The 72,089-nt window shown below is 42.4% G+C and overlaps 3 protein-coding genes and 1 long non-coding RNA gene across 4 annotated transcripts; 2 read left to right on the top strand and 2 right to left on the bottom strand.

The window, feature by feature from the left end:
* Positions 1 to 25,099: 25,099 nt before the first annotated feature.
* LOC121990849 lies at positions 25,100 to 25,537 on the bottom strand. Its single transcript, XM_042544910.1, has one exon. It carries the CDS (start codon positions 25,535 to 25,537, stop codon positions 25,100 to 25,102), a length of 438 nt encoding a protein of 145 aa, XP_042400844.1.
* Positions 25,538 to 45,486: 19,949 nt separating this feature from the next.
* LOC121990012 lies at positions 45,487 to 48,923 on the bottom strand. The gene is made up of 4 exons (XR_006114403.1): positions 48,764 to 48,923; positions 48,591 to 48,638; positions 46,202 to 46,347; positions 45,487 to 46,122 (listed from the first exon to the last, which is right to left on the bottom strand). It is a non-coding gene; the product is annotated as an uncharacterized LOC121990012 (long non-coding RNA).
* An 894-nt stretch (positions 48,924 to 49,817) lies between these two features.
* LOC121990848 (dirigent protein 2-like) lies at positions 49,818 to 50,450 on the top strand. The gene has a single exon (XM_042544909.1). The coding sequence runs from the start codon at positions 49,818 to 49,820 to the stop codon at positions 50,448 to 50,450; it is 633 nt and encodes a 210-aa protein (XP_042400843.1).
* An 11,783-nt stretch (positions 50,451 to 62,233) lies between these two features.
* LOC121990847 (uncharacterized serine-rich protein C215.13-like) lies at positions 62,234 to 63,898 on the top strand. Its single transcript, XM_042544908.1, has 3 exons — positions 62,234 to 62,456; positions 62,561 to 63,312; positions 63,380 to 63,898. Exons 1-3 carry the CDS (start codon positions 62,234 to 62,236, stop codon positions 63,896 to 63,898), a joined length of 1,494 nt encoding a protein of 497 aa, XP_042400842.1.
* The last annotated feature ends 8,191 nt before the right edge of the window (positions 63,899 to 72,089 follow it).

Raw genomic sequence — 72,089 nt, 5'->3', positions numbered from 1 at the left:
CGGGGTTCTTAGCACACGTAGTCGGCACCCGGGACAAGGACCAGCGGCTAGAGGTCGAGTCGTATGTGACTACCTAGCAGTCTTCCAGGCCTAGCACCAGACGGGGAGATCGAATTTGAGATAGAGCTCATTCCGGTACAAATCCTATCTCAAAGCACCTTACAGAACCGAAGGAACTTCATGAGCAACTATGAGCTGCTTGACAAGGGCTTCATCCGTCTTAGTCACTCACCATGGGGAGCACTGTATTGTTCGTGAAGAAGAAAGACGGGAGCATGATTATAGAGCACTGAACCAAGTCACAATCAAGAATGTATCCTCTTCGAATAGATGACCTGTTTGATCACCTAAAGGGAGCGGTGTTCTCTAAAATAGACCTCGGATCGGGTTATCATCAAGGTTAAAGAAGAGGACATACCCAAGACAACATTCAGGACTAGATACGGACATTACGAGTTCGTAGTCATGCCCTTTAGCGTGACAAATGCTCCATCTACTTTCATGGACCTTATGAACAGGGTATTCGGAGAATATTTAGATAGGTTCATTATCGTGTTCATCGATGACATCCTTATCTATTCGAACTCGGGAAGAACACGTAGAGCACCTGAAAATAGTATTGCAGACACTTCAGTATGCCAAGTTCACCAAATGTGAATTTTGGCTAGATCAAGTGTCCTTCCGGGTCACATCATCTCAAAGGATGGTATCATGGTAGACCCGATAAGATAGAAGCTGAGCAATGGAAAGACCTAAGAACGCCGGTGAGATCGAAGCTTTCTGCGATTAGCGGTTACTACAGAAATTCGTGAGGACTTCTCGAATAGCCTCCCGAGAGCTCTTACGGAAAGACGAGAAAATTTCGGTGGACGGAGAGCAGTTTTAGCGAGCTAAAGGAGATTGACGGCACCTATTACGACTCTACCGAGAGCAGATAGCTTTGACATATATAGTGATGCCTAGAAGTTGGGACTAGGAGCAGTGTTGATACAAGATGGCAAGGTGATCGCCTATGCCTCCAGACAACTTAAGGATTATGAGAAGAACTATCCTACTCATGACCTTGAGCTTGCAGTAGTGGTGTTCGCTCTCAAGATTTGGAGACATTACTTGTATGGAGCTCAGTGCAGAGTGTATACATCATCAGTCAAGTACTTCTTCACTCGGAAGGATCTGAATATGTGAGATGGCTAGAACTGGTCAAAGACTACGACATTGATATCCTCTACCACCCAGGAAAAGCGAATAGGGTAGCAGACGCCCTCAGCAGGAAGTCCAACGCTACCCTATTATCTCTAGCAGCCATGTCACCGCCCCTACAGAAGGAGATCTCAGATTTCAGTCTCGAGCTCATAGTTGGACAGCTCTCTACTATGACATTAGAGTCTACCTTGCTCGGTGACATCCAGACAGCTCAGGAGCAGGATCCGAAAATTCAGAGAATCAAGCAAGGTTTAGTAGAATCAGAAGGTGGAGAGTTCAGAATATCAGATAGCGGGGTGAGGTATTTTGGTGACAGGCTATGTGTTCCGGATCAGGAGGAACTACATAGGAAAATCCTAGACGAGGCTCACAAGACTCCCTATGCGATGCATCCTGGCTCCACCAAAATGTACCAGGACATGAAGAAACGTTTTTGGTGGCCTGGGATGAAGAGAGACATCGCTCGATATGTTAGCACCTGCCTAACCTGTCAGAGGGTTAAGGCAGAACATCAGAGACCAGGGGGAGTTTTGCAACCCATACAGATATCAGAATGGAAGTGGGAAGATATTTCTATGGATTTTATAGTGGGATTACCCAGAACCACGAATGGTTTTGATACCATCTGGGTAATAGTCGACAGATTGACTAAATCGGCCCACTTCTTAGCTATCAGGATATCCTACTCCATGAAATAGCTAGCTCAGTTGTATCTCAAGGAGATCGTTAGATTACATGGAGTCCCACGAACCATTATTTCAGACAAGAGTTCACGTCACACGGGGTGTGTATGACTTTGGGCACGGTTAAAGTTTGCTTGACCTTCCATCCAGAGACGGATGGACGAGCGAGTAAATCAGTACTCGAGGATATGCTCGAGCATGTGCCCTAGATTTCAAGGAAGTTGGTGCAAATATATGAGTTTAGCATAATTAATAGCTATCGAGCCACTATCGGTATGGCACCTTATGAGGCTCTCTAGGCGGAGGTGTAGATCTCAATCTTTGGTATGAGTGGTGAGCAGAAGAGCTAGAACTTGAGCGGATCTAGTGGCGGATACCAGCCTATCAGATCCGGAGGATAGAGACAACAGAGCCTTGAGCTATCTTGATATCTGGCAGACCTTTGGAGTTTTCGGTTGGGGATTGGTGTTCCTTAGAGTAGCTCCCATAAAGGGAGTAATGCGTTTTGGGAAGAAGGCAAGCTAAGTCCCGATATGTGGGACCATACCTTATCAGAAGAGTGGGCAAGGTAGCATATGAGCTAGAGCTACGTCAGGAAATGTCACAATGTATTTCATGTCTCTATCTTTGAAGAAGCATATCGAGATGTCACCGGTGATTGAGCCCCGGTCAGTGCAGATCGAAGACCTCGGCTATGACAATCGGCCTATTCAAATAATAGACCGAGCGGTTAAGAAATTATGAACAAGGAAGTACCATTAGTCAAAGTCGTTTGGCATAGTCACACAGCAGAAGAGGCAACATGCGAGAACCAGATTATTCTAAGTTCGAGGACGAACTTTTATAAGGTATGGGATTGAAAATTCTCAAAACTATTTTAGAAATATTCTATGATTTTTGGAATTTTAGGATATTTTACAAATTTTTAGAAATGTGAGTAGCAAAACAAATAAGCAAACGGCCTAGCGGGAATTGAACGAGACCTACGGTTTCTGGATAATGTTAGTAACCATTGAAGGGCCGTGCTGAAAGGAAGGGAGGCAATTAAATTTATATTAGAGTTAGGCTGAAATTACCCACTTAATATAAATAGGGAATTTAATAGGTGAAGAGTTATTTTTTTTTTAACGTGACTTTTCCTTCTCCTCACCCTAGCCGCGCCGCCCCCTTCCCTCTCCTTCTCTCGGCGCCAACCATAAGAAGAAACCTAGGGTTCCTTTCCTAGGGCTTCAAGGACACCTTCCGGCGACATCTCCGACACGAGGACGTTCCCCTTCGCGAGAGGAACGCTTAGACGCGAGAAGATCTTCGAAAGGATCGTCTCCTCCGGAAAATCTCGCGATTAGAATCGTAAGAAATTACGAATAGGAGGTAAGAAACCCCTCACCTGTAGTATAAGTAGCTTCCGTTTGAATGCATGCTTTTAGATTAGTTATACTCGGATTTTTGTCGACATCTAGGGTGTATTTAACCCTCCTCGCAGCTTTAGGGATTAGTCGAGCACCTCTAGATGGGCCGGACGCGTTTGCCCTCTTCAGTTTGAGGTGTTAGACGTTGTCGGGTGCCTAGAGGTGGTCTCCCTACTAGAGAGGAGAGTTAGAGCACACCAAATGCTCGATAAAAAGATTAGGACAACTTTTGATTCAGTGGGCATTTATTCAGCTCAGGCAAATGCCGTATAGACGTATTGATCCAATTAATTAGCTTTATTACAGCTTTCATGGGACTAGATGTTCAATGGGTGGGCTCCCACAGTCGCCTCTAGGTTCAGACAACCTAGCTCTAGGTTCAGATAACCTAGAAACAGCTAAATAAAACAGTACAGCTATTCAATATTTTATTTTCAGCAGTGGCACTGTACAGGATCAGATATCCATTGGGTTGGACTCCCACAGTCGTCCCTAGATTCAGATAACCTAGTAAAACTTGCAATCCCGGGTCTAGCTAGGGGTGCGCGCACAGCACATACAGTTGCCAGGGCCCTCAGCAGCATGATTATTATTTTAATCTACTTATGTATACAGTTTTCAAAACTCTCAGTCACCTATGTGATCAGGATTTAATTCAGTATCAGCTTAGTTTAGTTCAGTTTCAGTTTAGTTCTTCCTGACTGATACCATGAGTTAGCTCCATGCTCAGATTTTGATATGCATGCTATGTTTCAGTATTTGTGCTTAGTAACTTTGCTATGTCATGCTTATCTATGTTCAGTACGTATTTCAAATAGAATGTTTTCAAAATATAAATTGCATCGTGTGCATGTTTTGTGAGGTAGCTGGTTTCTTACTAAGCTTTAAGCTTACAGATACTTTTTCCTTATACTGCAGATAAAGGTAAAGGGAAAATGGACTAGCGGAGGCTGGAGGACAATGCGATGAAGATGTGTGCGGAAGGAACTTGGAATAAAAGATCTTAGGGATCTAACAAGCTTTATTTATGCATTAGAACTTTCAGCAAAATTAGTTAACTGTTAGAACCTTATTATTCTACACATAGTACATTTGCATGCCATGAATTAGTGAACCATGCGTGATATCATGTTTAAAATGTTAGCTAATACATGTTAAAAATGTTTCTAGCTGTTATAGACTTGATGTGTAAGAGTTGGGCATGAAATAGTGCTGAAATCAGGGGTTCTGATTCGAAATCAGAAGCCCAGATCGATCTAAGAGTTGGGTTGTGCCACTGGATCGGTCAGGTGACCAATCCATCGCGAACAGAGAGTTAGCATCTGTTATTGATCGGTCAGCCGGGCGATCCAGATGCGAACAGAGAGTACCGACGCTTACCGATCGGTGGATCGGTCAAGCCGATCGGTGTAGACTGATCCAGCCGCGTCAGAAGAAATATAGCTTATGGATCGGTGGCCGGCCGATCGAGTTTTCTCGTGCGGTATCAATGGATCGATCCTTTGGATCGATCAAGCGATAATCGATTCATGGATCGATTGAAATGCTGATTACAGAGGACATCCGAGAGGCATAGATTATCTTCCCTAGCATGTGTACAACTCCTAGGTACACCTAGAATATTAAGTTCAGATTTTACAGTAATCAGTTTAGTAAAATTTTAATCAATCCAGATTTCCGCAATAGTAATTTAGCACAGCATAATGTAGCGATCGGCCTCACAGCCTAGTCAGTAGAAGGCGGGTCGTTATAGAAGTGATTTGATCCGAATGTTGGATTTTGCTAATTTATGAATTAAATAATTGATTAAATTGTATAAGCGAGAAACACTTACAAAGGTGTTAGGCCCTTCAGAAACGGATACGGATCTGTGGCTTCTCTCGGACTCAGCTTCCGATTCATCCTCGATTTCTAAATTGGACTTGAATTCAGACTCAGTTTTGACAATATTTGCTTGAATTGGTAGTGCGAGGAAGCTTGCTTATTCTTCTTCATCGAACTCGTCTGTGATTCGGACCATGTTGCTTTTAATACCTTCTTTCTTTGTTGCTTCTGGTTTGGACAATCTGGCTTGTAGTATCCCTTCTGATTGCAGCCGTAACATGTGACCCTAGTCTTGTCCTTCTTGGACTGGATCACTTTCTTGATGTCCTTTTTCTTTTTGCAGAGCTTTCTTACTAAGTTGATGAGTTTTACGGTGATCTCGTCGTCGGAATCCAGTTCTTCTTCTGGCTCTGGTTCGATTCTGCATCTTGGTTTTGATTCGCGTGCTCTGCTTGTACCTGCAATCATGTTATACCTTTCTCGGTCGATTGGGCGTTAACTTGTTCATGCAATTCAAATTCAGTGAAAAGTTGATCTAGCTTAATTAAGGAGAGATCCTTAGAAACCTTGTAAGCATCTACCATGGATGCCCACAAGGTATTCATCGGAAAGGCGTTTAAGGCATACCTTAGGATGTCGCGGCTTTCCACTCTTTGTCCGATCGCGTGAAGCCTGTTAAGGAGATCTTGAATACAGGTGTGCAACTGGCTCGCCGTTTCACCTTTCTGTAATTTTATATTATATAGTTTATTAAGAATTAAATCTCCCTTGCTTACCTTAGTGTCGAACGTTCCTTCATGAAGCTCGATCAGCTTCTCCCACAGTTCTTTGGCACTTGTGAACGGGTCGACGTGGTTCAGCTCCTCTTTCGTCAGTCCACATTGGAGGGTGCAGGTCACCTTGGCGTTTGCTTCTACCTTTTTTTATAAGAGTCGCATCCCAACTCTCATATGGTATTGGCTTGCCGGCGCAGTCAGTTGGTAGTTCAAGGCCGATTTTGACGATCACCTAGACTTCAAAGTGAGTCTGGAGATACGCCTCCTTCCGGCCCTTCTAGTAACCAAAGTCATCTCCAGTGAAGAGCGGTGAGCGAGCAGTGTTATACCCTTCTTGAAGAGCCATTGAAACATGCGATAAAACTTGCACACAAAGCAAACAAAAAACTTGTCCCAGGAATAGATCCTGGATTAGCAGTGCGGTTTAAAATAAGAATAAAAGACGATCTCGAGTGGTGTTGCACTGACTTCGAGACAAGAATCTGATTACGAAAAACTAGATCGGAAGATGGTAAGAATACCGATTCCGATCGACTCCGAAAAAACTAAAATTCACCACGAAAAATGTGCTTGACTGGTGGTTGCACCAAATTAAAGTGACCCTACTCTGATACCAATTGTTGGATCAAGAAGCGCTAGAGGGGGGGGGGGGTGAATAGCGCTCGTGGCTTTCATTTTCTCATATTCGAAAACGTATCGAGTTGAGCAGCGGAAATTAAAACAAAACACACACACGCAGAAGCACACCAATATTTACTTGGTTTGAAGCCTAGGGCGACTCCTACTCCAAGGCCCACGCTCATTGAGCGTTTATTTTGGGCAACAACTATAATAGCACAAAGGTACAAGTATGAAGTATAAGTACAGCAATAACTAAATTATACCGATAACAAGAATACTAGATTTGAAGCTCCTGGTCGTTGGGGTGTTGCTATAGCACTTCTGGATCGTTTCTTAAGCAACACACGGAAGAAGAATCTCTTAGTATTGAATTATCTGAGTTGCTGGTTGAAACCTTCATATAAAGGCTATTGGAGGCGCCTCAAAGTCCCTTGAGGGTGCCTCCATTCGCCGAGTCAGCCGCGCGTGGATAAGCTGAGAAGAAGTCTTCGCCTATCCTCTTGAAGGTGCCTCCATACACCTTGAAGGTGCCTCCAATGCTGTCTGAGGCGCCTCAAGCCTCCATGAGGGTGCCTCCACTGTGGCTTCCTACGTAGCTTCTGCCTTGCACTCGAGGCGCCTCCAAGCTCCATGGAGGGCGCTTCGGGTACTATTCATCCGAGGCATAATGTGCTCTTTTGTCCTTGCAAGATAGGTTAGTTCACAAAACAACAATATATCCTGCAAAATAAAGTTAGCACATAAATAACATGAACAAGAACATCTGACAATCACCGGACTATTTGGTTCTAACTTTGAATTTCCGACCAGAAATCTTAGGTTAAACCGATGCCTACTGTTCCCTCCGCGGGGAACGCGTCCCCACCTATTCCACTCAGGAGAGCATACCTGATGCCAGTTCGATCCTCCAGACCGACTGGACTTTTTGCCTAGGGTTACCACCCCCTAGGGTTTTTCGCCACCTAGGGTTACCTCCCCTTAGGACCTAAGGTTACCCCACCTTAGAATTATTCTCCACCTAGGGTTACCACCCCCTAGGACCTATGGTTGCCACCCCTTAGGGTTTTCCTCCACCTAGGGTTAACACCCCCTAGGACCTATGGTTACCGCCCCTTAGGATTTTCCACCACTTAGGGTTACCACCCCCTAGGACCTAGGTTTACCACCCCCTAGGGATTTTCACCTGCCTAACCGCAGCTAGGACTTTTGTCTAAGAACACTTAGGACTTTCCTGCAAAGCTCATTCAACCACATTAAATAACAAAGCAACTTAGCTTGAACCCTTTGACATAATCAAAACATAGGTTCAATCGTCGGATGTTTCATAACAAGAATATTTTTAGGGGTAATATCTTTTAGAAATGTAGTTGCTACAAAAATGACTTACCAAGTGGCAACTACATATTGTAGCACCTATATGGACAGTTAGTTGACTGTCGAAGTAACTGCTACAACTTGTAGCAACGAACTGTCCAAGTGGCTATAGTCATTTGTAGTAGCAATAACTGACTCATTGCTACACCGTGCACTAGCCATCTTGATAATAAATTTACATGTGATTTATAATAGATTAATCTATCTTTTATTTGTCCCTTATAGTAGCTTCTACCGATTAGCTACTACACGTTGTATCAGCTACTGTCGATTAGCTATTACAATGTGTAGCAGCTACTCGATATTAGCTGCTATACCATGTAGTATCTTGATAAGACATTTACAGCAGTATTACAAAACATTTACACTTCCTAGGCAAAATTTATGGGGAAACTTAAATTGCAATTAGTTTTACAATAATTTTACACAGCCACCTTATCAGTAATCCAGTGTTTGCTAGTAAAACTTTTATGACCAACATGAAGACTATATTCTCTCATTCCAGCTTATCCAAAATTTGTTGGTCTTTAGTACATTAAACTCTTGGCGTATCGCATAACAAAAAATGCGTAATCTAACCTGAAAAATAGAATTGATTTCACACTGTTAATTATCTAATTGCAACCAGGGATATGGAGATGTATAAAAAACATGGATAAACATATATTTACGATTTTACTTGTGTTGAACCCGAGATTATAGATATGTCAAAGTCTCTAAACATTAAGGAATGTAGCCCTAGATACCACATATCGTAGTAAGATGGGTCCATATTTTAAAAAAAAAATCCACCCGCATTAGGATGAAGATTGTAACCAAAACAAATCCTATGCATTCCAATACATAATGATTTCTTCAACATGGCAGGTACTTACAGAACTTTGAAACTTAGATGTGCCGAGTTTTAAGTCTCCTAGGGAGTTATAATGCATATAGTGAGCTTCTTCGAGGTCTATGATCAGAAGGTGCTAGTGATCGTCTTCATTATTTAATAGACAGAATATATATCTGATTAGCTTGTCATTATCAGTGCTTGCTGATAGATTAAATGTCTTATAAGACACCATTTCAAACAAATCCTATGTATGCACACAAACATTGTTAAAGGAATATATGGAGAATAAAAACTCAGTAGTAGGAGTTGGTGTTAAACTCATAACAAAACCAGCAGCACAAAATATAGATGACCAATATGGTATGTCAAAGGTTTTACCTTCCTCAGCAATGATTACAAAATATATATTTATGCAATCACCATTTGTGCCTATAGTCCAATCAAAAACACATAGGAAAGATGACAAATCCAATGAAATCATTCTGTTGGACCATATTGCCTTTATCGCAACCCTACATAAATAAAAAATTAAACATGTTTGATCCAGTCCGAGAGTCGAGGTGATGAACGCTGGGGATGTGGCGCTCCTATTGACCGTGCATGGACCTCCGATGCAACTAGCCTGTAAGCACAAAAAGTGTCAGTGCCAAGCCAGGGAGTGGTTCCTCGGTGATGGCCCTCCGATACTCAAGTCAGATCTCCGGCGAAAGCAGCATGTAAGATATGCAAATTTATTTTTAGGGTTACAGTGGAATAACCTTATGAAAATTTTAGGAAATTATAGAAATTTTTCTGGATTTTTACGGAGGTCGTATGACTAGTTTTGCGGGGATAGGAGTGGGGGTATGTTTAGAAATATGCGGGTGAGAGTTTAATTGAGGAGGTACTTAGGGTTTATTTCCCGTAACCCTAACCCTAAGTTACTTATTAATAGGTTTCATTCCTCACCCGAATCCTAAAACCCGACCCGACTCTCTCTTCCTCTTTCTCTCTCGCGCGATCGCCCCCCGACACCGACGCTTACCCGACGATCGGCGATTCTCTCCTTTATCCCTCGGTGGCGCCGGCGAGGAGGGATCTCGGAGCGTTGGGAGGGAGGGGATCCTAGTCTTTCCCCTAACCTTTCTTTCTTCTCTGGTCTCGGTGAACCGCGGCGACGGATCTTCGATTTGGGGGATTTCGCCTGCTGTCGAAAGAGAATCAAGGGCACCGGCATTGGATTTGGCCAACGTCGACCGATCGAGTGAGGTAAGAACCACTGCCTTCTTCTCGATCTCCTTCTCTGTTCGTCGGCAAGCACATATCGTGCCCTAGCTGTGATTCTTGGAAGTAAAGGTTTGGTTTTCCTATTTGATTGTGAATTCGAACCTCTAATCTGTCTTTCTGGAAATGATTCGGGTGATCTTTCTGGGAAGCAGGGGTTTGTGTTGTGGTCCCGACCACCACAACTTTGTTGGATCGATCTCTCCTTCGTATCAGTGATCATCTCCGGTGATTGAAGGGTGCAGAGGTAAGGAGAGAAACTTTTATTACTAGATTGTAGTGGTGAACAGATCTTTTAATCCTTACTATCTTGCTGTTCTAGATCCGACTCGTGAAGTTAAAGTGGGTAAGTTTCTGTTGGTAGAGATTAGATGTGATGTTTAATTCTTGTTCTTTTCTCATGATCGAACATTTGTTGCATTAAGTCCTGTGTAATGCTTGAAGCTGGATCAAAGGTAGAAGCAACAAGAATCGGTTGTTTGGGTGTTAGGAGTTTTGAGTGTTCTGTTGTTTACTGGAATCTCTGTGAACAATGTGGATCAAGATCAGTTAACAGTGAGATGGTATTTTGCTTAATCAGAGGTTTGCAAATGTGGATTAACCTAAATCTGAAATGAGATTTCCATGATGTTTAGGTTTACTTCTGGTTAGGTGATAATGGAGGATTGGAATTATTTAAGGATCTAATAGGAATTTAGTTTTTGGATGGGTTCAGCTAGGTTAAAAGTTTAATCTAGCTTTACTAATGGAAAAAGGGTAGTAATCACAGTAGCTATCACTTTTAAGTTGGCTATTTATTTATAGGTAATTCACCTATTTGTAGTGTACACATATTTAGTTATATAAATTTGTATATGTGATACAGGACCCTAATCTATACGAGCAGCGTGACGTGGGGTGGTTTTGGAGATACGGATATATCGAGGCGGGTATTTCTTCCTTATCTCCTATTTAGTTCTTTGAACTATAAAGCATGGTTCTTTTCATATGCTTAGGTTGCATTACCTTAAATCTGTATATTTGTTTTATTCCTGCATGTCTCTTTCTATTTGAGCTTTGATATGATCTTGTTTACCTCGATACAGTCTCACCCTTGATATCGGAACTCTGTGCATGTGCATATGTAGAGTTTGTGTCATAGAGTTATCTAGTTGGTACGATTAGCGTGTTTATCATGAATATTGATGTTGAGTTTACATGTGACGGGTATGTGGTATTGGGGTTCTATAGTTGGTTGACCATGTTGCGTGTTGGAGTATGTATATACGTTTGTGGTGGTTATTGGGGGTGTTGGGGTACACGATGGATGATGGTATTTATATTGTGACTATTTACATCATGTCATCATTCATTGTATACTGGCGACTAATGCCTCTCTTGTGGTGAGGAGGTCGTCAGTTGTTTATAGCTGCCCATTCAGCCACTTTTGGAGAGTGGTAGCTAGGAGTGGAGCTAGTCCTGTCGCGCTTGCTCAGCCGTTCGGTGATTATACTCTGTCAGCCTCGACCACTCTGGAGTAGTGGGTCTTGAGGGTACAGTAGTCAGAGGGCTTGAGTTGTGAGTGGTCAGGGACCCTCAGCTGTGTAGTTATATAACTACTTAGCTTACCGTCCGCTTCGGCCGCCTATAGCGGTGCTTGTACTGGAGGCTAGTACGGTTTGTCACGGACCCAAGCCTCTCGGCCATGCAGGGATCGTGGTGTTTAGAGAGGTGGCGGGGGTGACCATAGAGCATGCATGCACTTTTGCATATGATGTGCGGTGCATCTGGGGAGATATTTTCGCATACATGCCTAGTAGATATTAGTTGCATGTGATTATGTGCTGTTGCATTTGTTTGCGCTATGTTTGTTGCATTTGGGTGGCATACTGCATACATGTCATCTATTTTACATGTATATGCAGTCGTATCTATATTTGCACAGGTGTCTCGAGTTGATCTATTGCTAGTCCGGTGAGTTCCCTGATTTTGGTATCATGGTATTGATTCTAGTCGAGCATGTGCATGTACTGTGTCAGGTATGTATATGCATAGGCGTTTTATCAGTTTGTGGCTAGATGTGTTATATTTCGATAGCATGATTCTATTCTTATTATGGAGACTGTATTACTTGGTTCCTATGTTGTTGTATCTACCATGTTTTATTTTGTTCTTACCCGCTGAGTTTTTTGTACTCACCACCCTGTCTATTCTGCTATGTCTTCAGGTAGTAAGTAGGTGATATGGAGTTGCTTGGAGTATGCTGCCAGTCGGTCCCTCTTCCCACGTTACATCCGAGGATTCTTATCGGTTGTTAGTTTCTTACTAGTAGTATTTCATGTTTCATGGATTTGGTGTTGTTTGATAGTATTATGTTTTGATACGTGTATTGTGGACTTATACATGTGGTGTGTTTTGTGGACTTTCGCATTTGTGGGTTTCATATTCGTTTTTCCGCTGTGCTTTTGATATAGTCGTGTGGGCTACATATTCAACTGCGTGGTTGTGGTTATTTCTATGCATATATATCCCAGCTGCATGTGGCTGACGTATTTTGCATGTATGAGAGTTTCAGATTGTCACCGGTACAGGGGAGGTGCTGCCGAAATTTTTCGGGAGGGACTTCCCCGAGGCGTGACAATTTAGTGGTATTAGAGCAGGTTTACGAGACTTATTTTTTTTTCTTTTCGTGTTTTGGATTTGTGGAGGTTTACGTTATTTTGTGTTTTGGATTTTGAGGTTACGACGTCTATTTCTCGGGTCTTGGATTTTCGAGGATTGCGAGATTTATGAGTTTTACGAGGACTACGAAGTTTACGAGGTTTTACACTCGGGATTCGTATTTTTCCGATGTGACTGTTCGGATATTGGGATCAGGCAGTGGCAGGATATCTCCAAGCTATAGGATGTAAATTAAATTACTGTTGTATTATATTGTTGTAGTCTTACCTTGTGGTTCATATCAGGAATGAAGCACGGAGATACGACCCCTCGTCCGCGTCGTGGTCCGGGGCGACCACGGAAGCAGCCTATCGAGTCAGTAGAGGCTGAGCCAGAGGAGCATGAGGTGGATTCTATTAGGGATCCTACAGAGGTTGAGATTGATAGTAGTAGACAGACTCCTCAGGTTTCTATGAGAGATCCGGGTTTTCAGCCTCAGTGGGTCCCTCCTACATTACCACCCGTAGCCCCCACTCCTGTTGCCACTTCTTGGACGAAGGACAGAGCTCGGATTCCATTACTGGCCCGATCGGTAAAGGATCGTTTTACCTTATTCTATGGAGTTCCCGACCCCAGTGTTGCTCGTTCCTGGTTGGTAAATGCGGAGGATACGTTCGAGTATTTGTCGTGTACCGAGGAAGAAAAAGCTGAACTAGCTGCATATCACCTCCGAGATTAGGCTGTTACTTGGTGGAAGATGCAGAAGTCACTCTTTGGGGATCAGAGTATTACCTGGACTTTATTCCGAGACGCCTTCGAGAGACAGTATTTTCCAGCTCCTTACCGTATGGCCCGTCGACAAGAATTCTTAAGTCTTAAGCAGGGGGATAGATCGGTGATGGAGTATGAGGCAGAGTTTAACTGATTAGCTGAGTACTGCCCGCAGCTTGTTGCTCAGGACAGCGATCGCTTAGACCAGTTTACCCAGGGCCTTGCGGTGTATATTCATATCAGGATGTCGGGTTTTACTCCCAGCACTTACCGAGAGGCATTGGAAAGAGCATTGATGATTGAGATGACACAGCAACAAGTTTCTCAGGAGCGGGGAAAGGATAAACAGAAGGCTCAGGGTACAACTCCAAATCAGAAACAACAGAACAAGGGTCAGAAAAAGCGGAAGAAATGGTAGGGATCCCAGACTGCTTCGGGGGAGTCTTATCGATCAGCGAAGACAGGACGATCATCAGCTGGTTCATCTAAATCTTCTCAGAAGGATTCTTCCAGTGATTATAGATGTTACAGGTGTGGTACTGAAGGGCATATTAAACCTAATTGTCCAATGGGCCAGGACGTATGCTGCTACTATAAGCTTCCGGGTCATGTGAGTCGAGACTGCACATTAAAGGCATAGATGGAGGCAGCTAAGAGTACTCCACAGGGGAGCCGTACTACTCAGACGCGACAGTCGAAGAGTTCACAGAGGACACAGAGTGCTCCATATCAGCAGTGTATGCCACCTTCTCAGGCACAGGTATATCACATCTAGGGCCATGAGCACTCAGTGGTACCAGTTGCTATACAGTATGCCTCTACGGTTTCTTCACATCAGACATATCCGGCACCGCAGAACCTTATGACGCCACCTAGCTCCTGTCCAGTGATACAGCCTCAGCAGTATGCTACCACTCACCAGCCTCAGCAGTATGCTACCACTCACCAGCCTCAGCAGTTCACTACTACTCCACCAGCACCGTTTCAGCCCACTACTGGAGTATCGCCATCGTGCCCTGAAGTAGGACGAGTGTATGCTGTTACTCGCGAGGAGGCACAGCGGGCCGAGGGATCAGTCTTTCGGGGTATGATTACTATTTATTCGTTCCTGCTGAATTGTTGATTGATACTGGTAGTTCCCATTCTTTCATTTTCCGGGTATTTCTGAGTAAGATTTGTAGACTACCTGTTCGTCGGACTCACTCATTGGCAGTATCTTTACCCTTGGGAGAGATACTAGATATTAGTCAAGAGATTAAAGAATGTCCGTTGGATTTCGAGAGTCAGACCCTTATGGTAGACTTGCAGGTTCTGGATATGCTAGAATTTGACATCATTTTGGGTATGGACTGGTTGGTGAGATATTATGCTACCGTGGATTGCAGCGCTAGAGTGGTTACATTTAGACCTCCGGGTCTACCATCCTGGGTATTCATGGGTACCAAGGATGAGGGGATTTCTTTCATCTCAGCAATGCAAGCTTAGAGATTTTTGTCTCAAGGATGTCGAGGGTATTTGTTATCTATGATTAAGATTGATCAGGATACTACCACACAGCTTTCTGACATTCCTATAGTTCAGGAGTACCCTGACGTATTTCCAGAAGAATTACCCGGCTTGCCCCCAAAAAGGCAGGTGGAGTTCACGATTGAGTTGATTCCAGGGACAACACCGGTGTCCAAGGCCCCTTATCGCATGGCACCTAAAGAATTGGAGGAGCTAAAAGTACAATTACAGGAGCTGCTGGATAGAGGGTTTATCCGTCCTAGTGTATCTCCATGGGGAGCTCCGGTACTCTTTGTGAAGAAGAAGGATGGATCGATGAGATTATGCATCGACTATCGGCAGCTGAATGCAGTGACTATTAAGAATAAATATCCACTGCCACGTATAGAGGATCTGTTTGATCAGCTCAAGAATACTTGTGTGTATTCTAAGATTGATCTGCGCTCTGGCTATCATCAGCTCAGTGTGAGAGATTCAGATATACAGAAGACAGCCTTCCATACTCGATATGGACACTATGAGTTCTTGGTAATGCCATTTGGGCTTACCATTGCTCCAGCAGTTTTCATGGATCTGATGAATAGGGTATTTCTTGAGTTCTTGGATCAGTTCATGATTGTGTTCATCGATGACATTTTGATATATTCTCGATCCGAAGAAGAGCATGGGCGACATCTTCGTATAGTATTGGAGACGCTCCGACGAGAACGTCTCTATGCAAAATTCAACAAATGTGCATTCTGGTTATCTTCTGTGGGTTTTCTGGGATATATTGTTTCTAGCAGTGGTATATCCGTGGACCCACAAAAGATAGAGGCTGTTACCAGTTGGGAGCAGCCAAAGTCTGTACAGGAGATTCGTAGCTTTCTTGGTCTGGCCGGGTATTACCGCAGATTTATTGAGGGCTTCTCTAGCATAGCCCTGCCGTTGACTCAGTTGACCAGGAAAGGGGTGAAGTTTTGCTGGACAGAGTCTTGCGAGACGGGTTTTCAGGAACTTAAGCGAAGACTCATTTCTGCACCTATACTAGTACTTCCTTCTGGAGATGATGGCTTCGTACTTTATATAGATGCATCATTACAGGGGTTAGGCGCAGTACTCATGCAGCATGGACGGGTGGTTTCTTATGCCTCACGTCAGTTGAAAGAGCATGAGAAGAATTATCCAGTGCATGACTTGGAATTAGCAGTTATTATATATGCGCTGAAAATCTGGAGACATCATCTATATGGGGTTACTTTAGAGATATTCACGGATCATAAGAGTCTTAAGTATCTATCTACTCAGAAAGAATTGAACTTAAGATAGAGGAGATTGATGGAATTCTTGAAGGACTATGACTGTACGATCAACTACCACCCAAGGAAAGCCAACGTGGTAGCTGATGCGTTGAGTAGAAAATCCCGAGGAGTTCTAGCTTGTCACCGTGTGATTGTTACTGAATTGGTACAGAAATTTTCTGAGTTGGGATTAGTAGAGCAGGGTCAGACTGAGCCGGGTATTCTGTTATCTATGGTTGCCCAGTCACCCATTGTAGAGAGGATTAAAGAAGCTCAGGCTACATATCAGCATCTGCAGTTGTTGTGTAGCAAAATCATCCCAGGACAGCAGACAGAGTTCACTTGCGATGACAATGGGATTCTATACTTCCAGGGGAGGTTGTGTGTTCCTGAATCACCTTCTGTGAAAGAAGACCTACTTCAGGAGGCACATCGGTCCAGATTTGCGATTCATCCTGGTAGTACCTGTATGTATAGAGATCTGAGACGTTCATATTGGTGGACTGGCATGAAGAAGGACATTGCGGATTTCATTGCACGATGCCTTGTATGTCAGCAAGTGAAGGCTGAACATCAGAGACCCGCTGGTTTGCTTCAGAAGATTCAGATACCAGAATGGAAATGGGAGCACATCACGATGGATTTCGTCGTGGGACTGCCCAGAACCCAACGAGCACATGATACGATTTGGGTAATCGTTGATCGGTTAACCAAATCTGCTCATTTTCTACCGATACATAGGACGGAGTCATTGGATCGACTAGCGGAGTTGTATTGTAGAGAGATTATCAGGCTTCACGGTGTACCTCTCAGTATTATTTCAGATAGAGATCCGCGGTTTACTTCGCAATTCTGGCAGAGTTTACAGCAGGCTATGGGTACAGAGTTACGATTCAGTACCGCTTTCCATCCCTAGACAGATGGTCAGTCGGAGCGTACCATATAGACGCTGGAGAACCTACTGAGATCATGTGCCATAGACTTCGGAGGTAGTTGGGAGGATCATTTACATTTAGCAGAATTTGCCTACAACAACAGTTATCATTCAACGATACAGATGGCACCTTATGAGGCGTTGTATGGTAGAGCCTGTAGATCTCCCACCCTATGGGAAGAGGTTGGGGAATCCTAGATTTTGGGGCCACAGAGCCTTCAGCGTGATGCAGAGATGGTTCGTACTATCAGGCGCAGCTTGTCAGAGGCTCAGGATCGGCAGAAAAGTTATGCGGATCTTAGATGTAGACCGTTAGAGTTTGCTGTTGGTGATCATGTATTCTTACGGGTATCCCCTACGAAAGGAGTAAAAAGGTTTGGATTGAAGGGTAAGTTGGCACTTCGCTATATTGGACCCTTCCAGATTCTCGAGAGGATAGTTGCGGTAGCGTATCGGCTAGCGCTACCACCATCACTTTCTGGGGTGCATGAAAACATCATAGATACATGCTGAGGAAATATGTACCTCACCCTTCGCATATTCTCATAGGTGTATCAGCTGTACTTCATCCAGATATATCTTATGAGGAGATTCCAGTTCAAATTTTGGACCGCAAAGAGCATCAGTTGCGGAACAAGACAATTTGGCTGGTCAAGGTCGGATGGCGGCACCATTCAGATGAAGAAGCCACTTGGGAGTTGGAAGATAAGATGTGGGCTAGTTACCCGCACCTGTTTACTGAAGGTGAGTAAAGTTTATTTCAGTAACTAGAATAAGTTTATCTACTGCTTCTTGCTTTTAGTTGGTAGTGGTAAATTTGGGGACCAAATTTTTATTAGCGGGGGAGAATGTAAGATATGCGAATTTATTTTTAGGGTTACAGTGGAATAACCTTATGAAAATTTTAGAAAATTATAGAAATTTTTCTGGATTTTTACGGAGGTCGTATGACTAGTTTTGCGGGGATAGGAGTGGGGGTATGTTTAGAAATATGCGGGTGAGAGTTTAATTGAGGAGGTACTTAGGGTTTATTTCCCTTAACCCTAACCCTAAGTTACTTATTAATAGGTTTCATTCCTCACCCGAATCCTAAAACCCGACCCGACTCTCTCTTCCTCTTTCTCTCTCACGCGATCGCCCCCCGACACCGACGCTTACCCGACGATCGACGATTCTCTCCTCTATCCCTCGGTGGCGCCGGCGAGGAGGGATCTTGGAGCGTTGGGAGGGAGGGGATCCTAGTCTTTCCCCTAACCTTTCTTTCTTCTCTGGTCTCGGCGAACCGCGGCGACGGATCTTCGATTTGGGGGATTTCGCCTGCTGTCGGAAGAGAATCAAGGGCACCGGCATTGGATTTGGCCAGCGTCGACCGATCGAGTGAGGTAAGAACCACTGCCTTCTTCTCGATCTCCTTCTCTGTTCGTTGGCAAGCACATATCGTGCCCTAGCTGTGATTCTTGGAAGTAATGGTTTGGTTTTCCTTTTTGATTGTGAATTCGAACCTCTAATCTGTCTTTCTGGAATTGATTCGGGTGATCTTTCTGGGAAGCAGGGGTTTGTGTTTTGGTCCCGACCACCACAACTTTGTTGGATCGATCTCTCCTTCGTATCAGTGATCGTCTCCGGTGATTGAAGGGTGAAGAGGTAAGGAGAGAAACTTTTATTACTAGATTGTAGTGGTGAACAGATCTTTTAATCCTTACTATCTTGCTGTTCTAGATCCGACTCGTGAAGTTACAGTGGGTAAGTTTCTGTTGGTAGAGATTAGATGTGATGTTTAATTCTTGTTCTTTTCTCATGATCGAACATTTGTTGCATTAAGTCCTGTGTAATGCTTGAAGCTGGATCAAAGGTAGAAGCAACAAGAATCGGTTGTTTGGGTGTTAGGAGTTTTGAGTGTTCTGTTGTTTACTGGAATCTCTGTGAACAATGTGGATCAAGATCAGTTAACACTGAGATGGTATTTTGCTTAATCAGAGGTTTGCAAATGTGGATTAACCTAAATCTGAAATGAGATTTCCATGATGTTTAGGTTTACTTCTGGTTAGGTGATAATGGAGGATTGGAATTATTTAAGGATCTAATAGGAATTTAGTTTTTGGATGGGTTCAGCTAGGTTAAAAGTTTAATCTAGCTTTACTAATGGGAAAAGGGTAGTAATCACAGTAGCTATCACTTTTAAGTTGGCTATTTATTTATAGGTAATTCACCTATTTGTAGTGTACACATATTTAGTTATATAAATTTGTATATGTGATACAGGACCTTGATCTATACGAGCAGCGTGACGTGGGGCGGTTCTGGTGATACGGATATATTGAGGCGGGTATTTCTTCCCTATTTCCTATTTGGTTCTTTGAACTATAAAGCATGGTTATTTTCGGATGCTTAGGTTGCATTACCTTAAATCTGTATATTTGTTTTATTCTTGCTTGTCTCTTTCTATTTGAGATTTGATATGATCTTGTTTACCTCGATACAGTCTCACCCTTGATATCGGAACTCTGTGCATATGCATATGTAGAGTTTGTGTCATAGAGTTATTTGGTTGGTACGATTAGCATGTTTATCATGCATATTGTTGTTGAGTGTACATGTGACGGGTATATGGTATTGGGGTTGTATAGTTGGTTGACCATGTTGCGTGTTGGAGTATGTATATACGTTTGTGGTGGTTTTTGGGGGTGTTGGGGTACACGATGGATGATGGTATTTATATTGTGACTATTCACATCATGTCATCATTCATTGCATACTGACGACTAATGCCTCTCTTGTGGTGAGGGAGTCGTCAGTTGTTTATAGCTGCCCATTCGGCCACTTTTGGAGAGTGGTAGATAGGAGTGGAGCTAGTCCTGTCGCGCTTGCTCAGCCGTTCGGTGATTATACTCTGTCAGCCTCGACCACTCTGGAGTAGTGGGTCTTGAGGGTACAGTAGTCAGAGGGCTTGAGTTGTGAGTGGTCAGGGACCCTTAGCTGTGTAGTTATATAACTACTTAGCTGACCGTCCGCTTCGGCCGCCTATAGCGGTGCTTGTACTGGAGGCTAGTACGGTTTGTCACGGACCCAAGCCTCTCGGCCATACAAGGGTCGTGGTGTCTAGAGAGGTGACGGGGGTGACCATAGATCATGCATGCACTTTTGCATATGATGCGCTGTGCATCTGGGGTGATATTTTCGCATACATGCCTAGTAGATATTAGTTGCATGTGATTGTGTGCTGTTGCATTTGTTTGCGCTATATTTGTTGCATTTGGGTGTCATACTGCATACATGTCATCTATTTTACATGTATATGTAGTCGTATCTATATTTGCACAGGTGTCTCGAGTTGATCTGTTGCTAGTCGAGTGAGTTCCCTGATTTTGGTATCATGGTATTGATTCTAGTCGAGCATGTACATCTACTGTGTCAGGTATGTATATGCATAGTCGTTTTATCAGTTTGTGGCTAGATGTATTATATTTCGATAGCATGATTCTATTCTTATTATGGAGACTGTATTCCTTGGTTCCTATGTTGTTGTATCTACCATGTTTTATTTTGGTCTTACCCGCTGAGTTTTTTGTACTCACCACCCTGTCTATTCTACTATGTCTTCAGGTAGTAGGTAGATGATATGGAGTTGCTTGGAGTATGCTGCCGGCCGGTCCCTCTTCCCACGTTACATCCGAGGATTCTTATCGGTTGTTAGTTTCTTACTAGTAGTATTTCATGTTTCATGGATTTGGTGTTGTTAGATAGTATTATGTTTTGATACGTGTATTGTGGACTTATACCTGTGGTGTGTTTTGTGGACTTTCGTATTTGTGGGTTTCATATTCGTTTTTCCGTTGTGCTTTTGATATAGCCGTGTGGGCTACATATTCAACTGCGTGGTTGTGGTTATTTCTATGCATATATATCCCAGCCGCATGTGGCTGATGTATTTTGCATGTATGAGAGTTTCAGATTGTCACCGGTACAGGGGAGGTGATGCCGAAATTTTTCGGGAGGGACTTCCTCGGGGCGTGACACAGTAAGCAAGCAAAGAAATGAAAGTGCCAGCGTAACTGTAGAAATAGTAGAATGTTCATACCTTCGTCGAAGCTCGGGGTCCTTTATATAGGGCTCCCAGAGGTGCACGTGTATGTTCCTCGAGGCATGCTCACATCTCAAAGCTTTCCATGATAGGACGTGTCAGAAAAGTATATCTGACACCATACCTCAAGAGCCCGAGCATATCCTGACAAGATAGTGGAATCTTCTGTCATACGATTCTCTGCCTGATCATGCCGCCGACCATGCTATCTGTCTACGGCACGGGTCTTGAGGAGGATATCAGTCGATCCTGCCTTTGTTTGCTAGTGGCCCGAGCGGGTGGGCCGCTCGGCTAATTTTGTTGTCTAGGTCGAGCGGGGAGGCCACTCGGCTACTTCCGCTATCTGGGCCGAGTGGGGAGGCCGCTCGGATGCTTCCGCTGTCTGGGCCAAGCGGGTCGGTTGCTCGGCTACTTCCACTATCTAGGCTTGCTGGGTCATGTTCCTGTTTCGTTGGCTGTGATATGATCTTTGGCCAATCGGGATGTCCGCTTGGCACATGTCCCGCCGATCGGCGCCTACCTTGCTGATATTGAGCCTTTGTGCGTTGGAAGCTCGGTGCAAGACCGAGCTGTGGTAATGTCGGACCAGCCATTCCTTAGTCTGATTGGCTGAGGGGGCGCCCGGTCAGACGCTAGCCTGGGGCTGTTGACCACCTTGACTTTGACCCTCCACGTGGCGCTGTCCCCCTGCGGGGCGGGGCCCGCCTTGTCACCGGATGACTTGCCTCCCTCTTAAGTCTAGATAAAGAGGTTGTAGGTCCGACTGACTGGACAAGTAGTCTAGAGATCGGTTGGTCGATCGGTCATGATGCTAGTTGGACCCCGATCGATCTGTGCAGGACTAATCTTCTAGGCCACTCGCGCGATCTGATTTTTTGCACTTCTGAGATTTCTTCTTTGGCATCTTTGGATGGGCATGGGTCGCCAGTCAAATGCTGACGCCACCCAAATCTCCTCAGAAATCATGCAAATCCCCTCCATTTAGCCCGAGCACGCGCCCACGCCTAATAATGGCGCCCATTAAGCGATCCTATAGGAGTATGCCACGTGTCACCACCGCAGTCACCGCACGTCCGAGGTGACAGCTACTGACGTGATGTTTGGCAATTCGAATTTGACGGCTGGATTTGTGCTTCAGTTCCCATGACCTAGATCTGACGGCTCTGTTCGGCCGAGTCGATCTTTATAAAGTTGTCGTGTCTTCTTCCTCTTGCGCTTCCTGCGATAGTTGTTGGTGATCCTCTCCATGCGACCAGTGCTCCGCGACCCTGCGCTCCTCGGCGATGGTCCACTGCTCTTCGCAGCTAACCTACTGGCCGGCCAAAAGTTCAACATTCACAAGCTGCTGTCAAAGGGTGTGATGTACATGTTCAGACTGACTCCAACCCGAACGAGACTCCCGAGCAGCCTAGTATAGAATTTCCTGACCCTCCTCTCTTGAGTCTAACTGATTCTTTCCTTCTTTTGCAGCCGACCTCATGTTGCGCGCCCGGGCAGCCAGTATAATGAATCTTAAGGACGCAGAGAGGTAGAGTGGGGGAACACTGACCATGGCCGAAGGCACCACCAAACGGAAGCCCACCATAGATGTGGCGACCGACCCCCTCCCGGCCTCCAAAGCGCAGCACGCCTCCCAAACCGAAGGCTCGGAGTCTTCAGGTGATGAGGTTCCCATTTTCTGGCGCAAGAGGCGCCGAACGACCACCCCCTCCCGCTCTGCCTCTTCAGCAGTGTGCATCTCCGAGTAGGGGACTACTGTGTCTCCCGTAGTCGTCGTTGAGACGGTGGAGGCTACTTCCTCCGACCGGACGCCCTCCCTATCTGCTCAGCCACCAAAGCCCATCGCAGCCCCGCCGCTTACCTCTCTTCCTCCGACTCGGCGAAGGATTCTACAATTTGGCATTCTTCCTGCCTCGACTACTCAAGCCTGCCATTCTCTACCTCCCAACGGAGGAGTTTTTGGCGGCCGCGATCAACCACTAACTCTGGAACATCATATACTCATTCGCGGGCCGCTCGCCAAAGTTTGGGAGGAGGCCCGAGCACGCCCGCAACCATGCCTCCAGGGTTGCTCACCAACAGCCACCTGCAAATGTCCATCGGGGTATGTATACAATGATCCATTCATGATTTTACCTCCGCTCGGCATTAACATTCTTCGGTTCTGCGATAGTACTGGGTGGAGAGCGTGGAGATGTGTCGATGTCTTACCTTCGTGGAGGACGAGCTGAAGAAGCTCAAAATTTTTGGTGGTGCATCCTCCTCTCAGGGGCCATCCATTGCCCAATTGCAAGACGATCTAGAGAAGGCCAATAAACTCTTGGAGGTTGAGCGAAAAAAGTCTGTCGATTAGGCCATCATGCTGGGTCAGCTTGAGACTCAAGTGAAAACCTACAACAAAAAGATTGAGCAGGCTGCCAACAGGAAGAACCGAGCCATAGCTGACATGGAGTTGAAGAACCAGGGGGCTCGAAAGTTAGACGCGAAGCTCAAGGAGGCGGAGAACTTGTTGACCGTCGAACGGGACAGTCGTTCGTCTAGGAAGGGTGATCTTCAAGGGCAAGTGAGGACCCTTGAAGGTGCTCTGGAGTCCTCCTGCATTGCCTTGAAGACTTACCAGGACGCCAAATTAAACTGTTTCGAGACCATGAAGCAAGAATACCTCCTCTAGGATAAATTTACTGACAAAGTTGTTAATTGGGTCGTCCGAAGTTTCAAGCTGGCTATAACTGGGACGTTCAACCAGTTGCAGGCAAATGGGCACATCTCCGGCTCTCTGACAGACGGCATCATCGACAGGGCTCAGCTGAACGACTCGATACCGGATGAAGTCTTCGACTATCTCGAGTGAGGAGGGATCTTGTAACCTTTTAATGTTTGACTGCCGCTCGACAACTTTTGGTTCGTTATCAATGAAGTCATTTTGCAGTTCTTCCTTGCATGTTTGCTTGTCTATCACAAGTCTTTTGACTATATAGCCTTGAACGGGAATCATGCTCACATTTCAATGATAAATTCATCAAGGTCATACCTCTAGGGTTTAAGGTCGCCACTCAACCCTAGGGTTTATAGTCGCCACTCGACTCTAGGGGTTATAATCGTCGCTCGACTCTGGGGTTTAATGTCGCCGCTCGACGATTTGGTGAAGGCCGGAGTTTAAGGTCATCGCTCGATTGTCGATGGAGACCTGGGTTCAGTGTCGCCGCTCAACAATTTTGATGAAGTCTCGGGTTTAAGGTCATCGCTCGACCGTTGATGGAGACCTGGGTTTAACGTCGCCGCTTGACGATTTGATGAAGTCCCGGGTTTAAGGTCGCCACTCGACCATCAATGGAGACCTTGGTCTAATGTCGTCGCTCGATGATTTGATGAAGACTCGAGTTTAAGGTCACCACTCGACCATTGATGGAGACCTGGGTTTAACTTCGGCGCTCAACGATTTCATAAAGATCGGGTTTAAGGTCGCTACTCGACCATCGGTGGAGACCTAGTTTTAACGTCGCCTCTTGATGATTCGATGAAGACTCAGGTTTAAGGTTGCCGCTTGACCGTCAGTGGAGATCTGGGTTTAACGTCGTCACTCGACGATTTGATGAAGACTCGGGTTTAAGGTCGTCGCTCGACCGTCGGTGGAGACCTGGGTTTAACGTCACCGCTCAACGATTCGATGAAGACTCGGGTTTAAGGTCGCCGCTCGATCGTCGGTGGAGACCTGGGTTTAACGTCGCCGCTCGACGATTTGACTTGTCGTTCGGCACGAAATTTGGCAACCTTTTGCTTTTGATTTTAGTGCTGCACTCAAAGGGCGTAGGGATAAAGAAAATACATTGATTACATCAGCGCACCTCTCATCCAGCTCAGTATGGCTGGAGATAGTTCATGCTCCACAGACGTTCTAATCATCGTTCATCCTCATCCTCTAGGTAGTAGGCGCCCGAGCGGAGCTTTTTCACGATCATGAAGGGTCCGGCCCATGGGGCCTCCAACTTGGTGACGCCGTCGACTGGCTTTACCTTCTTCCACACAAAGCCGCCGACCTGAAATGATCTTGGGATCACCCTTTGATTGTAGTTCTGCCTCATCCTCTGTCGGTAGGCCATCAGCCGGATGGCAGCTTTAGCACGTGCCTCGTCCACCAAGTCTAGCTCCAGGAGTCTCCACTTGGTGTTGTCCTCGTCATAGTGTTGTATCCAATCGAACTCTACTCCAACTTCAACGGGGCCGACCGCTTCGCCGTCGTACACCAAGTGAAAGGGGGTTGCTCCCATTCCTTCTATGGGGGTCATGCGGATCGCCCACAGCATGTTGGGGAGTTCGTCCACCCAGCTCCCTCCCATATGGTCGAGTCGTGCGCATAGGATCCGTAATATCTCCCGATTGGTGACTTCTGCCTGCCCATTACTTTGAGGATATGCTACAGAGGTTAAGGCCTACTAGATGACATACTCCTCGCACCATTCCCTGAGTTCTTGACCAACAAATTGTCTCCCGTTGTCCGAGACGAGCCGGTGAGGGATGCCAAATCGGCAAATGATGTGTTGCCAGATGAACTTCTTAACCATCTGTTGGTTATCCTGGCTAGCGGCTCGGCTTCAACCCACTTGGAGAAATAGTTGACTGCAACAAGCAAGAACTTCCGCTGACCTGTCGCCATTGGGAAGAGTCCCACGATATCCATGCCACGTTGGTTGAACGAGCAAGACACAGTAGACGCTTTCATTTCCTCTGTCGGCCAGTGCGAGAAGTTATAGTATTTCTGGCAGGACAAGCAGGTAGCGACCGTACGAGCGACATCCACCTGGAGGGTCGGCCAGTAGTATCTGGCCAAGAGGATCTTCCTTGCTAATGAGCGGCCGCCCGAGTGTCCGCCACAGGATCCTTGATGCACCTCTCGTAGTATGTAATCGGCATCTTCCGATCCGACGCACTTGAGCATAGGCCTAGTGAAGGCTATTTTTGTAAAGTTGGTCCCCGATCAAAGTGAACCGACCAGCTCTTTTCCTCAGTAAGTTGGCCTCTTCCCGATCGGAGGGTGTAGCTCCTGATCGCAGAAACTCTATCAGCATCGTTCTCTAGTCGCTTGGGAAGGTGAGCCCCTTAATCCGATCAATGTGGGCCATTGGGACACCTGCTCGATCGGTTGTGATATGACGATCGGAGATAGAGAGCTGGCTAGCTTAGCCAGCTCATCCGTGACCTGATTTTTCGCTCGAGGGATCTTCTGTATGATGACCTCCCAGAAGTTGTTCTTCAGCTTTTCAAAAGCCTCAGCGTAGAGCTTGAGCCTTATGTTACTTATCTCAAATGAGCCAGCCAGCTGCTGAGCGGCTAGTTGTAAATCTAAATGAATTAGGACTTTGAGGGCTCCGATGTGCCGAGTGGCATGTTGCCCGGCTATAAGCGCTTCATACTCGGCTTCATTGTTGGTAGCCCGATAATTTAGCTGAACGGACAGTTGCATCTGTTCGTCCTGAGGGGAGATGAGCAGTATGCTGATCCCGCTCCCCTGCCGAGTTAACGACCCATCCACATATATTTTCCAGATTGAGTCGGGCTCAGGATTTTGTACCCCTGTGATGAAATCTGCCAAGGATTGTGTCTTGATGGTCGCTCGGGGCTGATACTGGATGTCGAACTCGCTAAGCTCTGTTGTTCACTTGATCAGCCATCCAGAAGCCTCAGGATTGAGGAGGACTCTCCCCAAAAGACTATTGGTCATCACAATGATAGTATACGCGAGGAAATACGGCCAGAGCCTCCGAGCGGTGAGTATTAATGCGAAAGCAAGCTTCTCGAGACCAGTGTAGCGGGACTCAGCGTCTTTTAATATATGACTTAGGAAATACACTGGTTGTTATTCGCCGTTCTGACGGACTAGTGCTGAGCCGACAGCATGCTCGGTCAGGGGCAGATAGATTCAGAGCGGCTCATCGGCAGTTGGCTTAGCTAATACAGGTAACGAGTTCAGATACGCCTTGAGTTCCTCGAATGTCCGGTCGCACTCCTCATCCCACTGCAATTTGATGGCTCGGCGCAATATCTTGAAGAAGGGCAAGCTCCGATCGGATGATTTGGAAATGAACCGAGACAATGCAGTTATCCGACCGATGAGACATTGGGCTTCCTTCAGGTTTCTGTGGGGAGGCATATCCTATAGCGCCTTGATGTGCGTAGATTATATACTCTTTTATGCATGTTTTTACGCACATTTACATATTTTGAGCATGCTTGATCTATGCATTTTTATACTTCCAGCTTTCCTTTTAGCATATTTACTCTTTTGGTTCGGAGATCTGCTTTTTGTGCATTTTCTGTACACAGGAGTCGATTTGGTGAAGAATCTACATCCTTGGGCAAGCATTGGAGGAAACAAAGGGAGAAAGCACCGGTCAACCTCACACACCCTGCTATGGAGGTCGGGCGTGTGGGTTTGGCACCAGCAGTGGAGAATGACATGGCCGTGTGAACTTCACACACTGCCGTGTCAAGATTAAGCCAACCGGGCAGAAGCCTTACATGGCGTGTGGTTTACGGCAGTGTGAGGTTTCGAGACTAAGCGGTGTGGCCGTGTGCACCACTGCCGTAGCATTCGAGACTAAGCGGTGTGGCCGTGTGAACCACTGCAGCAGTGCGGTTTTGGCGGAGAAGGCGGACATGGCCGTGTGAATCTCACACGGCCGTGTCACGGGGCCGTGTGGCGCCCGATTCCCTCCTCTATTTAAACCCTCCTTCATGAATTGAAAGGGGATCTCTCCCCCTTTGGGAGAAGGCAAGATTTGGTGGTTTCCTCCCATTCTTGGGAGGATTTCTGGGCGATTCAAGGGGAGTTCTTGGCGATTTCGGCTCCGGAGCGAGGATTGGATCCGAAAACGAAGCTTCTTCGTAGATAAGTCTTCTCTTTTCCCCCTTATCTTGTTTTCTTGGATTGGGGATTTAAGGAATGCTTATATTCTCTATTTCTTCAGGTTTCCTTCCTCGATTCATGGAGTAGATCTTGTATTCTAGGATGAAGGGAGTATTTGTATGATGGATTGATGTAATCTCTTATGGATTTGCCATTCTCTTGTTTCAATGACATTATCTTGCTTGTATCAATTGGATCTTGAACGATTAAAGATGATTTGTGCTTAATTCTCATTCTTGATTAATTGTTTGAATTTCTTATGGACTTTGTAAAGATAAACTCTCACTCGATCATCCGAGGGATCCACGTGACAGGTGCAAGCCCGTGTAAGGACGTTTGAGAGACAATCTTGAAGAGGAAATAGGAATATTCAAGAGAGTAGGATGGATTTTGTGATTAGTTTCTTGTATCTTGATAGATTGATAAGTCGTGGGCTTCTACGTTGATATCCGAGGAAGGCATAGTAATAGGTGCACTTCTGTGTAAGGACAACATAGGTTCATGTCTAATTAATCCTATTTAGATACATTTCTCAGTTCTTAGCCGGTTGTCTATTGCAAGAGAGAACCGGCAACTTTCTACATATTTGGCAATTGAGGGATAAGAATTGGTGAACCATTTACATTCGAGAAATCATACAAAGAAACCGAAACTCCTAGAATCTCCCTTTATCATACCCCAAAACACTAAACTCTTGTTAGTTGATCTTTAAGATTAGATTTGTTTACCTTACTTTGCTTTTGAAACGATTGGATAGTTGTTTGGCTAATTCACATTGAGACATTTCTAGTGCTTATTCCAGTCCCTGTGGATACGATAATCTTTTATATTACTTGCGACATTTCCGTACACTTGCGGAGAGCGAACAAGTTTTTGGCGTCGTTGCCGGGGACTGCGCTATAACATTAGGAATTATCAATTGAGTTAGACTAAACATAACATTTGTTTTCCTTTCATATTGCATAGTTGTAACTAATCATTAGATTTCTGTTTTTACCTTCTTGTATAACTTTCACTTCTTGTTAGTTCTTTTTGTACAAATTCAATTCCCCATTTTTGATTCTTTTATTTTTCTTTTTCTGTTGAATTGTCATTTGCTATCTTGTTCTTGTGTATGCGAAGGTCTAACTTTGCAGGGGAATTCTTTCCTTTTGACCCTGAGATTGATAGAACCTTCCATAAAAGAAGAATTCTGCAAAGGCGAATTGAAGAACAAGAATATCTAAACATGGTGTGCAAGTCACTAGGAGATTATGGAGCTCCGAAGTCTGCATAGCAAATGGGAGCAATTGTTTACCCTGACATACAAGCAAGAAATTTTATACTCAAACCATCTTTTGTTTCCATGGTTCAGAAAACTCAGTTTGGAGGATTGGAGATTGAAAATCCTTATTCCCATTTGATGGAGTTTTACAGATATTGTTGTACTTTGAAATATGAAGAAGTTTCATCTGATATTATTCAGCTGCTTGCTTTTCCTTTTAGTCTGAAGGGTGCTGCAAAAGGATGGTACAATTCTCTAAAGTCTCAAAGTATCAGAACATGGGATGAGTTAGAGCAAAAATTCCTTGACCAATATTTCCCTCCAAGGAAAACTACTTATTTGAGAAGTCAAATTTTAAATTTTAAGCAATTGGACGGAGAAAAATTGTACCAAGCTTGGGAAAGATATTCTTCTCTTTTGCAGTTATGTCCACATCATGGAATTGAGAAATGGTTAATTATGCATTTGTTCTATGTTGGGCTTTCTTTCTCAAATAAGAATCAACTGGATTTAGCATCTGGAGGATCATTTTTGAAAAAAGTCTAGAAGAAACTTTTGAGATAGTTGGCAGAATTACGCAAAATTCCAATGATTGGGCAGAGCAAGATAGTTCATTCTTGACAATGGATATCATTAGAGAAAAGGATGATGTTGAAAAAGGGCTTATCTTGAATCAAAGTGATTTCCAAACATTATTTCCTTGGTGTTGTGCATCATTATTAAAAATGTTTGGCGAAAAAGCATTTTCAATAGAAAAGGGGGTATGTCTTGGTGATCATAAGGAGGAAGATCTGTCTTTAGACAATGAAGAGTTGTTAGAAGAAAGCTTGGCTGAGGAGGAAACTATGTTGATAGAACAAGAGCCAGTTTTTTCAGAAATAGTACCACCTCAACTTGAACTTAAACCACTACCCCCAAATCTTAAGTATGAATTTCTTGGGCCGAATTCTACTTATCCAGTTATAATTAATGCTCAGTTAAATGAGTTTGAAACAAAAAGACTGTTGGATGAGTTAAGGTTGCATAGAAAGGCCATTGGATATACAATAGATGATATAAAAGGGATTAGTCCATCTCTCTGTATGCATAGAATTTTACTTGAAGAGGGGTACAAGAACTCAATTGAGCATCAAAGGAGACTAAATCCAAATTTAAAAGAGGTAGTAAAGAAGGAAGTGATTAAACTACTTGATGCAGGGATTATTTACCCAATTTCGAATAGTGAATGGGTGAGTCCTGTCCACGTGGTTCCAAAAAAAGGAGGAATGACTGTTATCAAGAATGAAGAAGATAAGCTAATTTCAACACGAACAGTGACGGGGTGGCGAATGTGCATTGATTATCGGAAGTTGAATAAAGAAACAAGGAAGGATCATTTCCCTTTACCATTTATTGATGAAATGCTTGAAAGATTGGCTAAACATTCTTACTTTTGTTACTTGGACGGATATTCTGGATTTTTTCAAATTCTGACTCATCCTCAAGACCAGGAGAAGACTACTTTTACTTGCCCTTATGGTACCTTTGCCTATCGTCGGATGCCATTTGGGCTTTGTAATGCTCCAGCCACTTTTCAGAGGTGCATGATGGCAGTTTTTTCAGATTTAATAGAAAAAATTATGGAGGTTTTCATGGATGACTTCTCAGTTTATGGGAATGACTTTGATTCTTGTTTGTCAAATCTTTCTACTGTTTTGAGAAGGTGTGAAGATACAAACCTAGTGTTGAACTGGGAAAAATGTCATTTTATGGTTAAGGAAGGAATAGTTTTGGGGCATAAAATTTCAGAGCGTGGTATTGAGGTAGATCCAGCAAAAGTGGAAGTAATAGACAAATTACTCCCACCCATCAATATAAAAGGAGTTAGGAGTTTTTTAGGACATGCTGGCTTCTATAGACGCTTCATTAGGGACTTTTCAAAGATTTCCAAGCCATTAACTAATCTGTTGATTAAAGATGTTGAGTTTTGTTTTGATAGCGAATGTATTGAAGCCTTTAATAAAATCAAGAGTGCTCTTACAACAGCTCCAGTCATTCAAGCACCTGATTGGGATCTTCCCTTTGAAATAATGTGTGATGCTAGTGATTTTGCTGTAGGAGCAGTTTTGGGACAGCGAAGAAATAAGATTTTGCACGTGATCCATTATGCAAGTAAAACACTTGATGCAGCCCAAGTAAACTATTCTACTACAGAAAAAGAATTATTGGCAGTGGTATTTGCTATTGATAAATTTAGATCTTATCTAGTGGGATCAAGAGTAATAGTATATACTGATCATGCAGCTATCCGGTATCTACTTGGAAAGAAGGATGCTAAACCTAGGTTAATCAGGTGGATTTTACTTTTGCAAGAGTTCAACCTTGAGATTAGGGATAAGAAAGGAGCTGAAAATGTAGTAGCGGATCATTTGTCTAGAATATCTCAAAAGTCAGAAAATGAGGTGGATGTTGATTTGCCTATTGATGACATATTCCTGGATGAACACTTACTAGCCTTATCAAGTGTGAAAACTCCTTGGTACGCAGATTTTGTGAATTTCCTTGCTAGTGGAGTGTTACCTCCGGATTTTTCTCATCAACAAAGGAAAAAGTTTTTTTTCAGAAGTTAAGAACTATGTTTGGGATGAACCTCTCCTGTACAAGAAATGCAATGATGTGATTTATCGAAGATGTATACCTAAAGAAGAGGTTAGAGATATCTTGTTTCATTGCCATTCTTCGTCCTATGGAGGACATTTGGGTAGTTCAAAAACGATTACGAAAATTCTTCAAGCAGGATTTTATTGGTCAACCTTATTCAAAGATGTTAAGTTGTTTGTTCAATCTTGTGACCAATGTCAGAGAACTGGGAATATAACTAGAAGAAATGAAACGATGTTAAATTACATTCTTGAGGTTGAGTTATTTGATGTTTGGGGAATTGATTTCATGGGACCTTTCCCTCTTTCATATGGGAATAGGTATATTCTTGTGGCAGTAGATTATGTGTCCAAATGGGTAGAAGCTGTGGCATCTCCTACGTGCGATGCAAGAACAGTTATCAAATTATTTAGGAGTATTATCTTTCCAAGATTTGGGGTGCCGAGGGCAGTCATTAGTGATGGAGGATCACATTTTATAGAGAAACAGTTTGAAAACTTACTTAGAAGATATGGAGTGAAGCATAAAGTAGCAACACCTTATCATCCTCAAACTAATGGGCAAGCTGAGATATCTAATCGGGAAATTAAGTCCATATTGGAAAAGACTGTATCTACTTCAAGGAAGGATTGGGCGTTGAAACTAGATGATGCTTTATGGGCATATCGAACTGCTTATAAAACTCCTATTGGGATGACCCCATTTCGATTAGTTTATGGTAAGCCCTGCCATCTTCCAGTTGAACTAGAACATAAGGCTTATTGGGCAATTACAAATTTGAATATGCATTTAAAAGAAGCAGGGGAGAAAAGGAAGCTTCAGTTGAACGAACTTGATGAATTAAGGATGGATGCATATGAGCATGCCAAATCTTACAAAGAAAGGACAAAGAAATGGCACGATCAACACATTCTTCGTAAAGACTTTAATGTGGGAGATTTGGTTTTGTTGTTCAATTCAAAATTAAAACTTTTTCCTGGGAAGCTTAAGTCAAGGTGGACGGGTCCATATGAGGTAAAGAAGGTTTATCCTTTTGGAGCTGTAGATATTTGGAACAAATATTTTGGGATAATTAAGGTAAATGGTCAACGACTGAAAAAATATATTCACGGCACGAAAATAGAAGAGGTACAAAGGTTGTATTTTTCTGAACCTCGCCCTCCAGATTGAATTCTTTTAGCTAGTATAAATTCATTTTGTTGGTTTTTACTTGTTTTTGATTTTGTTTTCAGGTTAGGTGCAAGATAGAGTCAGGCCGTGTGCTATACACGGCCAGGCAAAGGTTGCAGAGAAGGGAAGTGCTTGGGGCCGTGTCATCCAGACACGGCCGTGTGGGATCTCCCGAGGAGAAAAAGGTATAGGCCGTGTCCTAGACACGGCCGTGTAAAGAATCCCGAGAGGAGAGATGAAGAGGTCGTGTCCTAGACACGGCCATGCGAAGAAACCCGTGAAAGAAGAGGTTTAGGCCGTGTCTCAGACACGGCCCGTGTCTGGAATCCAGAGAAGAAAGGGAAGGGGGCCGTGTCACAGACACGGCCGTGCGATGAGAAATGACCATGGCCGTGTGATTTCACACGGCCTGATCCACATCTTCTTAAGGAATTAGGGCGCGGGGTGGGGGACGGCACACGGCCGTGTACCGCCGCTTGCTCCTTTTCCCTAACTCCCCATTTCTAAAGGATTGAATTACTTCTTCCAGTTTTTCCTTCTCATTCTTCTTTAGGAGATTTGATTTTCTTCCATGGAAAACGTGATTGAGGAGACTTCGGCCAAAAGAAAAGGGAAGGAGAAGGTGGTTGCAAGAAAGGAGAGGAATATTTGTTTTAAAGGTATCTCTAATGACTTTGGTATTGTTTTCTCTAGTGATGAGCAATGGTATAGATATTCTTCTTTATGTAAACGATCTCTTTTAGGCACTAGGTTTCTTGATGTTGAAACTTTAGAAACTTTGGGGTTTAAGGATGATTTAGTTTGGTTATTTGAAAGGATAGGATGGAGTGGTTTAGTGAATATGAAATATCCTACTTATCCTAGAATTGTTTTTGAATTTTTAAGCTCAATAGAGGTTGATAATGTTCAAGGTGGGGGGAAGTGTAAATTTCGTTTGTTTAATGAAAGTTATGAATGGACGTTGGAAGATTTTAATACTTGTTATGAATTGCCAAAGAATGAGCTGTGTGTGATTTTGCCCCAATTTGAGAATTCACATTTTTGGCAACAAATTTCTGAACAACCGCTATTTGATCCTCATAATTCTAGAGTTTCCCAAATTATCAATCCTATTTTTAAATATGCTTACTTATTCATGAAAAACACTGTATTTGGAAGGGAGGACAAAGAGGGATCAGTAAGACTCGTAGATTTGTATTATTTGTGGGCAATGGTCGAAAATGTTCAAATTAATTCTGGTTATTTCTTTCTTAAACATTTGGCAAAATTAGGGAAATCGAATTCTACCACACCTATTATTTTAGGGGGATTACTTACTCAATTGGCCTTAGTATTTGGATGTGATTTGAGTGAATTAGAGGTGGTGGAGAGTTCTTGTACATTGGATTTGAATTCATGTTTAGCAATGAAAATGATTAAGCATGAAGAACATGGATTTAGTTTAGTCATTAAAAATGGTTTCCCTTTAAAATTGCCAAATCATGATTTTACTACAATTCATAATAAAGAGAATTGGTGTTTGAAGTTGGCTAGGCAACAATCTAGAGCTTTGTCATCTTTTACTCCAAGAAATGTTCCTAGTGGTAACCAAGAGATTCATAGTTTTATGTTTCAAGAACTTAATTCTGCTTTAAAGAATATTCATAGTGATTTAGATTCAACGTATGAATTTCTTGAGAATAAGAAGTTTATGGAGGAGGAACTATTTAAAAAGTTACAAGATTGTTTCAAGAGTGAGAGGGAATTGTGTGATAAGATTTCTAAAATGATGAATGCTTATAAGGCTAAAATGGAATTTCATGAAGATCTTAGAGGTTTTATGAGATTTGTGCAGGATGATATTGATAAATTGCTCGAGTATCATAATTTTTTCAGAAATGAAGTTAGATGGTTTGTTGAAGATTTTGCATTTCTCTTCCCTGACTTTCTTGATTTTCCACCTCCTCCACCATATTGATTTCATCGGGACGATGAAAAGTTTAAGTCTGGGGGGGTGTTATGTACTGTTTAGTTTGGTTTTCAGTTTCTTTTTGTTTTTGTTAGTTTTTCATGTTGGTTCTTATTTTCATTGCTTGTTGCTTTATTTTGCTTGTTTTTGAAATAATCATGGCAAAAAAAAAAATTTTTTTTGAGAACATCAAATCTTCACTTATATGCTTTCTTGGATTCAAGTGAAATGTTAGCACGAGTATTGTCTTGATTCATGATGTTCGAATGATGCTAGTAGTAAACTTTATGTACTTCTTTTCTCTATCTTGGGTAGCATGAAACAAGCTAAGAATCTTATGGTGATGAGTTTTAGTTTTGGTTTAACCTTAAGGATTTTATCTTCATTACACTTGTGCTTGATGCTTGAATAGTTGATGTCATTGAAATAGTCATGATTCATCTTGTTTGCTTAGTACTTGATTTCCATGGTGATTTCTCAACTTTCATTTTGGTTACTGGATGAGGCTCAAATCATTAAAGCTCATTTGGAAAAATCAAAATATCCCAACATGTGTGCTAAAAATTACATTTGTGAATAAGTTTTGCACAATGCAAACACTTATTAAAAAAAAAAAATAAGGGATATAAAAAACAGTTGTCATGAGTGGAATCTAGCAAGTCACCCCTTTGAGACCGAGTTAGGTTACTGGGGAAATGACTGTTTAACTTCTCTTGAGATGGAGCACACCTTTGAGACCTTGGGTTAGTTGAGAAATATGAACCAAGTGAATGGTGAGTAAGTGCCTATCACTGGTTACTTGTCTTTCACTGGAAACACTAGGAATTCAAATTTAATGACGACTTGACTAGGACATGGATTGAAACTTGAAGAGTGTTGAGTTACTTTTACACTGTGCACAGGATTCTTATGCTTGAACCATACTTTACTTGTTTCTATGATCATGCTTTCTAATGAAACTTTTTGATAGAGTTAGGAAAGTGCACTAGGTTTTATGAATGTGTTGTAGAACATATGAATTTAGACTGCGGCATTTTGCTTGATGACAAGCAAAGGTTTAAGTCTGGGGGTGTGATGTGCGTAGATTATATACTCTTTTATGCATGTTTTTACGCACATTTACATATTTTGAGTATGCTTGATCTATGCATTTTTATACTTCCATCTTTCCTTTTAGCATATTTACTCTTTTGGTTCGGAGATCTGCTTTTTGTGCATTTTCTGTACACAGGAGTCGATTTGGTGAAGAATCTACATCCTTGGGCAAGCATTGGAGGAAACAAGGGGAGAAAGCACCGGGCCGTGTACCTCACACGGCCCTGCACTGGTATGGAGGTCGGGCCGTGTGGAGTTTGGCACCAGAAGTGGAGAATGACATGGCGTGTGAACTTCACCAAGTAGTGTCAAGATTGAACCAAACCAGAGTGAAGCCTTACATGGCCGTGTGGATCTACGCAGTGTGAGGTTTCAGAGACTAAGCGGTGTGGCGTGTGCACACTACGGCCGTGTAGCATTCGAGAGACTAAGCGGTGTGGCGTGTGAACCACAGTGCAGTTGGCGAGAAGGAATCGGACATGACCGTGTGAATCTCACAGGGCCGTGGGGCCGTGTGGCGCCCGATTCCCTCCTCTATTTAAACCCTCCTTCATGAATTGAAAGGGGATCTCTCCCCCTTTGGGAGAAGGCAAGATTTGGTGGTTTCCTCCCATTCTTGGGAGGATTTCTGGGCGATTCAAGGGGAGTTCTTGGCGATTTCGGCTCCGGAGCGAGGATTGGATCCGAAAACGAAGCTTCTTCGTAGATAAGTCTTCTCTTTTCCCCCTTATCTTGTTTTCTTGGATTGGGGATTTAAGGAATGCTTATATTCTCTATTTCTTCGGGTTTCCTTCCTTGATTCATGGAGTAGATCTTGTATTCTAGGATGAAGGGAGTATTTGTATGATGGATTGATGTAATCTCTTATGGATTTGCCATTCTCTTGTTTCAATGACATTATCTTGCTTGTATCAATTGGATCTTGAACGATTAAAGATGATTTGTGCTTAATTCTCATTCTTGATTAATTGTTTGAATTTCTTATGGACTTTGTAAAGATAAACTCTCACTCGATCATCCGAGGGATCCACGTGACAGGTGCAAGCCCGTGTAAGGACGTTTGAGAGACAATCTTGAAGAGGAAATAGGAATATTCAAGAGAGTAGGATGGATTTTGTGATTAGTTTCTTGTATCTTGATAGATTGATAAGTCGTGGGCTTCTACGTTGATATCCGAGGAAGGCATAGTAATAGGTGCACTTCTGTGTAAGGACAACATAGGTTCATGTCTAATTAATCCTATTTAGATACATTTCTCAGTCCTTAGCCGGTTGTCTATTGCAAGAGAGAACCGGCAACTTTCTACATGTTTGGCAATTGAGGGATAAGAATTGGTGAACCATTTACATTCGAGAAATCATACAAAGAAACCGAAACTCCTAGAATCTCCCTTTATCATACCCCAAAACACTAAACTCTTGTTAGTTGATCTTTAAGATTAGATTTGTTTACCTTACTTTACTTTTGAAACGATTGGATAGTTGTTTGGCTAATTCGCATTGAGACATTTCTAGTGCTTATTCCAGTCCCTGTGGATACGATAATCTTTTATATTACTTGCGACATTTCCGTACACTTGCGGAGAGCGAACACGCCTTCAGCTTGCTAGGGTTTGCTTCGATTCCCCGATCGGTAATGATGTAGCCCAGAAATCTCCCGCTCTTCACGCTGAACAGATACTTGTTTGGATTTATCTTGATCTCGTACGTCCTCAATGTTTGGCACATCTCCGTGACATCTGCACATAGATCAGCAGCTCGGAGGGACTTAATTAGTATATCATCCACATATACCTCCATATTGCGGCCGATCTGTCGCCAAAACACTTTGTTCATCAACCTTTGATATGTGGCTCCAGCATTCTTTAGTCTAAACGGCATAACATTGTAGTAGTACATACCATCGGTTGTGATGAAGCTGACCTTCTCTTGATCTTCCCGGGCGAGCAGCACTTGATGGTATCCTTGATACACGTCCAGCATGCATATCAACTCGCATCCGGCAGTGGAGTCCACAATCTGGTCGATCTGAGGTAGGGGGTAGAAGTCCTTTGGGCAAGCCTTATTGAGGTCCCGGAAGTCGATGTAAACCCTCCACTTATTCCCGGGCTTGGAGACCAGCACCACATTTGCAAGCCAGCTCGGGAACTAACTTCACGTATGTGGTCGGCCTCCAGGAGCTTTTCTATCTCTGCTTGAATGATCAAATTCTACTCAGCACTAAAATCTCTCTTCCTCTGCTTTACTGGCCGAGCATCCGGTCAGACGTACAACTCGTGTTGGGCGACGTTCAGGGAGATGCCGGGTAGTTCATGCGTCGACCATATGAACACGCCGTGGTTCTGCTGGAGACATGTGATCAGCTCAGCTTTCTACTCGGCCTCCAGATCGACGGCAATGAAGGTAGTTGCTTCCGCTTAGCTTGGGTGGATCTGTACTTCTTCCTTCTCCTTGTAAACCAAAGTAGGGGACTTTTCAATTACGGCGTTTACCTCCAGCAGGGGTACTTTCCATGCGAACTTCGCCTCCATCTTGACCATCTCGACATAGCAACGCTGAGCGGCCAACTGATCACCCTTTACCTCTCCTACCCGATCTTCCACTGGGAACTTGATCTTCTGGCAGAAGGTTGAGACGACCGCTCGAAATTCATTGAGGGTCGGTCGGCCCAAAATAGCATTGTTGGTTGAGGGGACGTCTACCACGATAAAGTTTGTGCCCCTCATCCTTCGGAGAGGATCCTCTCCAAGTGATATGGCCGGCTTGATTTGGCTGATCAACTGGACCTCATTGCCGATGAACCTGTACAGCGGGGTTGTCATCGGTAGCAACTCGCCCCGATCGATTTGAAGTTAATCAAATGCCTTCTTGAAAATGATATTGACCGAGCTGACTGTGTCAACGAATACACGGTGAATGGTGTAGTTTGTAATTACCGCTCAAATAATGAGGGCGTCGTCGTGCGGCACTTCAACTCCTTCGAGATCCTTGGGGTCGAAGCTAATCTCGGGCCCGCTCGCATTCTCCCTGCTGCAGCCAATGGCGTGTATCTCTAGCCGCCGAGCGTATGATTTTTGGGCTCGGTTGGAGTCTCCGCTGGTCAGTCTTCCAATTATAATGTTGATCTTGCCTCGCACCGCATTGCTCCTGTTCTCCTCCTCCCAAGCGGACGGTCTACTTTGCTCACGTGCAACTCGGTCGGGCTTGGTGCTCCTTCGATGGGGTTGCTACGATGATCTCCTTACTTCCTCTTGTCGTTCGGCACCGTGGTGCCTGTGTCACCGGTCAGGAGAGGGAGACGAACAGTGATAACTTCTGGGTGTCGGTTGGGCGACTAAGTTGAATCCGCGATAGTCGCGGGTATTGTGGGTCACTGACTGATGGAAGGAATAGAACATGGGGGGTCCATACCTTTCCTTTTGGTTTTGGGCACCCGGAGGCCACATGCTGAACGGCGTGTGGCCTTGCTTCTTGATGTGGCCATGCTCCTTAGGCCCAGGGCCCGAGTGGTCGTTGATGGCTGATCGGTCGACCCATTATATTCTCCGATCGTCAAGGGAGCGTAGTTCTTTGGCAGCGAATCTTGTAGGATTGCCTCGGAGAACTGGCGGTTGATCCGCTCGGGCGACGAATCAGCTCGGGGCGCCTTGCCTTTCCTTGCATACCGCATGGGTGCTTCATCTGAAGAAGAGTCCCTTCCTTGATTGGCTTGAGCAATCTCGAAGGGCATTTGAAACAAGGCTCGGTGGAATAGAATACGCACGGGTGGAGCCTCCCCGTGAGTGTCAATCGTCCCTTTATTCTGCCCCCAGATGGACAATTCCTCTGGTCGGTCTTCATGGGCCGCTCGGCCTCCTGAGGCCGATGTTGCTTATTGAGCCAGCCGATCGGTTAGCGCTCTTTGTTGCTGCTGCTCGACTAATTTTGTCGCTCCCGATTATACAAGTGCGTCGAGCTCCTCTTGAGTGAGCGTCACCGTGTGAAGTCGTCCAGCTTCTTTCATCCTCTCAGCTCGGATGTAGGTGTGTTCCCACACACGGCACCAAATTTTATCATGTCCGAGAGTTGAGGTGACGGACGATGTGGATGTGGCGCTCCTATTGACCATGCGTGGACCTCCGATCCGACTAGCATGTAAGCATAAAAAGCGTCAATGCTGAGCCAGGGAGTGGTTCCCTGGCGATTGCCCTTCGACGCTCAAGTCAGATCTCCGGCGAAAGCAACAAGCAAGCAAAGAAACGAAAGTGGCAGCGTAACTATAGCAATAGTAGAATGTTCATACCTTCGTCGAAGCTCAAGGTCCTTTATATAGGGCTCCTAGGGGTGCGCATGCACACTCCTCGAGGCATGCACACATCTTAAGATTTCCCTAATAGGACGTGTCAGAAAAGTGTACCTGACACCATACCTCAACAGCCCGAGCATATCCTGACAAGATAGTGGAAGTTTCCGTCGTACAATTCTCTGCCTGATCATGCTGTCGACCATGCTGTCTGTCTGCGACATGGGTCTCGAGGAGGATATCAGTCGATCCTGCCTTTCTCTGCTAGTGGGCCGAGTGGGTGGGCTACTCGGCTAATTCTGCTGTCGAGGCCGAGCGGGGAGGCCACTCGGCTACTTCCACTATCTAGGCCGAGCGGGGAGGCCTCTCGACTACTTCCGCTGTCTGGGCCAAGCGAGTTGGTCATTCGGCTACTTCCACTGTCTAGGCTTGCTAGGTCGTGTTTCCGTTTCATTGGTTGTGATCTAATCTTTGGCCGATCGGGATGTCCGCCTGGCACATGTCCCGCCGGTCGGCACCTGCCTTGGTGATACTGGGTCTTTGAGCGTCGAAAGCTCGGTGCGAGACCGAGCTGTGGTAACATCGAACAAGCCATTCCTTAGACTGAGGGGGGTACCCGGTCAGACGCTAGCCTGGGGGCATTGACTGCCTTGACTTTGACCCTCCGCGTGGTGCTAACCCCTTGCGGGGTGGGGCCCCACCTTACCACCGGATCAATGTCCATAAATTATGTTTTATAACAATAGTGCCTATTGCTGCTATAATTGGAGCAGTTACATAAATTAAATGTGTTATAGCAACTTCTAAATAAGCCATGGTTGATTTTATTCAATAATATGAAATGTTTGTTTGACTATATAATAAAAAGATAATTCCAATGTAATTTATCCTTGTGTTCACAATAGAAGTATAACCTAATTTATCATTAACCAACCTAAACTGTACCTTTATGAGTTTGGATTTTTGTTTGACAAGCATATACAAGAGTTTAGATGATGAAGATATAGTAGCTACATTAGTAGATGAGACAAGGGCATCTTGAACTTTAACAAGAAGTTCAATATTTTCCTCTCCTTCACCCTTGGTCATCTATGTCTCATGCTCATCTTAGAAAGTGACTTTTTAAATTCTTTTGGCCAAGGGCACTCCCTTAATCTCTTTTGCAAGTGGGGGTGTGATTCTCTTTGTAGCACTCCTCTTTGACCTTGTTATTGGCCGATTGGAAGGTAATGCTACTATATCCTTGGCAAGCAATTGACTTTGAAGATCTTGGATTTTTCTCTCTTGCTCTACTATAATTTTATCTTTTACATCTATAATTTTGTGCTTTTCATCAATTATTTTATCCTTGGAAGATATTGAAATTTCTAAATCACTGGCACAGATTTTATTTTGAGCAATTTGTAGGACCGTTGCGGCAGGCTAGGAGGGGGTTGTTGGATAACCCTGTAAACACAAAAACAAACAACCCTTCCTCGAACTCTTTAAGCTAACACTTGCATAAGAATATAAAAGAAATAAAACATAAAGGAAGAGGCACGAGTGTTTACTTGGTTACAACCGATGTGGTTGTTAATCCAAGAAAGTTGAAGCACTAAAAAACTCCTTCAGGGAAAGAAGCCTCTTATAGCGTTTAGGCACAGAAAATAGAAGCTTAACTACAACTCTAAAGTATACAAGCGTTGGAAATGATTACTTGGAGTTCGTTAAAAAGCTTCTGGACCAAGGCTATATTTATAGCCTTGGTCGGGGCGCCTGGAAGGGTTCCTGGCGCCCTGGGGGGGAACAAACTTTATCCCCAACGTTCAGATCGCGTTTGACGCGATCTGGTCAGAATTCAAGGTCCGGGCGCCCAGAGCCATTCCGGGCGCCCCGGGCTGTTCCGGGCGCCCCGGGCTGTTCCGGGCGCCCGGAATTGTTCCGAGCGCCCGGAGCACCATAGTCAACAGGAGTTGACTTTTCTCCGTCGGGACCTTCGTTTCGGATCCACTCGTTTGGGTGATCTCGGCCTTCCGGAAAAGGGCTCACCCGAACCCAACTTCCGGTCTTCTCGAGCAGCCTTCCGCTCCGGCTTCTCTTCTCTCGGAATCGTCGCGTGTTTCCTTCTCGTCCACCAGCGTACTCATCCGCAGTCTTCATCCCTCGGTCGCTCCCCGTGTCGACCTTCTCGCTAGCTGCATCTCTTGCTCCCCGAGCAATCTTTCGCTCCGGCTTTCGTCCCTCGGAACCACTGCACGCTTCCTTCTCGTCCATCGGGGTACTCTTCCGCAACACCTCGTCCCTCGGACGCACTGCTTGTCGTCCTTCTCGCTAGCTGCGTCTTCCGCTTATGTACCTGTGCTCCTAAGCTCCTACACACTTAGACACAAGGTTAGAAATACACAGGACCTAACTTAATTTGTTGATCAAACCAAAACAACCTTGGGGTTCCAACAATCTCTCCCTTTTTGGTGTGATCAACCCAAGTTAAGTTAGGGTTAAAATTAGACTTAAAATAAATCTAACTTAATTTGCAATTTAAGTGCAAAAAGATAGAAAGAATTAATTTTACGATTTAGTGCAAAAATTTGTCTACCTCCCCCTAGACTTATACTTTTTCTCTCCCCCTTTGATCATACAAAAAATGGGGTTTGCAAGAAAAAATCTAAGGGTTAAAAAAAATTTAAGAACTTTGAAAATTTTGTAATAATTTTCACAGAAGTAATCTCAAAACATCATATAAAATGTTAAGTAATTTTTCACAAAAATTTGAGAAATTTCTAAAAAAAATTACTTTTGAAGATTTAAAGCAGAAATTTCTAACTTAAACAACTTTTGACTTATTATTTTTTTTATTTAAATAAAATTCATTCTCAAGTTACTGCTAGATATCTAAATTTTCATTTCAATCTTTCATTATTTTTTAGATCACCATTTTTCAGATTTAAAGCAGACAGTATTAAACATGTAGAAAATTGTATCATGTTAATTTCTATTATTAGTTTGACGAGAATCTTTAATCGACAAGCTATTGTTTGAAATTCTTTCAACTCATTATTACTTAATGATATTTTAGTTTTTAATTCACAAAACTCTTTCGAGAAAGTAATTTGTAATTCGAAAAAAATATTCGAAGAGAGTTTTCGACAATATTTCTAATTTGCATAATTCTTTCGAAAAAAAGTTTTGCAATACACAAAATTCTTTTGTCAAAATACTTTGTAATTTGCAAAAATCTTTTGGCAGTATTTCTAACTTGCAAAATACTTTTATCAAAATATTTTGTAATTTGTAAGAATCTTTCATCGAAACATTTTGCAATTCAAAGAATTTTTTTGATAATATCTCTAATTTGCAAGATAAGTTTGACAATTGATTTTCTAATCCGAAAAACTCTTTCGATGATTCAATTTCTGATTCGAAAAAATCTTCTGGCAATTTTTTGATTGTTTTAATCAATTGTTCAGAAGGTAGAGGTCATACCTTACTTACCTCGTCGGCCCTTGGTTCTCCCCCTATTGAATTGCTTCCTTTCTGAAGACTCTCTCCCTTTCTCGATGCTCATCTCGAATGAGCTTTCTTCATCTGTAGGTGGGTCTTCTGCTATGATTGCTATCTTGGCAATTTCTTCGGTCTCGGACTATTCTGTCGGTGGCTCGGTGTCTATTGAGTCATCAGCTTCCAAAGGTTCTTCGTAGAGCTTCAAGAATTTTTTCCAAAGTTCTTTTTTGCTTCTATATTCGTCGATTCAGTCGAGATCTTCATTTGGTATTACGGTTAGAAGATGAAATTCTGCCCATCCATTTGCCATTGATTCGTTACGTTGTTTGTTGGTCCAAAGGCGTAAATCGATTTCTTCTCCATTCGTGTTCTTCGGTTCTTCATAACCACATTTCAATATTAAAGAAATACCAAAATCTAAATTCAAATATACCTCCATTTGTTGCTTCCAGGAAGAAAACTCCCCCTCAAATACTGGTGGGTAGTCACTAGCTCCGACCATCATTTTGTTGCTACAGACGGCGGTTAGTCCTTCTGAGACGTCTCGGCTCTGATACCACTTGTAGGACCATTGCGGTCGGCTAGGAGAGGGTTGTTGGATAGCCCTATAAACACAAAAACAAACAACCCTTCCTCGAACTCTTCAAGCTAACACTTGCATAACAATATAAAAGAAATAAAACATAAAGGAAGAGGCACGAGTGTTTACTTGGTTACAACCGATGTGGTTATTAATCCAAGGAAGTTGAAACACTAAAAAACTCCTTCAGGCGGAGAAACCTCTTATAGCGTTTAGGCACAAAAAATAGAAGCTTACCTACAACTCTAAAGCATACAAGCATTGGAAATGATTACTTGGAGTTCGTTAAAAAGCTTCTGGATCAAGGCTATATTATAGCCTTGCTCGGGGCCCCTGGAAGGGTTTCGGGTGCCCTGGGGGGGATAAAACTTTATCCCCAACGTTCAGATCTCGTTTGACGTGATCTGGTCAGAATTCAAGGTCCGAGCGCCCGGAGCCATTCCTGGCACCCCGGGCTGTTCTGGGCACCCGGAATGGTTCCGGGCGCCCGGAGCACCATAGTCAACAGGAGTTGACTTTTCTCCGTCGGGACCTTCGCTCTGGTTTAGTCCACTTCGGTCCGGGTCTTCAACTCCGGATCCACTCGCTTGGGTGATCTCGGCCTTCCAGAAAAGGGCTCACCCGAACCCAACTTCCGGTCTTCTCAAGCAGCCTTCCGCTCCGGCTTCTCATCTCTTGGAATCGCCGCATGTTTCCTTCTCATCCACCAACTTACTCATCCGCAGTCTTCGTCCTCGGTCGCACCCCGTGTCGACCTTCTCGCTAGCTGCGTCTCTTGCTCCCCGAGCAATCTTTCGCTCCGGCTTTCGTCCCTCGGAACCACCGCACGCTTCCTTCTCGTCCACCGGGGTACTCTTCCCCAGCACCTCGTCCCTCGGACGCACTACGTGTCGTCCTTCTTGCTAGCTACGTTTTTCGCTAGAGTACTTGTGCTCCTAAGCTCCTGCACACTTAGACACAAGGTTAGAAACACACAGGACCTAACTTAACTTGTTGATCACACCAAAACAACCTTGAGGTTCCAACACAATTAACTCACTAATTCTAGCCTCCATCTAGGCAATGATTTTGTCTTTGCCCTCAACCATAGACTCCAAATGATCAATTTCGCCCTCCCTTGCTTGAAAATTTGTACAAGCCTCTTTCTCCTGAATATATTCTGCAGTAATTGCTAAGAAACTTGTTCAAGATTTTCCTGAGCTTCAGCTGTCTGTTCAGGAAATTGTTTGGAACTTATTCTGGATTTTCCAGAGCTTCGGTTGCCTGTTCAGGAAATTGCTCAGGAACTTGTTTAAGATTTTCCTCAGAAATTGATTGTATAAACCCCTCAACAATTTGTTGATCTATATGCTCCACAATATCTACTAGAGATTTATTTGTGAGAAGATGTATCTCTAGATCTGATGGAGTTAAATCAACAATTAGTTTGGTCGCAGGTAATTATACGATCTTAAACTTTATTGTCTCCACACGGAAGCCTGACCACTTTCATCTGCATATTCTTGGAAGGGCATGTTGTCTATAAGGATGCATTATTCTGACATGTTCACACATCCACACCTGCAATACAATAAAAATGGTTAAATAAGAAATTTTATGCATAAATTATATGAGTCTATCATTAAATTGAAGAACTTACAGCAAGGAGATGTGTGAACCCTTTGAGTATAGGAACTAGATTTCCCTCAAGGCCCTCTGGCTTCGGCCTCTGTAAATGCATCACACCAATGGGCCCCAATTGTGGGCTTATATAGTCATATATAGCATTACACCAATTATGTTTACCTAAATTAGCAAGATCATATACGCAATCTATTAGTGATTGTATTGGTAATCTAGATATATTGCTAGTAATAGTAAATAAAAACACAAACAAAGAAATATAATATTAAAAATTAGCAAAAGAGAGTATCAGTTTCAACAAATAAAGGTTGTTTGCTGAGGTTGATCATCTTGTTCTTTAGTTCCTTCTGTGTACACTCCACTCTACATTACTGAAGTGTTGAAGAAATAGTGGGGTGTGGCTGCATGCTGCTGTAAATTTACTTCATCGCCTTTGCCTGGGAGTCCTAGAATCAATGAAACATCTTTCCTAGTGAAGCAAACCTCCTTATTATGAAAGATAAAACATCTGGTTTGAACGTCTCAATTGTCAACATATTTTATATAAGGCTTCATATGTTTGCAATTTCAAGTATGGCTACTGCCCATGCAAATGGGCTTCCATTGATCAACTCCATCTGCTGATCATTTATGTGTAGTGATGATAAAAAAACTTTTGAAGTGAGGGTAATTACTTTTCGAATGCACTTTCTTACGATATGCACGGAAAGTAGAAGTTCACTGGCTCGCCATTTAATTCTGTCAAACAAATACATATGATCTTAGTGATACTTAGTTGGCTTTATTACAATGTAGTTAGTTTTCACCCATAATATGATACATTACACTGTTATTTTTTAACCATAATATGATACATTACAATGTCTATAATTTCTCCTAGGTAGTATAATGCGATCAGTAGCTGCTACAACATGGGTACTGATCACGGTGTAGTAGTTAGGGTTAAGTAGCTACGATAATAATGAGAAGTCAATCAGGACTGTAGGGTTTAACGATGTTGTATCAATCATTAGGGTTTCACGACGTTGTTGTAGCCTATGCGACAGTAGATGCTATAACAAAGATAAACATTTTTTAAACCCTCTATTCGCTCAAAGTAAATCTTCAATCCAAAGGCATATAATCATTAAACACCATTGTAGCAGCTAGGAGATGAATCAAAACCCTAAAAATTCAAACCCCTAAACAAAATGAGAAGAATCAAAACTTTAAACCCCTAACACAATACTTATGATGGAGGCGATTATTTGGATGAGAAACAAGTCGTCGTGGTGGAATTGATTAACGAAGACACCGTGGGCCACCGATCTACTATCAATGAAATTTTTTCAAAATATTTATCACACGGCGAGTTTCGAGGGTAAAACTTTGGCCGATGAGGGTAAAAAGGTAATTGCATAATATATTTTTACACAATAATTACAAAAAGATAATTGGTAAGAAAAGGTTGTTTGGAGATCAAGAGTAGCTACTACATATTATATCAGCTATTTTGGAGTAGTTGTTATAATGTGCAGCAACTAATATGTATTAATTGCTACACGTCGCAGCAACTACTCTTAAGAAGCTGCTACACATTATAGCTACTTCTGACGACTAGCTGGCACAACGTGTTGTAGTAGCTGTTGCAACGTGTAACAACTTCTAACTATTTATACATTAACTGAAATAACATGTAGAAGCTCATTTAATTGATCTAAATAAAAAACTGAGATTGATATGATCTATTATTGCTTGAAAATGCAGAGCAACATCTTGTTGAGCATAAACAAAGAAAGAGCTGCTACTACGTTGTAGCAGCTAACATTCCAAGTTAATTGCTATAAGGTGTAGCAGCTAGTTCCAAAGTGATAGCTGCTACAATGTTGTAGCAACTATCATTCCAAGTAGCTGCTACAACATTGTAGCATCTAACCATCGATTTAGCTACTTACATTCTGGAACATAATTGCTACAATGTTGTAGCAGCTACTTCCACTTTGGAATGTAATTGCTATAACGTTGTAGCATCTATCACTGTGGAAATAGCTACTACAACGTTGTAGCAGGTAACATTCCAAGTTAACGACTATAAGCAACAAAACTAATTTTAAATATTTTTTTACCATGTTGATATACATAACAAAAATATTTTTAGGGGTAATATCTGTAAGAAAATATAGCTGTTACAAAAATGTTTTACCAAGTGGCTGCTACATGTTGTAGCACTTACATGGACAATTAGCTGCTACAAGGTGTAGTAGTTAACTGTCGAAATAGCTTCTACAACTTGCAGCAGCTAACTATCCAAGTGGCTACAGGCGTTGTAGCAGGCGTTGGCTTTGCACATTGTAGCATAAATTCTTCCTTCTAATATTCCTTAAGGATCACAGTCGAGAATTATAACTTACAATAAAATGAATTACCATTGGTTATGAAATACTGATGAAATTGATGTTTGGCAAGTTACTGGCCTGCAAATTATATAAGCAAAAAATTAGTATCATAGTAGCTAGGGCTTGTACTTAGTAGGATATATATATGGTGCAAAAAAAATTGTACAGAGTTGAATAACTGACAGTGGAGGGGAAAGACTTACGATTGAGAATGGAGAAAGGGGGGTTTTTACACCGGCTGCAGGCCTGTGTTCGATGCGTAGTTTGGGGAGCTTCAGTTAGCTGCGATGGAAGACGACGACGAAGGAAAAGGCGAGAGGGAGCGAGAGAGTGGCAAGGGAAATTTTGAATTTAGGAAAATTCACTCCCCGATATTTTGAATAGAAGGCAGAAGAGGAGAGAGAATATATAAATGGAATATTTTTTTTAAGGAAATCAAGTTGGCAACGTCACGTCTACGTGTCGCTCACGGTCGCACACGAAACATCGCCTAACATGTGCGATTTTTATACTAATAAAACACAAAGAAGCCTTTTAAATTTATTCCCCTTTAATTTAGTTGATTACTTGCAACTTGCAATGCGTAAGTGTTAAGACAAATTTTCTTTTGTTAAACGAGTAGTACAAAGTTTAATTAATTACAGGATAAATTATATACGAAGGCGGGCAATATTTATTTCTTTAAAAATGTAGGTAAATAAAAAAATTCTAGAATATTAAAATTTTTCCAAGCTATATAATCTCGTGATCAGAGGCATTAATGTTGTGATGGTGAAACTTGAATATTTATTTGTATTTGACAGGCGATAAACATTTGTAATGTACATGAGCCAACGATTTTTAAATCAAAAAATATTTAACGTATGTATTTTTTAAAAAAATACAGAAATAAGTAATAATCTAATTGTATGGGTTAAGATGAAAACTGTGTTCTCTTCCACCTAGAAACCTGATTTGGCTAGCTTTAAGAAAACAAATTAAATGAGAATTTATACTACTATTAATAAATAATAACAATAACAATAACAACATAACAACATAGAAGTTAGGCATACTTCGTATATGTGACAGTTTTGTTTCTTTGTTTAGGAAATTTGTACTTGAAGCATTTACCAGATTCGTCTCTGTTTTACATGGCGGAAGAAGCACGCAAACGTGCTTAATATGTTTAATAGATATTTGACAAAATTTATTACTATCCATTTATTACTAAATTGTTTATGTTATTTACTCTAGGCATGCAATAACGTAAACGACATGGTATTTCACAATGCTCTTTCAATTCATGCACTATTTATAGCTCACCTTGGCATTAATATTGCCTACCTCGTGCATCCGACGACCATGCAAATGGCATCGTCTCTTTCTTCATCCAGCTCCTTCGTCGTCGTCGTCGTCTTGTTCTTCACGTCGCTCTGCACTGCCCAATCCGGCACCGACGGCTACTTGCACCTGCGCTTCTACAACCACGAGCGAGTTCTCGGCTCTGGGCCGAACGCCACGGTCGTCTATGCAGTCGAGCGGCGCGGCTCCACATCTGGGGCTGGGTTCGGCAACCTCATCGTCTACGACAATCTCCTTCGCCAAGGGGTCGAGCCCGACTCGCCCATCGTCGGGAGAAACCAAGGTATGGGAGTGGGATCGAGTGTGGCCGAGAACTCCGGCCTCACCATCCTGCAGCTGGTGTTCACTGCTGGCGAGTACAACGGCAGCTCCATCGCCGTTCAGGGGCCGTTCCCTGTGGCTCCGCTGCAGACGCTGTTCGAGCGAGCGATCACCGGAGGCACGGGGCGGTTCCGCAATGCCAGAGGCTATCTTTGGACGAGAGAAGTTCGTAGCACCAACACGACACTCACAGGGAGACTCGATGCTTATATCACATTTCTTTGACACGACACCTGATATCGATATTTAACAAAACATATAACAACTTGATGCATCGATCGATTAATTTGCTATATAATTTATTCACATAGAACATTTTCTTCATCAATCCATGCAATAATATGAAATCCATGTATATATGTATGCATGGTTTATAATTTATGATTTATGATAATAATAATAATGGAAATAATTTTTAATTGATTTAAATCGAGATTTATTATATATTTATATTTGTCATCACAATCAATATAAAAAAAATAATACTTCAAATCTATTATATTACTATGTTTATAATTATTACGATTATATGTCTTATTTAATCTTTTTATTATTATTTTGGACAACTTATATAAATAAGTTTATTGTCTTTAATAATAAGATGATGTAAAAGTTTTATATTATTTCTTTTCTCTATCTATTATTTTTCATCATGGTATCAGAGTCATGATCCTCCACCAATCCACTTTTTTTTCTACCATTTTCCGTTTCTTCGTTTTCTTAATTAATTTCTCTTTATTATTCTTTTTTTTAACGGTTGCTTTCTCTTTTCTTTCTCTCCTTTCTCACGAACAGTAAAAGTTTTATTTTTCTCTCCTTTCTTTGCCTTTTCTCCTGACGTTATTCTCCTATTAATTAGTCTTGTTATTCTCTATATCTATTCATCTCCATCGTAGCAAGTGCTTCTATTCACCACCGATAGCTGCCTAAGCTAACGCAGAAAAGCCCTCTGCTTTCTTATTGCCGTTGAAAAGTTACTCTGCCGCTCACAATAAGTGGTTGTCACTATCCACCAAGCTTCTGATTTACCGCTTCCACTAGACAACAAGGTTCTAGTGCCAAGTATTATATTCAGCCACCGAAAATTCTTCCAGCAATTTCTATTACTATCAAGGGACAAGTTATTTATTTTCAATGTCAGATACTCAATGACATCAAGGTGGCCAAAAGAAAAGTTTAGACCGATGTCAAATTTATCACATCGTTGGTCATACTGGTATTCATTGCTCAAGAAGATTTGATTGGTCTTATATGTTAGGACCTTCGGATGCGGCTAGAGAGGGGGGATGTGAATAGCCGACCCCAAATTCACGTTTCTTCCTACAACTTTAGTTAGCGCAGCGGAAATAAAAGATAGAAATGAAACAGGAGAATATCAAACCTTAAACGCGACGATATAACGAGGTTCGGAGATGATACTCCTACTCCTCGGTGTGTCCGTAAGGTGGACGAATCCTATCAATCCGTCGGTGGATGAGACCCCGAAAAACCGGCTAATAAAAACTCCTTCTGGGTGGAGAAACCTCGCCACAATCTCTCTTGCAACAGCAAGATCGGAGTACAAAGATAAAGCAAGAAGCCAAGAACAATATGAATGTAAAAACACTAGTTTGCTTGCCTTCTCGTCGACTGGTAATAAAGAACCACTTCACGGACGCCAACAACAGCAGCAACTGATCAGTTGGAGTCCAGCCGAGGGAAGCTCACACGAAGCTTCAGCAGTGGAGAGCTCAGCAAAGCTCAGATCGCAGGAGCAAGAAGAAGTCAGCAACTTATCACCTTCTCTTCTCTCAGGCCTTCAACCTCGATTCGATTTATATACTGAACCTGCGAAGAAGACAAAGAAGACATAGAAATCTAGCCGTTGTGACTCAACGGCTAGACCTGGACCGATCAGGCTCCACCCTGATCGATCCAGGACGGATCTGATCGGTCTGGGGACCGATCAGGCCCTAGGCTGATCGGTCCTTACAGAGCCCTGATCGGTCTGTGGACCGATCAGGCCATAGGTGGATCGGTCCACAGATTGATCTCCTTATTTTTCTAAATCACATCTCTTCTTACTGATTGGTCACTAGACCGATCGATCAGATAACCCACAGAGAGCTACTGTGTGGTTACTGATCGGTCACGAGACCGATCAGATAACTAAGGTATCACTAGATCGGTCGACAGACCGATCCAAACAGCCAAAGTATCACTAGATCGGTCAACAGACCGATCCAATGCCTCTGTTGGTTTTAGAGCTTCCCAGCCCTAAACCCTAACGTCTTCCTGGTCAAGAGAACGAGCTACCGAGCCCTCTCTGACTTCGTCCGGTCCAGAGAACGAGCTACCGAGCCCTCTCTGACCTAGTCCGGTGAACGAGCTGCCGAGCCCTCTCTGACTTCGTCCGGTCCAGAGAACGAGCTACCGAGCCCTCTCTGACCTAGTTTAGAGAACGAGCTGCCGAGCCCTCTCCGACTTCGCCCGGTCCAGAGAACGAGCTACCGAGCCCTCTCTGACCTAGTCCGGAGAATGAGCTACCAAGCCCTCTCCGACTTCCGTCCAAGCCAACTAGGACCCTCTGACCTAGTCCGGAGAACAAGCTACCGAGCCCTCTCTGACCTAGTCCGGAGAACGAGCTACCGAGCTCTCTCCGACTCCATCCAGTCCAGAGAACGAGCTACCGAGCCCTCTCCGACCTCCCATGCCAAGCTTCCATACTTGGACTTTTCCCTGTGCCAAGCTCCCTGCTTGGACTTTTCCCGTGCCAAGCTCCCTGCTTGGACTTTTCCGCGTGCCAAGCTCCCTGCTTGGGCTTTTCCCATGCCAAGCTCCCTGCTTGGACTTTTCCGTGCCAAGTCTCCATACTTGGACTTTTCCCGAATCAGGTCAACTCAAGTCGGGTCAACCAGGTCAACCTTGACCAAAGGTTGCACCCACAATCCCCCAAGTTCCTATTCTTGTCAAACATCAAAATACAACTTCTCTATTCTTGTTAAACATCAAAATATACCTCGAGTCAGGTCAACTCGAGTCGGGTCACCCAGGTCAACCTTGACCTAAGGTTGCACCAACAATATTCTTCCAGCAATTTCTATTACTATCAAGGGACAAGTTATTTATTTTCAATGTCAGATACTCAATGACATCAAGGTGGCCAAAAGAAAAGTTTAGACCGATGTCAAATTTATCACATCGTTGGTCATACTGGTATTCATTGCTCAAGAAGATTTGATTGGTCTTATAGTCGGAGAAGTTGTCAAATTTGTCTCAGAGTTGGACATATTGATATTCAATGTTCTAAAAGATTTGACTCAAATTTTACTGGTGGTTCTGCAGCATTGGGACAACCAACTATTTTACAAGGAGAGCATGAATCTTCAAATCGACCTTCACCTTCTTGTCATTCTATAGCCCAGTCATCTCATTCTGGAGCATTCTCACATTTTATCTCTCCTAATATAGTTTCATCGACTCTTGAGAACCCAGGATGACATCCTGATTCTGGAGCAACTCATCATGTTACATCGGAATATAATATTCTCACAAAAGCTTCGCCTTATGCTGGACCCGACATGGTACAAATAGGTAATGGCTCAGGTATGCAAATTACTCACATTAGAAACACATCTTTTCACTCATGTTGTCGAACTTTTCGTATGCGCAACACTTTTCATGTTCCTTCTATCACCAAAAATTTACTTTCTGTACGTCAATTTGCTCTTGATAATGTGTTCTTTGAATTTCATCCTCATCATTGTCTTGTGAATGATCCCACAACAAGAAATATTCTACTCTGAGGAAGCATTAAAGACGGCCTTTATCATCTTCAACCCACCTATACTAATGCTTTTGTTGGAGAACGCACTAATAGATTCTCTTGGCATGCACGTCTTGGTCATCAGTCTCTACGTGTTGTTCAGAATATATTAACCATTATGGTTTACCAATTTCTTTAGCTTCCTCTTCTCATTTACATGAAGCTTGTATGAAAGTAAAATCTCATAAATTACCTTTTGTGTCTTCTTCTCGCACTTCTAGTTTTCCTTTAGAAATTATTCACTCTGATATATGGGATCCTGCTCCTATTCTATCTAATCAAGGTTTTCTTTATTATGCTAATTTTATTAACAATTTTAGCAAGTTTACTTGAAATTTTCATATGAAACGAAAGTCTGATCTCTTTGATATTTTTTGTTGCTTTCAAAGACAAGTTGAGCGCTATTTTGATCGTAAAATCCTCTCCCTTCATTCTGATTGGGGTGGCGAGTATCAAGTGCTTCATCGTCATCTTACTTCCTCTAGCATCATCTATCGAGTCTCTTGTCCCCACACTCCTAAACAAAATGGATCCGCCGAGAGAAAACATCATCATGTGGTTGAAACTGCCTTAGCTCTTCTTAATCATGCCTCGGTTCCACTTAAATTTTGGGATGATGCTATCCAAACTGCAGTCTACCTTATCAATCGTTTACTCACTCCACTACTTCAAAATAAGTATCCTTTGGAAAGACTTTATAATTGTTTTTTAGATTATTCCTTCTTTCGTATCTTTGGTTGCGCATGTTATCCTTGGCTACGACCTTACTCTAAATGTTAGGGTCGAAATGTAGCTAGAGGGGGGGGGGGAGGTGAATAGCTTGTCGCGCTCATCGTTGCTTGCTTCTTTTGCTTCTTGGTGATGATATATAGCAGAAAGAACAAGAAATAAAAATACAACGCTAACACAAGGATTTACTTGGTATCCACCGCAAGAAGAGGTGGCTAATCCAAGGATCCACACGCGACACACTCTCCACTATGATAAACACACTCCTTTACGGTAACTACCAAAGGCGGAGAAGCCTTGTACAAACTCACACAACAACAAGAAGAAATGAAGAAGCAAATACAAGTAAATATTACAAGATTTTATACAATGAACCCTAGCTAGCTTCTCCTTGTTGTTTGGAACACCTCTTGACCTTGGAAGTGCAAAAACACCTTGCTCCAAGAAACCTCAAGAACTGGCGGTGAGCTCTAGAGATGTCGCAGTGAAGATCGCAGAAGAATCGAGCGAAGGACTACTGAAGAAGACGCTCACAACGGCTTTATCCAGCGCCAACAGTCGGATCCTAGTCGATTGAATTGCTCTCAATCGATTGGGGAGGCTTTGGATCGATCGGTTGATCGATCCAGAGCACCTCTGTGCTCTCTGAAAATCACCTGAATCGATTGCCCGATCGATTGGAGGCTCCCAATGGATCGGTTAATCGATTAGGAGGAGTTCTGTGCGACGGTGATTCCCTCCCAATCAATCCACTAATCGATTGGGAGGAAGAGTTGTCGCGGGACTCACCCAATCGATTAACCGATCGATTGGGCATGAGTCAATTGATTGATTGATCAATTAGGCTCACTTGTGACTTGCCAAATCAAGTCCAAAGTCCATAAACCCAACATCCGGTCAACCATGACTTGCTGGGACATCATGCCTAGCACCCGATCACCCTCGACCTACTAGGACTTCCTCACCAAGTGTCCGGTCAATCCCTTTGACCCACTTGAAATTTTCTCCTCATGCCAAGTATCTGGTCAACCCTTTGACCTACTTGGACTTCTCCATACCAGGCGTCCGATCAACCTTGACCCACCTGGATTTCCACGTGCCTGGCTTCACTCACCAGGACCTTCACCTAGCTTCGCTCACTAGGATTTTCATACTGCCTAGCTTCACTCACTAGGTCTTTCACCTGACTTCACTCACCAGGATTTTCCATCTGTCTAGCTTCACTCACCAAGACTTCTCCTTTGCCTAGCTTCACTCACTAGGTCTTTTACCTGGCTTCACTCACCAGGATTTTCCAACTGCCTGGCTTCACTCACCAGGACTTCTCCTCTGCCTAGCTTCACTCACTAGGTCTTTCACCTAGCTTCACTCACCAGGATTTTTCAATTGTCCGGCTTCACTCACCAGGACTTCTCCTCTTCCTAGCTTCACTCACTAGGTTTTTCACCTAGCTTCACTCATCAGGATTTTTCAATTGTCTGGCTTCACTCACCAGGACTTCCCAGTCAAGTATCTAGTCAGTCTTGACTTACCTGACTCTAATTCACACCTAATTGGTCAACCTTGACTAGAGGAGAATTTTACCAATAATCTCCCCAAATGAATGATTACACCTGCAATTTTCATGTCTTGTCAGTCTCCATGTATTGTAAAACATCGAAACCCAAACATCAAGAATCAAGTCTGAGCATTCTCAAGCTTAGTCAACCAGGTCAACCTTGACCCAAGGGATATTGCACCAACAATCTCCCCCTTTTTGATGTTTGACAATACCTTTAAGTTAGGCTACTCCCACAGCCTCAACTTCATTTTATGTCAAGGTATGAATGAGGGTTTTCTTCATTCTCCCCCTTTCCTAGAGGGCAAACTCCCTCTTTAAGTAATGAAGACCTAACTTAAACCCTACATTCTCCCCCTATTGGCACACATAAAAAAGAACTCTCCCCTTGAAGAGTTACTCACCGTTGGTCACAACTTTACTCGTTGGACACAACACTACAATGAAGGTCCCATACCCTTCACTGTATTCAATGCTCACCCTTGAGCATTAACCAATCCAACAATTAAGGTCCCATACCCTTCACTGTATTAAATGCTCACCCTGAAGCATTATTCCACGTTATGATGCTCATCCTAGAGCATCCATAACCCCACAATGAAGATATCCACTCTCCATTGTTTTTCAACGCTCAACCTTGAGCATTATTTTTCTAAACGAAGGTTTAACCACCTTCAATGGTTTTGAAAAAATAAGTTCCATGTCCTTAAAGAGTAACTTCCCCTAAAGACATGCTTTAAACTCCTATCATTGCATCAACAATGATTTGGAATCCCTAAATCTTTAGGAAACCCAAAACTTAGAAGTTTTGAGATTCAGAAATTCAATAATGAAACCAAACCTCAACCTAAACTTCTACATAGTCTTCCTTAACCAATCTAATCTTGTTTTTATCAAGAAAACTCCCATTAAATGTATACAAATGTGTTTTGAAGGGTTAGGAATGGTTTCCTAGACTCAAAATGATCTAAAATGCTGAAATTAAGCTTTCTCAGTTGAAATCAGCACTTCAATTGATTAAAGTTGGGGGTTGAATCGATTGAAGAAGGTTCAATCGATCCATGGATCGATTCAATAGGTGTGGATCGATCGGTGGATCGATCCAGTGAACTTCTGTTCGCGATATCACTCCTCTCAATCGATCACCCGATCGATTGAGGCACTTCAATCGATCGGGTGATTGATTGAAGGCCTGATATTTCTGAAATTGGATTTCAGTAAAGTTTAGAAACTCCCTAAAATGTGTTTTCCTTGGTTATAGTAATTTGCATCATAGGTAACGTTGCCTCCATATTTCAACTGGTCGGATATATATTTCTCAACATGTTACTTTTGATGAATCTTTATTTCTATTTGCAGTTGCTACCTCAGATCCTCCTTCAGATAATCAAGACAAATATCTAATATCACCAAGTAATATACTAGAAGCTCCACATATTGACTCCTCAAGACATATTGAAGGTAGAAGGGGGGGATGGTATCTTGGGTCCTGCTCCATCTCCATAACTTCATATAGATTCAGCGGCTAGTGTTGATCCACTCTCTAATTCTGATTCTCATCTGTCTGACTACTCATCTTTGAGTAGCTCTGATGATGATATTCCTCAACGAATGCTTCCTCTAAGTGATATTTATGCACGATGTCAACCAATTTGCACTCGTTATCCTCTTCCACGTGCTCTCATTACTTCTTTAAACTTTGTTGAACCTTCTAGTTTTACACAGGCAGTCAAAGATCCAAATTCATATGCTGCGATGGCTACAAAATTTGATGCCTTTCTTCGTAATACAACCTGAAGCTTAGCCCCTCATGTTGGAACTCCAAGGTTATTTTGATGTGATCAAACAAGTTAAGTTAGGTCCTGTTAATTTTTTATCCTTGTGTATAAATATGCAGGAGCTTAGGAGTACAGGAAGTCGAACGGAAGACGCAGTTAGTGAGAAGGACGCCACGGGAGAGAGCCGACGGGCTGGTGCGTCTAAGGGACGAGGCATCGCGGAAGAGTACACAGATGGACGATGATCCTGTCTGAGAAACTTGACAAAATGGAAAGCTGGGAGAAAACCTACTGCTGATGAAGAATAATACCTGTGGACTACCGATCTGAGAAATCCAAAGTGGATCTAGGAGAATAAAGTCACAGAATGCCCTCCTTGTGTGAAGATCCAAAGATGAAAGGAAGGATTCAATGAAGAAAACCAAGATCTGGAGCTTCCAAAGCTTCCTGCGCACAAGAGACCAACCAACACTATTGTCAGTGACCTAAGACCGGGGTGGGAATCCCTGGCTAGGCCCTCCGACACTCAAGTCAATGATCTCTCTTAGTGTGGAAGAAGGAAGAAGATGAACAGTAACTGAAAACTGAGGTTGTGAGTGTGAGCATTTGCATAAGCATTCCTGGCCAACGGAGAAAATTCCTCTTTTTATACCACTTCATATAACCTCCGTAGTCATGAAGTGGACCCCAGTTTGTTAGAGTTTGTTATGAAATGGCGTCAGCCAAGTACTTACAGAAAATAGCTTTTAAGGAATCTTTTTTGTACCCCAGATGTACCTTTTTTGTCGTCTAGTATATGCAAAAGAGTCTATAAACATTCTTCCCGCTAAATTAGTCAACCTGTTATACCATCACATAAGTTATTCATGAATATTCTTGGCCCATTTATTCTTGCCCTGTCTTATATCGAGTTATATTTATCGTTCATGTTTGCTTACCATGTCTTTACTATGTTATAGCCAGTCCGATATTATAGTATGCTTTATATTGGACAGAATTGAACTTAAGTTATGTCCGGTCTGGTTGTTACTATTGTTCATCATAGGTTCTGACCGTCTAGTAATATACTATAAACTCCGTAAAGCCTTGTATCTTTTCATACCCGGGTGATCGTATACACTCAACTAATACTAATTTATGTTCAGATGTGCTAACTCAAACAATCTCGACTTATCTATCTTACAACGCTTAATCCCGACCGATATTAGCCTACCTTTCTTAAAGTATATCTCGACCAATATTGCTCTATCTTTCTTCATGTATATCCTGACCGATATTGCTCTATCCTTCTTTAGGTATTATCTTGACTGATTTGGACTATCTTTCTCCAGGTATATCCCGACCGATATTGCTCCATCCTTCTCCAGGTATATTCCGACCGATATTGCTCTATCCTTCTCCAGATATATCCCGACTGATATTGGCCTACCTTCTCCAGGTATATCCCGACTGATTTTGGCCTACCTTCTCCAGGTATATCCCGACGGATATTGCTCTATCCTTCTCTAGGTATATCTTGACTAATATTGGCCTACCTTCTTAATTCTGTTATCCCGACCGATATTGACCTATATTTTTTTAAGCGTGTCATCTCGGCCAATATTGTCCTATATCTCCTTAAACTTGTTGTCCCGGCCGATATTGGCCTATAAAACCTGTTACCTCGCCCGATATTCATACTCGCTTAATTCTGCTATCTCTTTTCCCCTTTTCACCGGGGACCTACTAAACCTAACTTATATCACTAGCCTTCCCTTCAAGTCTAGTTGAAGGAGGTGTAGCCGACCGACTAGACCTAAGTCTATTTTTGTTTCTTTGCCTATCTTTAATTATGACTCTGCCACGGCCACTGCAGCAGACTCATGACCTTCTCTATAGCAGTTCTCGACTCCTGGTACAGCAGTCCCGTGAACCCAAGTATAGTGATCCCGTGAGTATTTTAACCATTTAAATAGGGTTGTGATCCTCCCTTTCTTCTTCACTTGCCTAAGTTCTTTTCTTCATTGTTCGCTTCCCCTTACCGAGAGTATGGTTTTAGATTCCCCTTTCTAGGGGCAATTCTTGTTGGATAAGGTGAAATCTATAGATGAAGCTGCCCTAGCTTTGGATCTAGTTAACTCTTTGGCACGAGAACTGGAGGTATTTCTATTGGTCACCCAGTTTCCAATATGGTTGGGAATGATCTTGAGGAATAAAATTCATCAAGATCTAGAACCTCAGGTCAAAGAGATGACTGCTTTGCAGATTCAGCAGGCTTCAGAGGTGTTTACACTAATCAGGGAGGTTGACATAACTATCCTGTTGGTGTCGTGGCGGCAGCAAGGCCTAGATCGTCCGCAACTAAGGTGGATGCTCTGGAAGCAGAGCTCAAAGTGTTCAAGCAGGAAGTGGATTGTTCTGTCACATGTCTGAGGGGGCGTGAACAAATTTGCACTTCATTTGTTCATGAGGCCACTCTGCTTCATAGTTTCCTTCGTGTCGGGCGTAAAAGAACGCACTAGCTCTTCTAAATGGGGAGAGGGGAGGGCAATTCCGTTGGATGACAGATTTTTCATCCTACCCTCATACCAGGCAAAATATTTCCACTTCTCCGACTTGGTCGGGTTTACTTTTAGCTGGGTTGAAGCTTTTTAAGAGTTTGAGAGCTCATGTTTCATCGGGCCTCCCTTCGAAGGAGGTGTCATAGCTTGAGCAATATTATGTGTTGGATCAGGCTTGGTCTATATGCAAAACTTTTTTTGACTGATGACATACTTCGAGTTATAAAATGCCTCAAATGCAATCGATATGTTATACTCAATCGACCCCTTTAACCTCGACCGATACAGACTTATCTTTTATAGATGTATTAATTCAGCCGATATTGGCCTGTTTATTATGCACGTGTTAACCCGACCGATATTAATCCGTCTATTATAGACAGTGTTATCCCGACCGATATTAGCTTGACATGTTATAGACGTGTTTATCTCGGCCGAGGTTAGCCTACGCTTTATAGTTATATTATTTCAGACAGTGCTTCCAGCATGACCGACTATTTTATATTTTCTGTCCCTTACCCGGGATCTGTCAAACTCACTCCATCTTTCTTTATTATACATAGTAAACTGCGCCTTTTCTCAGAATATCCTTGATTATGATTGGCTTTTCAACGGTAAGAGAACGTTGGAGGTGTGTGACAAGACGCCACCAACTCTTACATGATTCAATTTGTCGCGTCCATCATAAATGCCCATTTATGGTTATATGACACGTGTCTTTTCTCCTTTTTGTAACATCAGCTTTTGCATTTTTCTATAATCAATGGTGTCTGTTGATAAAACGTATTCTGATCTAACAGTGACCATACGCTCTCTCAACCCTAAATCCTTTATCTTCTTGTCAACTTTGTCTCTTCTTCCTTACCTTAGTGCTTCTTCCCTACTGTGATCTTCTCACTCAATCTTCGCGCTCTCTTCTAGTGATCTCCTCTCTTGACTTCAGTAAGTAACTTGTTGTTCTGTTAACCCTTACTTCTATTTATGGCTGAAGAGACGATTGCTCCTTGGTATACTCAAATTTCATCTTCTTTCGACAAGGATGCTCGGCTAACTATTCATATGCAATATGAAATTCCTGAGGAATATGACATCATAATTCCTGAACCAGACGAGCATCCTCACCATCCTCCTGCTAACTATGTGACTTTCTTTAGGGAGTAACTGATAGGGGGTTTAAGGTTTCTCATTCCTCCTTTCTGATTGATGTAAGCCAATACTTTGGCATTCCTCTTCAGCAATTTGTGCCTAATGCCTTTTGTTATTTGTGTGGCCTATACATGTTGTGTCGTACGCTTGACATTCCTCCGACTCCTCAAAATGTTTTCATGTTTTCCTATCCAAAGGTAGCAGAACCAGGTGTTTTTCTTTTCCAATCTCGAACTAAGATGGTTCTTGTTTTTCTTCTCTCAAAGCTTGGAAATCTCGCTTCTTCTTTATAAAGTTTCCGGGACCTATTCCTTGGTCTCATGCTTGGAGCTCTTCCTTACCTCCTTTACTTGATATCAAGGAGTTTCATCTTCACCATTCTTTTCCTCTTTATTGTGAAAAGTTGCTATGTCGTCGTCTTTCTATCACCAAATGGCTGTGGAGCGACAGCCATGAAACAAGAGATTGATGCACTGCAACAAAATCAGACTTGGGATCTCATACCAAAACCAAGAGATGTGAAACCCATTTCGTGCAAATGGGTTTACAAAATAAAGTGTCGTCCAGATGGGTCAATTGAAAGGTATAAGGCACGATTGGTAGCTCGTGGCTTCTCTCAACAGTACGGACTAGACTATGATGAAACGTTTAGTCCGGTGGCGAAACTTACAACTGGTTTGAGCCCGGTCAAATGCAAGATACACGGCTCCTTAGGTAAAATTTTATTTTTTCTTCTATCAATTTTTACTAACTAAAACATTTTCTTCCATTTTGTGCAGTGGCTGGTTTTTATGTTACTTTGATCGACGAAGAACTACGCCTGGAAGAGGTCGAACTTCACGCTAAAGAGCAAGAACTTCTTGCTGTAATTAATCCGCCATCTTCAATTGAAGCTTCGGTTCCTCTGGTTGAAGCTTCTAGTTCTCAAGTAGGTCCTGAAGTTCCTGAGGTTCTCCCAGCAGGAACTCCTGCTGCCTCTTTGCCAATTGTTTCTTCATCAGCGGTTGTTGCTTCTTCAGCAACCACTTCCCTTCCCATTATTGAGCTCTCATCCCCTGTAAGCTCAGGAAAATCCCTTGCTAAGATTGCCCCTAGCAAGCGCCCAGGACGCAAACTCACCAAAGCTCCCCCTTCTAAAAGGAGACTCACTCTTCCTGCTGAGGAATCACTCTCAGAAGGTTTTACTTCTGCTGCCCCTTCTTCTACTGAGCCCACTTTGGCTGATCTATACCCCTCCTTTCTTTTTTCTTCCTCTCCTTCTTCTAGCAACACTGCCCCTGGTAGTACTTCTTTTACTTTTCCTCTATTTGTTCCAGAATCTGGGTCTTTACCTCCTTCCTTCTCTTCTTACTTAGTTTTCGCTCCCCCTTCTATCCCAACTTCTTCTTTTTCTACCACTTCCTCTTCTATCCTTGTCCTTCCTATACTACTAGGAGGCTCTTTCACCACTGCTCGAGAGGAAATTCATCCTCTCTTTGGAGAGCTTCCCCCTCCTGAGATAATTGATCAATTCTCACATGAGGAAACCAAGGTATGTCTGCTATTACTTACTTATTATTTATCCATGACTGTTTTGTGATCCATTCTTATGCTCATAGCGATGGATGGCCAATATAGGTCTAGCTCGCCTAACGCATAACTTGTATCATGAGAATGAGAAGTTGAAGCGACAAGTTGCTGAGCTATCCTCTGCCACCCTTTCAGAAAAGTCTAAGAAACAATATGAAACCCAGCTTAAGAGCCTTCAATCTCAATTTAAATCGGCCATAGACCTCAATACTGAATTATCTTCCAAATTAGAGAAGCAGCTTGTTGAGACTAACAAGATGAAATCCGATTACGAGTCCACCTTGGCTGACAAACTCAAAGCTCTACAGCTAAAGGATGAGGAAATAACTTCTTTAAACACTTCTTTGAATACAGCTAAAACGGAGGCTTCCACAAAAGACGCCGAACTGAAGTCTTCTCAAACAGCTTTGGTGGAGTATAAAGCTGGTGAAGCTAATCGCTTTAAAGATCAGGCCACGACTCTAATCAGTTCTGCTGAATTCAATAGGCCAATTGTAAAATCTATTTTGGCAGCCTATACGGCCGGAGCTGAAGGAGCAGTAGCGTAATTGCGAGAAGAAGGCTTCCTATCCCGTGATCCTCCTCCTAACTTCTTGAATCACCGCAAGCTGATTGACAACAGGCCTGCTGATTTATTTCCCCAATTATCTATAGAATGACCTATTTACCTTAATATTGACTATTGTAAGGTTAACTAATACCGGTTATGACAACTCCTGTCAGAAACTAATTTCTATGAAGTTAAACTTCTTCTTTATGTCTGTGGTTGAAAATTGTTTGTGTTAATGAATTTGTTTGACCATTTGGTTTACATTTTCATTTCACACTTTTATCTTTCGTATTTATATGTTTCAAAATTAATTAGACTTGTTCTTCTCATTTAGGGTGGTTTACTCCCTCATTTCTGAATTTTATCCCCTTTTCATAATTGGCTTTTTCTCCTCATATTTTCCAATACTATTTACATAAGAGCCTGATGTTTACTTAGTATATTATAACATCACCCATCTTTGATCAATTTTCTGTAGCATTCATCGATCCTGATCGATTTATCATGATATTCTCAATTTTGACCGATTTATTATAACCGATTGATTTTACTATAGCATCACCAACCTCGTCCTATCCATTATAACATTTTCAATCTAGACCGGTCTATTAAAATCGATCGATCACCAATCTTGCCCGGTCTATTATAACTGACAGATTTACTGTAGCGTCACCAATCTCTCCTTGTCCATTATAACATTCTCAATCTCGACCAGTCTATTATAACTGACCAATCACCAATCTTGCTCGGTCTATTATAACCGACCGATTTACTGTAGCCTCACCAATCTCGCCCTATCCATTATAACATTCTCAATCTCGATCGGTCTATTATAACCGACCGATTTACTATAGTATCACCAATCTCGTCCTGTCCATTATAGCATTCTCAATCTCGACCGGTCTACTATTATGTTTACAAATATCGTTTGGTATTTCATACGTAGCCAGATTTCGTCCGACCTGGTTTACTTGTATAGGATTATTGTTTAATTAGATAGATAGTCTTAAGTTACCACTCGACCTTATACTAGACCGATTTTCCTCATGCCTCTTCGATTCTTTTAGAATCAAATGCAGAGAGAAAGAAAAAACCTGTCGCGTTTTTCCAAGGACGATTGCTAAGCTTACCTTCCTTTCCCTCGAATTCGGCCTCCTTTTTGAATTTGATCCCATCCCTCGATGGCATCACCTCTTTATGACAGTTATGATTCTATGTGTTCTTATTTATTTAGTTTATACTTTTTCCTACTCTCTTTTATACCTGAGTCTTGCGCGAATCATTGTTGGTCCTATTATTTATATACTTTTGTGGTTTTGGGTTCTGTCTTTTTCCAGTTCTTCTCCCCTATCTGTTTAAGGGTTTTTGGTATAAGGCTCAGGGGAAGGGCAAAGGTTTAAGATGCTCTCTCCTGCTCCCCGACTATTTCTCCTCCTTCCCCTGTTCGCCTTCCTTCTGCTATTCAACCATGGCCACTCATTCCCCCGCGTGGTTCCTTTTGTGCACTTTTGGCCTTATAGAGCCAGAGGAGGTGGAGTTAAAAGTGAACTATGGTTTTCCTTCCTATATAGTTCGCCCTACCCCTCAGGATAGTCCGCATCTTCCTCCTTTAGGAAGTATATCGATCTTCTAGGCTCAAGCCTTACAAGGTTTCCGATTTCCTCTTCATCCCTTTTTTGCTGATGTTAGTATTTATTTTGATATTCCTCTTAATCAATTTATTCCTCCATCTTTTTCTATCCTCGTGGGTTTTGTTGGGGTGTCTAAACTACTAGATTTTCCCTTATCCCCTCGTATTTTTCACTACTTCTTCATTCCCCGCCAAGTAGATATTGGTGTCTTTAAATTTCAATCTTGCCCTAAGGCTATGTTATTCAGCAGAATTCCACCTTAAGAGAAATGACGTCAAAAATTTTTCTTTATGTGTCTCCCTTCCTCTACTCCTTTTCCTATTTCCTGAATACACAATCTCCCCCCGACTCCTAACACTAATAACTTCCTAACTGATGCTTCTGTCTCTCTTGTCTTATCCAAGCTAAAAGGGGCTAAATTTAGCTTACCGACCTTGATTGTGGAGGGTTTAATGTTTCCCTTTGGAATAAGTTGCATCGACACTCCCTTGGATGTCTCTTTTGATATGTCTAAACATTCTAGGCTGTGTTTATCAGCTATTTGTTAATTGTTTTCTATAATGACGCCCAATTCTTGTGTTTCAGCTGATGCTCTTCTACCCGCTTTCATGTACAAGAATACAACTATGACCAAGTCTTTTTTGAATAAACTTGGAGAACAATTACTGCAAGCTCATCGAGCCAATCCTACCACTTCTACTTTGGGTTTGTTAACTAAAGAAGAACAAGCAGCGGAAGCTATTGCTTCTATGGAAGAGGAAGAGGAACAACCTTTTATTACCATACTCAAGAAACCCAAGCTCACTGAGGAAGTGCCCTTTCGTGATTCTTTTGGTACTTTTGTGCAGACCCCTATTGCTCCTTCACCTATTTCTTTTGAGAGAGATAAGGCACCAATGCTCCCTACCCACATTATTTCCAATCTTTCTCTCAGAATGATAAGACCGGGTCTGCTTATTCCTTCCTCTTTTGCTATTGTTTCAGCTATTTCTGCTTCTCAGATGGCTACTACCACTTTGGCTCCCTCTCAACCTCTTTCCCTGGTCTTACCTCCTCTGGCTTCTGGACCCCGAGCTAGAAGAACACCTTGCAAGAGATCTTCTCCGAGTCCAGGACCATCCGCTATCCATGCTTCAACAACTGAATCAACTTTTATTGCTTAGCTACCTTTCATCCCCTCTAGTTCTTCCTCTGTTATTCCCATTTCTACCACTTCTCCTCTCTCTCTTCCTTCTTCTTCTACCCGGCCTTCCTCACCTTCTGTCCTCCCACCTTTATTTAGACAGGCTGTGGGTCTGCCCTCTCAATTGGGACAAGCTTTGGACCCTCCCAGTTACGGTTTTTTGCAGCTACAAGGCCCATTGGCTGAATCTTGGCAGCATAGCCAAGAATTGCTAAGGGGCACTAGCATTTCCAACTGTGTTGACAGTCATAGTCGTCAAGCTATTGCCGTAAGTGTTTTTCATTATATATTGTTATCGTATCATTATTTCCTGCTAACTGCACTATTGCTTCAGTTTCTTGCCTCAAGTCTTCATCTAGACCAACTGCTCATTACTTTGGAAAGGGAAAATGGCAAGTTAAAAGCTCAAATAGAGGCACTGAAAGCTAATCTTCCTCCTTCCCACACTGAGCTTACTCAGTTACAAGAGAAGATAGCTTTACAGGCTCAACAAATAGAGGCTATGAAAAAGGAATTGCAGCATGAGCGACAGTCATTGAAAAATAAAGAGTTTGAAAGAAAAACCCTAGAGTTGTGAGTGGATCAGTTAAATTCCAGCCTCCAGGTGGAATCTGCTTTAAAAGACAAAGTCATCTCAGATATTTCTCATAAAAACGTTGTCTTAGAGAAAGTGGAGAGGCTTCACAATGTCTTTCTTTCTGAGCAGACTCAAGATTTAGCCTCAAGAGATTTTGCTATTCTACAAGAGCAAGAACAAAGAAAGGCTCAGGATGCCGAGATATCCTCACTCCAGAAGGAGATAGAGCAGCTTAAATAAGAAAGAGATGCTTTTAAAAGACAAATCAAATTTCAAAGTTATAAGGAGCAGGAGGAGGATCGATGGGAGGACAGGAGCTTAGCCTATCTAAGGTCCCCAACATTTACTAATGAATATATTCATCGAGTCATAGGGACTTTAAATCATTCCGTAACTGGAGTTATTCAACAATTGAGGGAAGGTGGTTATCTACCTCGCGAACCTCCCCTTCAGTTCATAAATCATCGCAGACTTAACTATGCATTACCCCAAGACTTGACAGGTGATTTTAAGTAAGCATGATTATGTACTCAAAAAGACTTGTAAATAAAAGACTTGTAATTAAGTACTTGCAATATTTGTAAAAATTCATACTTACCTATTTTTCCGACCATCATTATCTGACTGCTGCTTCTTGAGAATACATACTGTCTTGCTTAAAAGATTCTCCTGGTGTGGTATCTTAATTAATTATATGGCTCTGACCAATAAGGCTTCTCCATAAACCCTTTGATCTCTATTCAGGCTTGACTGTATATAAGGAATTTCAAAGACCTCAGTCCTTCCGAGGGATGTGTAATCTCAAGTAACTTTATTTGAAAAGCTCCATAGGATTTATGTATTCTTGGTCGGGCGTGCAATCCCGAGCAATTTTAAATAGAGAACTTCATATGATTGTAACTTCTGATGGGGAATGTAATTTTGAAGGATGATATATAAAGAATTCCCTTTGAACTTTGAATCCTGGTCAGGAGTGTAATACCGAGTGATCTTAATAAAGAAATTCAGATGACTTTGAATCTAGACCAGGCATATAATCCTGAACAATTTAATGTGAAGAATTTCATCAACCTTTGGTCGGGCGTATGATCCAGGTCGATTATATTTGAGGAATTTCATCAACCTTTGAGTTTTCGATCGGGTGTATAATCCCGAATAGAGTCCTATGTTCTATCATATTTTGATCAGGTACTCAATCCTGCATGACTTTATTAATGATAGTTTAAAGTCTCTGGTTCCTCCTAGGAAGGCTCGTCCGGGTTACTTCAAGAGATTTCCCGATTGACTGTGTTCATGATGGTTTAAAGTCTCCGGTTCCTCCCAAGAAGACACGTCCGGGTTACTTCAAGAGATTTCCCAATCGAATATGTTCATGATAGTTTAAAGTCTCCAGTTCCTCTCAAGAAGACCCGTCCCGGTTACTTCAAGAGATTTCCCGATCGACTATGTTCATGATAGTTTAAAGTCTCCAGTTCCTCCCAAGAAGACCCGTCCGGGTTACTTCAAGAGATTTCTCAATCGACTATGTTCATGATAGTTTAAAGTCTCCGGTTCCTCCCAAGAAGACCCGTCCGGGTTACTTCAAGAGATTTTCCAATCGACTGTATTCATGATAGTTTAAAGTCTCTGGTTCCTCTCAAGAAGACCCATCCGGGTTACTTCAAGAGATTTCCCGATCGACTATGTTCATGATAGTTTAAAGTCTTCATTTCCTCCCAAGAAGACCCGTCCGGGTTACTTCAAGAGATTTCCCGATCGACTATGTTCATGATAGTTTAAAGTCTCCGGTTCCTCCCAAGAAGACCCGTTCGGGTTACTTCAAGAGATTTTTCAATCGACTATGTTCATGATAGTTTAAAGTCTTCGGTTCCTCCCAAAAGACCCGTCTGGGTTATTTTAAGAGATTTCTCAATCGACTATGTTCATGATAGTTTAAAGTCTCCAGTTCCTCTCAAGAAGACTCGTCTGGGTTACTTCAAGAGATTTCCCGATCGACTATGTTTGTGATAGGTTAAAGTCTCCGGTTCCTCCCAAGAATACCCGTCTGGGTTACTTCAAGAGATTTCTCGATCGACTATGTTCATGATAGTTTAAAGTCTCCGGTTCCTCCCAAGAAGACCCGTCCGGGTTACTTCAAGAGATTTTCCGATCGACTATGTTCATGATAGTTTAAAGTCTCCGGTTCCTCTCAAGAAGACCCATCCCGGTTACTTCAAGAGATTTCTTGATCGACTATGTTCATGATAGTTTAAAGTCTCCGGTTCCTCCCAAGAAGACTCGTCTGGGTTACTTCAAGAGATTTCTCGATCTACTATTTTCATGATAGTTTAAAGTCTCCGGTTCCTCCCAAGAAGACCCATCCGGGTTACTTCAAGAGATTTCTCGATCGACTATGTTTATGATAGTTTAAAGTCTCCAGTTCCTCCCAAGAAGTCCCGTCCGGGTTACTTCAAGAGATTTCTTGATCAACTATGTTCATGATAGTTTAAAGTCTCTGGTTCCTCTCAAGAAGACCCGTCCGGGTTACTTCAAGAGATTTTCTGATCGACTATGTTTGTGATAGTTTAAAGTCTCTGGTTCCTCCGAAGAAGACCCATCCGGGTTACTTCAAGAGATTTCTCAATCGACTATGTTCATGATAGTTTAAAGTTTCCGGTTCCTCCCAAGAAGACCAGTCCGGGTTACTTCAAGAGATTTCACGATCGACTATGCTTTTGAGTGAAACTAAAAATGCTTTCACTAACCTCGTGATGGTTTAATGTCTTCGAGATTCCTTAAGGAAAACTGGTTGATCACTCCTTAAAGTCCCCAATCGACGGCAGCTTGAGCAGAATAAAAATGTTTGCCCGGTAATTACCACGCTGCTTAAATTGTGCTTATTTTTCGAGCGATATTTGGCTTGCATTGTATTTACCAAATGAAGTAAATAAATAATGAGCATACTTTGTATTTGTTTGCAGGGCCAAACGGAGGGAAATTGCTTAAAGTAAACTTGATTTGTTCTTTTGATAGCGCTGAATTTCACATCAATAGATGATTGAAATACATTGAAGAGGTGTTAGTCCGCTGGTTCTGGGATATCTATATTTCTCGAACGATATAAGCTTTTTAAGTTCGGTAGGGCTGTAAATGATTTGCACTCCAAGGGTGCCCGAGAACTCTCCCTTCTGTGTCTTGGAGATAATATGAGCCTGATGCCAGTTTTTCTACTACCTTGTAGGGTCCTTCCCACTATGGTGCTAATTTGTTAGAGTGTATACTAAAAGCTTAGCTTTTGTAAATATTTATTTTTGAAATCAAAGAATCACATTGGTCAAATGTCTATATTTATTTGTTGAATATAGTTGGTCAATTAATTTATAAAGTAGATAACATGGTGTGTGGTGTCACACACAGAAGATCATGTTATCGATTCTTTATAAATTATAAACAGTTGCTCACGACTAAGATGGAAAGGAACAAACCATCAGAATAGTCGTAGTGTAATTAAGTATTAGTTTATCTTGATTAATAAATTACACTGGTACACTCTAAGTGTATTGAGTAGGACCATTTTAGGTAAGTTCTTTTTGTACTGACTTAATAAAAGAACTAGACCTTAGTTATTATGGAAGTGTGTGCTCTTAATCCTAATATAATAACAAGCACATATATTTAATATTTATTTCTTTGACTTATCAAAGGGTGAGGTTTAGCTCGATAAATCATTATGCCCGATAAGTTGGGAAATGATATTACTTATAGTGTGTGTTGTTGATTATAGAAGGATTTTGTGTCCTAGTTATCTAGGTTGAGAATGTCCCCAAGAGGAGCTCATAAGGATTGTCATGTTAAACCCTGCAGGTGGACTTAGTCCGACATGACAATAAAGTTGAGTGGTACTACTCTTGGAGCTAGATATTAATTAAGTGAGTTGTCAGGAACTTACTTAATTAGTCGATATTTGTTATCTTAAACACAGGGAGACTAACACACTCTTGATAAGAAGGAGCCCATAATGTAATTTGGGATTGGTGCGGTAGTGCGATAATAACTCTCTAGTGGAATGAGTTATTATCGATGAACTTGAGTTGTGTGTTCGGGGCGAACACAGGATACTCAAGCTCATCGGAAGGCCGAAACAAATTTCTCCTCTAGGTCCCTGTCGTAGCCTCATTATAGCCTCAAGTCCATCCAAATAAGCCCATCTTGGTGTCCAAGAAGGAGGCCGGTCCAATGCTTGGTGACCAAGCAAGGGCTGGCCACATCCTCTTCCAATGGGGTCGACCCTATTGTTTGATGAACAAACTAGTAGGAGCTGGCCACTTTAATCAAATAAGGAGGGTTGTTTTGAATTTTTAAAATCTTCTCTTTGTAGAAAACTATAAGTTTGAAAAGAGAGATTTTAATTTTTAAAACTTTCCTTATTTGAATTAGGCCACATGTTTTAATAGAGAGTTTTAAAAGTTTTAAAACTTTCCTTTTTTAACTATCCTCATGGTTTAAGAAAAAGGAAGATAAGTTTAAAAATTTAAATTTTCTATCACCATGTTAAAAAAGGAAATTTTATAAGAGAAGTTTTAAATTTTAAAACATGGTTTTAATTTTTAGAACTTTCCTTTTTTAACTCTTACTTTGGAAAGAGAGCTTGTAAAATTTTATAAGAGTTTATCTTCTTGTAAAATTTTATAAAAAATAATATTCCTTTCCTCTTATGGGGGCCGACCACCCTTGCTTGGTGCCCAAGCAAGGTGGCCGACCATATTGTAAAAAATAATAAAATCATCAAATTAATTTTTGGTGATTGATTCAATCAAGA

This window comes from Zingiber officinale, chromosome 6B, assembly GCF_018446385.1.
Source record: "Zingiber officinale cultivar Zhangliang chromosome 6B, Zo_v1.1, whole genome shotgun sequence".
NCBI classification, from domain to species: domain Eukaryota; kingdom Viridiplantae; phylum Streptophyta; class Magnoliopsida; order Zingiberales; family Zingiberaceae; genus Zingiber; species Zingiber officinale.
This window is presented reverse-complemented; position numbering and strand designations above follow the sequence as displayed.

Excerpts from the sequence above, each read along its gene's own strand:
- LOC121990849 (XM_042544910.1), bottom strand. The coding sequence starts at position 25,537 with ATGGGAGGGAGCTGGGTGGACGAACTCCCCAACATGCTGTGGGCGATC.
- LOC121990848 (XM_042544909.1), top strand. The coding sequence starts at position 49,818 with ATGGTATTTCACAATGCTCTTTCAATTCATGCACTATTTATAGCTCAC.
- LOC121990847 (XM_042544908.1), top strand. The coding sequence starts at position 62,234 with ATGAAACAAGAGATTGATGCACTGCAACAAAATCAGACTTGGGATCTC. Across the intron at positions 62,457-62,560 it reads GGTGGCGAAACTTACAACTG|TGGCTGGTTTTTATGTTACT; the intron begins GTTTGAGCCCGG and ends CATTTTGTGCAG. Across the intron at positions 63,313-63,379 it reads TCTCACATGAGGAAACCAAG|CGATGGATGGCCAATATAGG; the intron begins GTATGTCTGCTA and ends TTATGCTCATAG.